This window comes from Piliocolobus tephrosceles, chromosome 4, assembly GCF_002776525.5.
Source record: "Piliocolobus tephrosceles isolate RC106 chromosome 4, ASM277652v3, whole genome shotgun sequence".
NCBI lineage: Eukaryota > Metazoa > Chordata > Mammalia > Primates > Cercopithecidae > Piliocolobus > Piliocolobus tephrosceles.
Genome location: NC_045437.1, coordinates 64,641,688 through 64,713,776, shown reverse-complemented (window position 1 = coordinate 64,713,776; position 72,089 = coordinate 64,641,688). Strand labels below are relative to the sequence as shown.

Here is a 72,089-nt window from a genome sequence, read left to right as displayed (position 1 = left end):
ATATTAATCAGATCCGATGAGCACAAAATCGCTAGTTGATTGGAGGCCTTGTTAAGACACATGCATTACAGAAAATGTGAGCTAAACAGTTCAAAGACTGAAGTAGTGTCACATCATCAGGAAAAGTTTTAGGTGCCCATTAGTCTGAGGCAAGCTGGAACATCCCTTCCAAAGTAAAGGAAAAATTATTGCTTCCAGCACCTCCAACCATGAGGAAGGAAGTATAGCACCTAATAGGCCACTTCAGATTCTGGAGGCAGAATATTCCCCACCTGGGAATACTACTTGAACCTATACAGTGGGTGACAAAAAAAGACTTCAAGCTAAAATTAAGCTCAGAGTAGGAGAGCGCTCTGTAGAAGTTCCAGGATGAAGTGCTTGGACCATATATCCAGCCCACCAAGTCATGCAATTGAGGAGGTCCAGTAGTAATCCATCATAAAATGGAAGTGCTATCATACAATAAAGATTGAGCACAGGTAGCAAGTTGTCTCGGTAGGTAGTCCAGATTTCTATGTTACCCATTACTCTTGCACCAGGACCTGTCCCTCAGCTCACACCTGTGGCCACATGTGGGATTCTTTATGACCAGATAATGGAGGAAGAAAAAGGCTGGGCTTAGTTCACGCAGGGGTGGCCTTGAAAGACACTGGGAAAGGAAATCATCCCAATGAGCAATACAACTTGTCATCCATTTTATGTAGAAGGAGAAATAGCTTGAGGTTAGATTATGCATGGATCCCTAAAGAATGGTGAGTCAGTTGGCCAGTGGGCAGGGCCCTAGGAAGAAAATGATAGGAAGACAGGAACTAGGAGATCTGGAGTAGATGCCTGCAGATTGTGGTAGGCAGAATGAGGAACCCCCACAATGCCTATCGCCTATCCCTGGAACCTGTGCGTATGTTACCTTACATGGCAAAAGAGACTTTGCAGATATGCTTAAGGTTATGGACCTTCAGGTGGTTTTTTTAAGTGGGCCCAGTTTAATAACATCTGTCCTTAATAGGGCAGAACCTTTCCAGGCTTCGGTGATAGAGATGTAACAATACAAGGAGGGTCACAGAGATGGCAGCAGGAGAAGGATTCGGTGCCTGTTGCTGATTCTAAGGTGTGGGGAGCTATATGCAAGAACCAAGAGAAGCCTCTTGGACTTCAGATCACCCCAGGTGACAGATTAGCAAGGACTTGGAGACATCAGTCCTATGACAACATGGAACTGAATTCTGCCGATGCATGGATGAGCAGGGAAAGGGATTCTCTCCTAGAGTCTCCCGAAGGGAATGCAGCCTGGTGACACTGATTGTAATCCAATGAGACCTGAACTAAACTTCTATCCATGGAACTGTAAGATGATACATTTGTGTTGTTCTAAGCCATAAAGTTTGTGAAAATTTGTGATGGCAGCAATAAAAAATAAATACACAAATAGACATGGGTCTGTGTTTGCCTTAGCTGACTTTGAGAAATTTGTGAATGGGATCATTCTTTTGCTGCTACCTCATATAATAGTCCACTCAGTTAAACTCAGCTCTCCTCTATTGAGCATTTACTTGGCTTTATTCAGGGCCTCTCATAAGGTAAGATTTGGTTCCTGCCCTGGAGAAACTGATAATTTGGCAGAAGAGGTGGGTATACAGTAAGGACATCTGCAGTATGTAGCACCTGCTATCACAAAGGAGAGACTGAGATAAGAGGAAGGAAGACAGAAAAGGAGAAAGGAAAGAAGGGAGGTAGAGAGGAAAGATAAACCAGATATAATGATAAAATGAAAAAAATGATAAAGAAGAAAAATTTTTTAAACAAATGTTTAACATTGAAAAGACAGTAGAGAAAGACTGTCCTGATTAACTATTGTTGGAGAGTAGAGTTTAGCCCATTTAAAAGAATTCACCAATATGGAATACATATACAATAAAATATTATTTAGCCTTAAAAAGGAAATTCTGACACACGCTACAAGAAGAACGAACGTTGAAGACGCTATGCTAAGTGAAATAAGCCAGTCACGAAAGGACAAATACTGCATGATTCCACTTATATGAGGTGCCTAGAGGAATCAAATTCATAGAAACAGAAAGTAGAAAGGGGCTGGGGGCTGGGAGGGGAATGAGCAGTTATCACCTAATGGGTAAAGAGCTTCAGTTTTGGAAGATGAAAAGAGTTCTGGAGGTGGATGGTAGTGATGGTTACACAACAATGTGAATGTATTTACTGCCAATGAAATATACACATAAAGTTGGTTAAAATGGTCAATTTTACTTAATGTAAATGTTACCACAACAAAAAACATCTAGTCTTTAAATACGTTTTTAAAAACTGGCCAAGATTCACTTAATTGAACATTCTCACTACAAGTTCAGAAAGCAGAATTCAATTCTGCTCACTTATGAAATGGGCTGTGTCTCTCAGATTTTCATGTGGATTTAGATGAGGAATTTAACTTAAGAGAGGGACAGAGTAAAATGCATTCTCCTTCATTGGTAACCTTGTGTTTGAAGGGAAATGGAGGCAGAGAATGCCTTCAATTCTGTGGCCGCCACTCAACCATAAAGCTGAGGACCAGCAAGCTTAACCTTTTTCCTCTTCCCCAAAGCCTGCCTTTCTCAGAGACACAGCATTCCAATGTCTGCTTTTTAATTTCTTCTCTGTAGATGAGTCCTTACGCAGGCAGTGTTATTATTTCATATCTCAGCTCCTAATCCTGAAACTCGGACTCTGGTTTCTCTGGTAGCTGTCATCTAAATTGACTACAAAGTAACCTTTTTTCCTGTGAGAAAGAGCATATTTTAAATCCTGCTTAATTTACAGCTTCCCCTTCTGTGTTTTGAACTTTCAAATATGGGTCTATGTAAAGGAATTTTTATCAGACATCTATGAAAATCATTAAACAGAATAAACTTTGAGAATATAGTTTGGTTGACCATCTTTTAAAAATAAACAAATCAAACATTTTCCTCTGAAAACTTCCAGAAAACATACTTTCTTTTGCTAGTGACGAATTCAGGTTCAGTCTGGGGTTATGCAAATTCATCATGAAGCGTAGCAGACAAGTGAAGGTACTTACTGGATTGCTCAGAATGGCAGCAGGTGGAGGAAAACCCAGCTAGGAAACAAGTCTTGAAAATGACCTGCCACCCCACCTCCATGGATGGTCTTTTCTTAAAGACCACCATCAAACCTCTTTCTGAAAGCAGCTTTCGAGTTCAGAACCTCCTAAGGTTAGTATCTGAAATTCCATCTATGCCTAAAACTTTTTTTTGGTAATACTTCTGAATTTCATTTTTTAATTCTTGCTGAGTTGAAAATCATTGCCTAAACAATGAATCTGAGAAAATGCACTTATATTTCCTGAACAATAATAAACGGTGGATGTAGCAAATGGAATTAGATAGTAAAATCAGGACGTTTTTTCATCTACTGTTGATAATAACAACTCTGGCTCCAATTTTTATAAAATCTAAGATTTTTTCTTAGCAACACTCATGGGAAATTAACATATCCTGGGATAACTTGTAGTAGACTGTGGTGTCTGCCCATGTTGTCCACCTAGCAACATTTCACAGCTCTCTTCTTCAGTAACATACTTGTTCCCTTGCTCCATGGGGATATTATCTGTCTGCTGCTGTATAAGAAGTTACTAAAAATTTTGCGAACTAAAACATACATGATTTATTATTGCTCATGGGTACTGTGAGTCAGGAATTCAAACAAGGCAGAGCAGGGTGGCTTGTCTCAATTACACAGTGCCTGGTGCCACAGCTGGAAGACTTTGAAGGTGGAGGGACTAAGGGCTCAAGTCATGTGAAAGCCCATTCGACTTACGCACCTGCTGGCTGTTGACTGGGGCACCCACATGTTGCCTCTCCAGATGGCCTGGGCTTCCTCAGAACATGGAGGCTGGGGTCTAAGATGACTGTCTCTAGAGAAGGAGTGTGTGTGCCAGCCATAAACTGTCTCCTTTTTGTGTCCTAGCTTCGAGAGCTACATACCATTTCTGTAGTATGGCTGGATGGGGCCATCACAGCTCCTACCCAGATTCAAGGGGAGGGATTATAGGTCCCTTTCGCTCTTAGTAGGAGATGTGTCAGTCACACAGCAGGAAGAATCTATGCAATGGAGTAAATATGTTGGTGGGGCTATCTTTGGAAAACAACATCTGCCAAAGTTGGGCGTGTGACCCAAGCAAAACTGATCCGAATATTTCCCTTAGAATGATCTATAGACCCTGAGAGAAAGAAGTTCTCTATTTTCTTAGAGTTTCTAAGGTGAAGGGAGTAAATGAGGGGTGGCAGAAAGCAGCTTCTCTACATACGGAAAGTGTCTAAATGCAGAACTGAGACCGAGTAAAAATAAGATGAGAAAATAAATAGAGAAAGAGTTCTGCTGGTATTGCTGTTGTCCCTCCCACACCCAGCACAGTGATTTGCATGTTGTTAAGTAGTCAATAATAGCTACTGAATGAATAGAAGAAAGTCTTAACAACTGGAACACAATCAAATGTGGGTAATACTACTCAGAATAAGAACTCGAAATATCGGTGGTCCTTATTAATCTGTGTTCCTTACTTTGCGTGTGCTGTGTTTGTCTACATGTATCTGTGCTCCTTGGGTCTGATTTTACCCATCTACCTGATTTATTTCCTTTTTTAATTTTTTTTTTTGGGGCGGGGGCGATAGAGTCTTGCTCTGTCGCCCAGGCTGTAGTGCAGTGGCACAATCTCGGCTCACTTCAGACTGTACCTCCCAGGTTCAAGCAATTCTCCTGCCTCAGCCTCCCGAGTAATTGGTATTATAGGCATGTTAATTTTTGTATTTTTAGTAGACACAGGGTTTCACCTGTTGACCAGGCTGGTCTCGAACTCCTGACCTCAAGTGATCCACCCATGTTGGCCTCCCAATGTGCTGGGATTACGGGTGTGAGCTACCATGCTCGGCCCCATCTACCTGATTTCTAGGGATGACTCCTTGTTCTCTCCTACCCAGCTGGGTACTATCCCTGCAACTACAGCATGTTTAATTTTATTTATTATTGTTACAGGCCAAGGTCATTTTCCTAGAAATATCTGCCTTACTCCGTTTTTCTACGAATGAGGTATTTATTCCTAGATACTGCAACTCTTCCTGGTTTTCTATCCCCCAGGCTTTTTAAATTGGCTATCATCTTACCTTTGTGCCTCATATTTACACTTAAAAAAAATTTTTTTCAGTGATTTTAGAGTTTCACTCTTAGGAGTGGTTCGTGTACATACCCCAGTTGAGAAAACTGGCAAATACGTGAACTACCTTACATGAGAATCACTGTAGAACTTTCGAAACTACACAAAGCTAATGCCCTGTAGCCCCTTCCCACAGGATTAGAATACTTGGGTTTCAAGCATGGCATTTGCATTTCTAGAAAACTCCACAGGTGATGTCAACACATACCTGAGAGCCACTGAGATAAACAGAGTATTTGGGATTAGAAGTAACCCAGTACGCTCACGTTCTCCTGGCCCTCAAACCTCTAACACCATTCTTGATGTCAAACTCTTAGGAGTGCAGTTGACAGGGATGTAGAAGAGTTCTCTTGTATCTTCCCAACCTTAACTTCCAAGGAAAGGTGCAGATTCCACCATACACGCTCACCAAGGAAAAATGACCTCTTTCTCTCCCCCAGGTCTGGGCTGGGGTCCTTAAGAGATGGTGCCCTAGGAAGTCTGTGTATTGCCTGATCAGTGCGGGCAATGAGACCTGGGGTGAATCTGATGAACTTTCAGCTTTCCTGTTCCCTCTACAGGAGGAGCTGTTAGATTAGACTCCTAATGTACCACAAGGTGAGAAGGAGTCTAAGGTAGGAAGACTCCTAATGTACCACAACAAGGAAGGTGAGAAGGCACGTCTGAAGCCTGAAACAGATGTGTATTAGAAACAGCCTGATAGCCAACTTTCCAAGGATATTTCTTAGGAAACTGGAAGAAAAGTCTTCAGCTGGCCAGCTCTGCTGTGACCAGGCTGGGGTGGAAGGAGCATGGAAACTCCAGAACATAAATTGGAAGAGTATTTCACTTAAACGTCAGGCTTCATTTTAATTTTGTCTGGCTGAAAAAGGGCCAACTGGGAAATAGCTTTTTTATTTCCCTCTGAGTATAGCCAATGAAAGCATGGATTTAGAATAATTGTAAGGGGCAGTGGGCGTGTTTGCAGTTCTGCAAGAACAGTTTGCACAGCTGCAAAAGGGAGTTTTCTGTGTGCTTTCCTCCAATGCGGGTGAGGGCTTGACGTCAGTGGTGGCTCAGAGCACAGAGACCAGGTCCCGCACCCTCTCCCAGCACTCACAGAGCCACCCTGCCGCCCCACCCTGGCTGCTTCTTCCCAACATGGGCCCTTTGGGGAGGTGCCAGTGTTCTGTCTGTGAAAGAGAAAGCTGTGCAAAGGAAGGGTGGAGCACAGCATTTGGGCCGGGATGACAGACACAGGCCATGATGTTGCAGGGTGGACTTGGAGGAGATGGAACAGACTTTGTGGTGGCTGTAGCTTTGGCATAAAACCTTTGTTTCCATCTTTGCTCTGAGCTGATTTAGAAAGTTTCTCTTTCTTAAATAGGAATGTATTTTAGATGTGCAAAATCTGCCTACCATATTCTCTTTGCTGAGTTGCTCCCAACCAATTTTGAAAACCTATTTTGTTCGAATTGTGCCCATTCCTAGTCCAGTTTTCAAAAAATCCAGGTCTTGAGAAGCAAAGATTATTAGGCCAGAAACATTTTCTTTCAGGTGGAGATTTTCACAGCGAGTAGATTGTGAGTCTGCCAGGATAGTATAATTCTAATTTGGCCATGGGCACAGTGACAAGGAGACCATTCCCACAGAATCGTGTTAGCACTGTGAGCATACCTTGAGCTTCTGCTTCATCACTTTTCTGTTATGGCTCTGCTGCTAATATCAGTTGCTAGTATCTAATCTTGGCAAGTCATTTAACCTGTTAGGCACTCGATTTTTTCACTTGTAAGAGGAAGGTAATCATTTCTATTACATCATCAAGTTGTTATAAATATAACTTTGTGAATGTGGAGGTGCTTTGAAAAAGTTAGAAATGCTAGACATGGGCTTTAAAATGTTCAGGGACAGAGGAATGGAGATTATGAGCAAAATTCCAAGAGAAACAATGAATTCGAAAGCACCATCTGCCAGCTATGTACTCACTACAGGGAATTTCAGACTCCCCAGCCCTGTGGAGAAATGGAAGATCCAATTAGACATGTCACAGAGCAGCAATGAAAAGATGTTTGGGTGGACAGTACTTTTTTTATGGTTTTTATTTAATGACACTCACAGACCAAGGACTATAACCCTCTGTCCCTGCCTCTGGTTCTCCCCAACTTCAATTCACTCCATTCCCTGCTGTTAGACCAGAAACAACTCTGACCATAGAAATCAAGAATGCTAGCACTGGGGAGAACTGTGAAATCATTTTACAGATAAGCTGGTTGATTTGTGTATGTTGCCAACTCTCTCACTCCAGACATCAATCAATGACCACCCCAGATAATTATTACCTTCTATGATCCATACGTAATTTTATCCCATTTTCTTTTACCACTCACATGCTCCAGTCAAACTGGAATACAGCCTGTTACTTGGAAATTGTATGCTTTTTCAGGATTAAGAAAGATGGGAGGGGCAACTTAAGTAAAGGGAAAAGCATAGTTAAGAGCACAGAAGAGGATGATATAAATATATTTAAGTGAGGTCAGGGATGTGAACTGGAGGAGCTGAGCACTGAAAGATGCTGCCCTAGTCCATTTCACTGCCATAACAAAATACCACAGACTCAAACAACAGAAGGTGGTTTAAACAACAGAAATGTATTTTCCCACAGTTCTGGAGGCTGAAAGTCTGAGATCAGGATACCAGCATGATCGGTGTATTAGTCCATTCTCATGCTGCTAATAAAGACATACCTGAGACTGGGTAAATTATGAAGGAAAGAGGTTTAATTGACTCATAGCTCCACTTGGCTGGGGAAACCTCACAGTCATGGCAGAAGATAAAGGAAGAGCAAAGGGGCATCTTACATGGCAGCAGGCAAGAACGCTTGTGCAGGGGAATGCCCCTATATAAAACCATCAGATCTTGTGAGATTTATTCCCTATCACAAGAATAGTATGGGAGAAACCACCCCCATGATTCAGTTGTCTCCACCTGGCCCTGCCCTTGACACATGGGGATTTTTACAACTCAAGGTGAGATTTGGGTGGGGACATAGCACCAAACCATATCAGTGGGGTTCTGGTGAAGCCCTCTCCGTGGCTTGCAGATAGTTGCCTTTCTGCTATGTCCTTACATACCAGAGAGAGAGAGAGAGAGAGAGAGAGAGAAGGAAGAGGATATCTTCTAAGGACACTAATGCTATCCTGAGGGCCCATCCTTTGACCTCATCTAACCCTAATTATCTTCCAAAGGCCCCATCTTCAAATACCATCACTTTGAGGTAGGACTTCAACATATGAATTTGGGGTGGGGAGACAGAAACATTCAGTCCATAACAGATAGGTATGCTTTTGATCGGAGGAGAGGAAAGATCAGGGCAATTATGGTTGTACAGTCACACAGAATTTTAGAAGAGGGAGAGAGGTCAGAGTTTATCTCATCCCAGGATTTTTAAATGATCTTCTAAAGATTGCTGGGCGTTTTAGGGAGTCCCCCATCCAACCAGGGAAGAGGAATGGAGAGTTGGGGGAAAGGAAATTCCCAGTTCATGAGAATCTGGATTCTGTATTTGTTATCAATAAAAATTATTTTTTTAAAAATCTGCTTTACTTATAAGATTTTACCCAAAGAAATGGTTGTGAGCTGAAGACAAATAAGCAAACAAAGGTTATAAGAAAATAAATATCTAAACTGGGAGCGGCCTTTGTAAATGACTGGAGACATTTTAGTGAAATTGGAAAATTTCACCTACGTCTCAATTCTCCTCGCCCAGTAGCTCTTCTTTTATGCTCTCCTTTCAGAAATTTTCTCTTCTATTTCCGATTAATGCTCAGCTATAGTGTTAAAAAGGTTGAAAAGTTAGGTGTGGAAACAAAGTTGGTGAGATTAAAAAGTTAGACACCAAGAAGGACAAAGAAACTTCCAGACAAGATAACAAATATAAAATAAGTCTCTTTTCATAGTAGGAAGAATAATTCAGAAGAGGTTTTCAGAATATAGACAAAGGGGAAGAAATTCCCAAAGGTGTTACTGGAATTCAGGATAGGATGGAGGAATAAAAACTGTATCTGATCAAAAAATTCAAAGAAAGTAAAGTTCCTCTGCACCATTAAAAATAAATAAAGAAAAATAGGTTGACTTCATTTTTTAAAAATATTTTAAGACAGTTCAGGCAAATAAGTTAATACAAGAATGTTTGCAGGCACTATCTTAGAGAGGTTGTTTTCAAGTAAAATAGATATAAGGAAAACAGGGAATGGGAAAAAGGAGGAACTAACTCAACTTTTATAATCACATTAAAAATTATTTTTATACTGTGATATTCCCAGTGGAGAGAGGAAAAGAGTTCAAATAAAATAACATGACACTTCCTCACCCGTCCCCCCATCCTCCAAGGAGTAAATGTTCCTCGTCTTCCCTTTGTGTTCCAAATGAGGGTGTCCACCGGGCAATTTTTCCAAAATGGGTCAGCATTATGCATACCTGACCTGAATTAATGGCATTCCTGAAGGAGTTCTCAGTTTGATGTTTAACCCTAGGTTCCTCTTAAAGAGGGAATGTGGTGGTAGGAAATAATCTAGGGAAAAATCCTCACTCACCAGAAGCCTTATCCTTTCGAAAGAGTATTTCCAGATAATTCCTGAAAGTTGCCTCTAGTCACCAGCTTTGCATACTTGTGAATATATACACATAATCACCCCAAGGCAACACTTAAGGCTGAAAGGCTGAAAGCCTTCTTACTTATAAAGCTTTACCTGTAATAGCCTCACAAATAATATTTTTCTGAGTACCAAGAGCAGTTTTTCAGAGAAGGGAACCCAAAATATAAAGAACAGAGATGGAGGTGAGGTAGCCAGCCTCCCAGAGGGTCCCTCAATGATTTGTCCCTACTGGTATTCACATCCTTGTGTAGTCACCTCCCACACTGAATTAGGATTTGTATTTGTGACTAACAGAATAGGTCAGAAGTGATAGCTTGTGACTTTTGAGACAAGGCCACAATAGACAATGTGGTTTCACTCTCTTTAAGATCACTTACCCTGGGAGAAGGCAACTGCCACATCATGAGGATACACAAGCAGCACTCTGGAGAGATTAACGTGGTGAGAAACTGAAGCCTCCAGCTAAAAGCCACATGGGTGAGCTGCAACCTAGATGACTGCAACCCTGGACAACATCTTTATTATAATCTCATCAAGGACTATGAGCCTGAACATCTAGCTAAGCTGCTCCTCAATTCTTGACCCACCTAAACTGGGGTAATAAATGTTAGTAGTTTTAAGTCACTAAGATTTGGTGTGATTTGTTATACAGAAAATGAACTAACACAGAGGGGCTTCCTGGACAGGCAGGGAGAAATCTCATTCTGTGTTAGGGATGTGATCAGGGGTAATATTAAAATATCTTTTAAAAAGAAAAATGATTTGATAAGTTATCGATAAGCCAACATAACACTTATTCTAAAATCTAACAAAAATGGCACACAGAAAAGTACAGACAAATGTCACTTTAAGAACATACAGGCAAATATCATAAATATACAAGAAAATACAGTAATATAAGAAAACTCATAATCAATTAGGGTTTGCTTTAGGAATGCAAAGATGTTTTAATGTGGCCATTTATTCATCCAGCATATTTTTGAAAAATTGATTAATAGAATGTATTATATTATTATTACCAAAAAAAGCTATATGATTGTCTGGATAGATGTCAAAAGGTAGTCAATGAATATCCAACATCCATTCTAATAAAACACATACACCCATACATACGTATTAAAATTTAAAAACAAATCAAGAAGGAAATTTACTTATTTTGAGAAAAATATTTGCCAAATGAATAACACACATACTTAAATTTGGGATAGCTCTGGTGTTTTTACATTATACTAAAACAGGCAAATATGATCAATTCTATACTGTTATGTTTATATTATATAAATCATGATACATACACTACCTAACATTTTCCTGAAGATCCTAACAAATTCAATAAGACAAGTGTAAATACTGTTAAAGGAAGAGACAGATGACTGTTATTTGCAATATGATCGTAATCTCAAGAACAATTAGAACTAACCACAGGGAGTTTAGGAGATGTTCATATAAAAGAAAAATGATTATTAAACATTTGTTTATATACTAGCATACCCAGCAATAGTTTAGAGATACCTAGATACTTGATAAAGTTCCAACAATAGTTTCTATGCTATTATAAATGGGGTCTTTTTAAAATTATATTTTTCTAAGACTTTCATGAAAAAACACTTTATTAAAAAACATAAAGAACTTAAATAAATGGATTTACATATTGCATTTCAATTTAGAAAGATTCAATCTTATATAAATTCTACTTTCTCCCAAATTAATTTATGAACTTAACACAATCCTACTGAAAGTCCTGTGATGGTCAACGTTATATGCCAACTTGATTAGGCTAAGAGATGCCCAGATAGCTAGTAAAACATTATTTCTGGGTGTGTCTGTGAGGGTGTCTTGGGAAGAGATTAGCATTTCAATCAGTAGACTGAGTAAAGAAGATGACCCTCACCAATGTGGGCAGGCATCATCCAATCCTTTGCGGGCCTGAATAGAACAAAAAGGCAGAGAAAGGGCACATTTGCTCTGTTTGAACCAGGACATCCATTTTCTTCTGTTCTTGGACATTGGTGCTCCTGATTCTCAGGCCTTTGAACTCAGACTAAATTACATTACTGGCTTTCTTGGCTATCCAGCTAGCAGAAGGCAGATCACGGGACTTCTTAACTTCTAAAATCAAGTGAGTCAATTCCCATAGTAAATTTCCTCTTCTCTATCTCTCTCATTCTCTCTGTCTCTTTCTCTCCAATATCCTATTGGTTAAGTTTCTCTGGAGAACCCTGATTTATACAAATCCTGATTGCTTTTATTCTTTTTTTTTTTCTATTCTATTGATTCTAACTTTTTTTTGGAAAAATAAACACATGAAAAGGTTAATGAGAGTGGAGACTTGACCTACCAGATATCCAAACCTACTTTAAAGCTACCGTACATAATTGAAACAATTTAATTTGACATAAATATAGAAAAAAAGTCAGTGAAACATAATATAGGATCTAGATTAAAATTCACATATGTGTAATTCATTTTCAATATGTGTAATTCATTTTAAATATAAAACATAAAGATGGAATTTTTAAATACCTGGAGTATTACAATATGTAGCAATATGAAATGTTTCATATTTCAATATGTAGCATAGCAACAATTTGCTGTCAAATTGCTAAGAATAAGTTAAATTCATTTGGGTGGAATTTATTTTTATGTAGGATGAAAGATATAATATTCATAGTTTATTTTTCTTTTTACATTTACAAATATTAGGATAAAATGTAAACTAGTTTTTATACCTAAGGTGGAGAAGGTTTTTCTAAGCCGGCCACAAAACTGAAAGCAGTAAAGGAAAACACTAACTTTATGACTTTTGTTTTTACAGAAGCATATGGTACTTTAAATCAAATCTTTCAGTATGAGTGACTAATAAAAAGGTGTTATAAATATTTTCAGCATATATTATAAATGTGCTATATAAAGAGTGATATATAAAGAGATTTTAGCCGGGCGCGGTGGCTCAAGCCTGTAATCCCAGCACTTTGGGAGGCCGAGACGGGCGGATCATGAGGTCAGCAGATCGAGACCATCCTGGCTAACACGGTGAAACCCTGTCTCTACTAAAAAATACAAAAAACTAGCCGGGCGAGGTGGCGGGCCCCTGTAGTCCCAGCTACTCGGGAGGCTGAGGCAGGAGAATGGGGTAAACCCGGGAGGCGGAGCTTGCAGTGAGCTGAGATCCGGCCACTGCACTCGGGTCTGGGCGACAGAGCGAGACTCCGCCTCAAAAAAAAAAAAAAGAGTTTTTAATATATCAGAAAATATAAAAGAAAATTTGAGAAAAATTAAGAAATTGGCAAATTTGCATACAAATGAGTATTACTATCTGAAAAGTTGTTGCTCAAATTCAATGTCAGTCAAAGAAACACAAATTTTAAAGAAATCAGAGATGAACCAAACAAATAGAAAAACATTCCATGCTCAGGGATAAGAAGAATCAATATTAAAATGGCCATACTGTCCAAAGTAATTTATAGATTCAATTATATTCCTGTTAAACTACCATTGACATTCTTCACAGAACTAGAAAAAAGCTATTTTAAAATTCACATGGAACCAAAAAAGAGCCCAAATAACTAAGGCAATCCTAAGCAAAAAGAACAAAGCTGGAGGCATCATGCTACCCAACTTCAAACCATACTACAGGGCTACAGTAACCAAAACAGCACGGTACTGGTACAAAAACAGACACACAGACCAATGAAACAGAATAGAAAACCCAGAAATAAGGCTGCACACCTACGACTATCTGATCTTCAACAAACCTAACAAAAACAAGCAATGGGGAAAGGATTCCCTATTTAATAAATGAGATAACTGGCTAGCCACATGCAGAAGATTGACACTGGACTCCTTACTTACACAATATACAAAAATTAACTCAAGATGGATTAAAGACTTAAAAGTGAAACCCAAAACTATAAAAACTCTCGAAGACAACCTAGGCAATACCATTCTGGACATAGGAATGGGCAAAGATTTAATGACAAAGACACCAAAAGTAATTGCAACAAAAGCAAAAATTGACAAATAGGATCTAATTGAAGAGTTTCTGCACAGCAAAATAAACTACCATCAGAGTAAACAGAAAACCTACAGAATGGGAGAAAATTTTTGCAAACTATGCACCTGACAAAGGTCTAATATCCAGCATCTATAAGGAACTTAAACAAATGTACAAGAGAAAAACAAACAACCTCATTAAAAAGTGGGTGAAGGACATGAACAGACACTTTTCAAAAGAAGACAGACATGTTAGCAACAAGCATATTTAAAAAGCTCAATATCACTGATCATTAGATAAATACAAATCAAAACCACAATCAGATGGCATCTCACAGCAGTCAGAATGGCTATTATTAAAAAGTCAAAAATCAAAGCTGACAAAAACAAGCAATGGGGAAAATAATTCCTATTCAATAAATGGTGCTGGGATAACTGGCAAACCATATGCAGAAGATTGAAGCTGGACCCCTTCCTTGTACCACATACAAAAATCAACTCAAGATGGATTAAAGACATTAACGTAAAACCCAAAACTATAAAAAACCTGGAAGACAACCTAGGCAATACCATTCTGGACATAGGAACAGGCAAACATTTTATGATGGAAACACCAAAAGCAATCACAACAAAAGTAAAAATTGACAAATGGTATCTAATTAAAGAGCTTCTGCACAGCAAAAGAAACTATCAACAGAGTAAACAAACAACCTAGAGAATGGGAGAGAAATGTTTGCAAACTGCATCTGACACAGGTCTAATACCCAGCATCTATAAGAAACTTAAACAAATTTACAAGAGAAAAACAACCCCATTAAAAAGTGGGCAAAGGGCATGAACAGACACTTTTCAAAAGAAGACATACACGAGGCCAAAAAGCATATTTTAAAAAGCTCAATATCACTGATTATTAGAGAAATGCAAATCACAACCATGATGGGATACCATCTCACACCAGACAGAATGACTATTACTAAAAAGGAAAAAAATAACAGATGCTGGCGAGGTTGTGGAGAAAAGGGAATGCTTTTAAACTATTGGTGAGAATGTAAATTAGTTCAACCATTGTGGAAAGCAGTACGGCAGTTCCTCAAAGAGCTAAAAGCAGAACTCCCATTCGACCCAGCAATCCCATTACTGGGTATATACCCAGAGGAATATAAAGCATTCTACCATAAAGACACATGCACAAAAATGCTCACTGCAGCACTGTTCACAATAGTAAAGACATGGAATCAGTCTAAATGCCCATCAATGACAGACTGGATAAAGAAAATGTGGTGCATTATACACCATGAAATATTATGCAGCCATAAAAAAGAATGAAGTCATGTCTTTCGCAGGGACATGGATGGAGCTGTAGGCTATCATCCTTAGCAAACTAATGCAGGAACAGAAAATCAAATACCACAGGTTCTCACTTACAAGTGGGAACTAAATGATAAGAACTTATGAATGCAACAAGAGCGAAAAAGCAAACACCGGGTTCTACTTGATGAGGGAGAGTAGGAGGGGGGAAAGGAGCAGAAAAGATAACTATTGGGTACTGAGCCTGTATCTGGGTGATGTAACAATATGTACAACCAACTCCTATGACACGTGTTTGTAACAAACCTTCACATATACCCCGAAACCTAAATAAACATTTTTAAAGTAATAATAATAAAGTTTTAAAAAGTAAAAAAATAACAGATGCTGATGAGTTTGTGGAGAAAAAGGAATGTTCATACACTGTTGGTCGAAGTGTAAATTAGTTCAACAATTGTGGAAGACAGTGTGGTGACTCCTCAAAGACCTACAAACAGAAAAACCATTTGACCCAGCAATCCCATTACTGGGTATTCACCCCCAAAAATATAAACCATTCTGTTATAAAGATACATGCATGCATATGTTCATTGCAGCACCATTCACAGCAGCAGAGACATGGAATCAATCTAAATGCCCACCAATGATAGACTGGATAAAGAAAATGTCATACATATACACCATAGATTACTATGCAGCCATAAAAAAAAATGAGATCACGTTCTTTGCAGGAACATGGATGGAGGTGGAGGCCATTATCCTTAGCAAACTAATGCAGGAACAGAAAACCAAATACTACATGTTCTCACTTATAAGTGGAAGCTAAATGATGAGAACTCATGGACACATAGAGGGGAACAACACACACTGGAGCGTATCAGAAGGTGGAGGGTAGAAGGAGTGAGAAAATCAAGAAAAATATTATAACTATAGGGTACTAGGCTTAACACCTGGGTGACGAAATAATCTGTACAACAAGCCCCTGTGACACAAATTAACCTATATAACAAACATGCACATGTACCCCTGAATTTTTTTTAAAAAGCTAAATTTTTAAAAATTACAAACTTTGAAGAGCAAAATTTATTTTAACCTACCAAAGAAATAGGAATGGTATTAGTAATAAGGGTGTGACAAAACAAGCAATTTCCTAATAGTTGGTAGCGATATAAACTCTTACAACATTTCTGGAAGGTAATCTGCTCACAATTTGTTTTATTATTATTATTATTATTATTATACTTTATGTTCCAGGGTACATGTGCACAATGTGCAGGTTTGTTACATATGTATACATGTGCCATGTTGGTATGCTGCACCCATCAACTCATCATTTACATTAGGTATATCTGCTAATGCTATCTCTCCCCCCACCCCACAACAGGCCCTGGTGTGTCATGGTCCCCTTCCTGTGTCCAAATGTTCTCATTGTTCAATTCCCACCTATGAGTGAGAATATGTGGTGTTTGGTTTTCTGTTTTTGATAGTTTGCTGAGAATGATGGTTTCAAGCTGCATCCATGTCCCTACAAAGGATATGAACTCATCCTTTTTTATGGCTGCATAGTATTCCATAGTGTATATGTGCCATATTTTCTTAATCCAGTCTGTCATTGATGGACATTTGGGTTGGTTCCAAGTCTTTGCTATTGTGAACAGTGCCGCAGTAAACATACGTGTGCTTGTGTCTTTATAGCAGCATGATTTATAATCCTTTGGGTATATACCCAGTAATGGGATGGCTGGGTCATATGGTACTTCTAGTTCTAGATCCTTGAGGAATCGCCATACTGTTTTCCATAATGGTTGAACTAGTTTACAATCCCACCAACAGTGTAAAAGTGTTCCTATTTCTCCACATCCTCTCCAGCACCTGTTGTTTCCTGACTTTTTAATGATTGCCATTCTAACTGGTGTGAGATGGTATCTCATTGTGGTTTTGATTTGCATTTCTCTGATGGCCAGTGATGACGAGCATTTTTTCATGTGTCTGTTGGCGGTATGCATGTCTTCTTTTGAGAAATGTCTGTTCATATCCTTTGCCCACTTTTTGATGGGGTTGTTTGTTTGTTTCTTGTAAATTTGTTTGAGTTCTTTGTAGGTTCTGGATATTAGCCCATTGTCAGATGAGTAGATTGCAAAAATTTTCTCCCATTCTGTAGGTTGCCTGTTCACTCTGATGGTAGTTTCTTTTGCTGTGCAGAAGCTTTTTAGTTTAATTAGATCCCATTTGTCAATTTTGGCTTTTGTTGCCATTGCTTTTGGTGTTTTACACATGAAGTCCTTGTCCATGCCTATGTCCTGAATGGTATTACCTAAGTTTTCTTCTAGGGTTTTTATGGTATTAGGTCTAACATTTAAGTCTCTAATCCATCTTGAATTAATTTTTGTATAAGGAGTAAGGAAAGGATCCAGTTTCAGCTTTCTACTTATGGCTAGCCAATTTTCCTAGCACCATTTATTAAATAGGGAATCCTTTCCCCATTTCTTGTTTTTCTCAGGTTTGTCAAAGATCAGATGGCTATAGGTGTATGGTATTATTTCTGAGGACTCTGTTCTGTTCCATTGGTCTATATCTCTGTTTTTGTACCAGTAGCATGCTGTTTTGCTTACTGTAGCCTTGTTGTATAGTTTGAAGTCAGGTAGCATGATGCCTCTAGCTTTGTTCTTTTGACTTAGGATTGTCTTGGCAATGCGGGCTCTTTTTTGATTCCATATGAACTTTAAAGCAGTTTTTTCCAATTCTGTGAAGAAAGTCATTGGTAGCTTGATGGGGATGGCATTGAATCTATAAATTACCTTGGGCAGTATGGCCATTTTCATGATATTGATTCTTCCTATCCATGAGCATGGAATGTCCTTCCATTTGTTTATGTCCTCTTTTATTTCACTGATCTGCTCACAATTTGCAAAATGTAACTTTACATATGCTTCGAGCTAATATTTCTAATTATAGTTATTTAGCCTAAAGAAATTATAGGACAGATATACAAAGATATACTGGAAGGCAGCTATGCTCACCACTATACCACCAACACACCTAGCAAAAATGTACTGTATAATGATGCTTATTGTAGCATTTATCATAATAAAAAATGGACAAAATAAGCTATTAATGAAGAACTAAGAAATAAGTCATGGGCCATCCTCAGAGTTAAACCTTGTATAGGTTTTTTTTAAGATAAAGTAGATCCTATTGACATGGAAAATGTCCAAATACATTAAAATATAATAAAAATGAAAGTTACAGACTATAATAGATTTAGTATTACCCCATTTGCATTTTTAAAAATATATGGATATAGGTAAGCATTAAAATATAGAAAAAATATATGTCAAACTCTTAATTCATCTGTTAGAGAGACTTAGGATTAGAATGTTTTAATTTTTATAACTAAGATACATTAGATTTTTTAAAAACAGAAATGTCAAGAGAACCAAGTATTTGTCACAATATTGCCTTGGTTTTACACACAAATCGCTGGGTTTTACTGTATGTGCTAATCTCATCCTGCATTGTGATACTTGCAGAACCCAGCAAAAACTGTGTCATTACTAGTGAAAATGGAAAAGGTCAGCCCCTTTATCGGAATTTCTCCTGTTATCTACCTCATCAGCTACCACTGACTGTCCCCTCCAGCTGTATCACATCCTGTCTTCTGCCACGTCTGCATGCAATGAAACCACTAACCACAACCGTAAACAGCCAGCCTTATCTCAGGTCATGTCAAGTGTGGGTATGAGAGTTGGGCCTTGGACGGGCTGACTCCGGGATGTGTCTCACTGAATGTCCACCAGGGAGTCTCTCTGAAACAGACACCAGCAACGGAAGAAGCCTGGCACAGACAACCCAGCGCTCCACAATGGGCCACGCTGCTGTAGACATGCTAGGTTCAGTGCCAAGAAATGCAAGGATGACAAGGCCAGCTGACTAGAATTCAGCATTGGGGACAGCAATCCACATACTAATTTGAGGTCCCAGAGCCAAAAGTCACCCAATGATAGCCACAAAACCAATAGCCCAGTAGAGAGGATGCCCTGCCTTTCCTCTGTCTTTTTTTGGGCTTCTCTCTAGAGTCACAGCTGTGCCCATCAGGGGAAAGTGGTGTAAGTTCTCAGTTCAGAACCAGGTCCTCCAGGCCCATGGCAGGTGGGAACATGAAGTGGGGCCTGGAGCAGAGGTTTCATAGAGAAGTGGCATTGGGTCAGTTCCTCTTATCAGTTCCCAGCACTCTGGCAAGGAGGGGGCATGCAGCTGGGCTCAGGCTGAAAAGGCATGTGGCAATGACCCATCCCTGGAAGTAGAGAGAGAACTGAGATAGAACATGTGAGTGTTGCCTGACCCAGCCTTCTCTGTGTCCACGGGAATGTGACTTCCTGAAGAAGAGTGGGGAGGTACACTTAACCAGCAACTACCATTCTCATCTCACCTTTAAACTCTTGCCTTCTCTCAGCCCTTCTGCTTTTTAGTTGAGAAATGAGTGTCCAACCACTGAGTGTCACATTTCTGTTGGTTTTTTACAGACGGCAAGCTGCCATTGCCAATCCTTGTTCATTATGTCTTGTTCAGGCAAGTTGGCCCAGAAGTAGAAGCCTATTGGCCTGGGGTAGTGAATCCTAGTTGCCATAAAGGTCAAACTCCTGAAGTCCCAATGGCTTAAAACAGCAATCGTTTATTTCTTGTTCACATAAAGTCTCATATGGGTTGGGCTGCCTTTCTACGTCTTGTAGCTTTGCCATAAGTTCCACCTGGTCCCTAAGGTCTCTGTTTCAGGGCACATAAAGAGTAGAGGAAGAACACCAATCTGAACTCACTGGCCTGAAGAACACATGCACTCTACTCCTGCTCACACTGCAATGGCAGGATGCTCACACTATTACAACTTAAATGCAAAGGAAGCCAGGAAGTGTTAGAGGAGCACATGGAATAATTGCTGTGATACACTCATAATATTTCAACTGTTTCAAGAAATTTTTCAAATAGAAGAGCGGAGCAATAGAAAGAGCCCTTGAGTGGTAGTCCAGGCTCAGGACTCCAGAGTCGCTTCTGTCACTGACTAGCTGGGGAAACTCTCTGCTCCTTTGTACTTCCATGTCCTCATCTATAGAAGACAAGGGGTTGCATGACCCACAGTGTTCTTTCCGGGTGAAAAAGACACAATTCTATGAGCTTGTGGCTTGTGAAGACAGAATGCAGATGATGTCTCACCATTTCACCAAGGACTCCACAACCTATTGGAGAAAACAGTGATGGCTTCTGTCCTTCTTCTAGTGCCCACCCCTTGCAATATCACTTAGGGGCTATCAATTCTCAGGAGCCCAACTTTCACTGAGCTTACACTCTTAAAAGATAATCAGAAAACAATAGGGAACCTCGATTCTGCTAAGTAACAGCAGCAACAAATCACTCTTCGTATGGAAACAGATGTGGGTGCGGAGGGAACCTCCTAATTTCTTCACCATTACACACATGCATACATCCCTTCTCAATGAACAAACACAGAGGATCTGATATTAGCAAGAATTCTCTCTGTAAAAAGAATTTTGATTTTATGCACTAATATGGGGATGTACTACCAGACTTTTAAGGTCCCTCCCAACTTTAACAATGATACCTTTCTTACGAGTCAGTAGAAGGCATTGCAGAGCCTGGCCTATGGAGCCAGAGGCCCAAGCTTGAACTGCAGCTCAAGTACTGTCAAGGCTTGGGTTCCTGGGAAAGCAGACTCTGATGTTTAGAGGGTAGGAGGTTTAATAGGGAGTGCTCCTTGGATCAAATGCTATGGAAAGAAAAAGAGAGAAGCAGAATTGGGCAGAGGGGGAAGTTGAGCCACAATGCAGTCCCAGCAAAGACCTGAGCCAACACTTGAGGGACTCTGAAGCTGAGGTGGACCATCAGAATTATCTTGATGTGGAATAAGGGGATGAGCCTTTGTACCCCTGTGTCAATCAATCACTGATGTGGGCTGCCCTGGGCAATGAGCATGGTCCTCAGCCTCGTGGCTGTCTTCAGCCAAGACCAATCCCGAAGAGAGCTGGCTGCGTTCTGTCAGCCACACTCCCACCAGCTGGACGTATGAATCCTTCATTCCAGAAACAGACCAATCTGAGAAGCACTTCACAACATCACTGTAAGCTTGCTAGTTATATGTCCTTGAACGAGTTACTTGGCCTCTTTCTCTAGATTTTATTAGTGAGAAAACTGAGGTACTATACAGCAGTCTGTACTTTACAGAGTGTTGGTGACAATTAAACAAGTTAAAACATGTAAAATATTGAGTGCTTATTAAATGCTTGGCACTGTCCTAAGTGTTAGCTTGTTTTGTTTTTTTGAGACAAGGTCTCACTCTGTCACCCAGGCTGGAGTACAGTGGCGTGATCAGGACTCACTACAGCCTCCACCTCCTGGGCTCAAGTTATCTTCCTACCTCTCAGCCTCCCGAGCAGCTGGGACTACCAACGTGTGCCACCACACCCAGCTAATTTTTGTACTTCTTGAAGAGACAGGGTTTTACCACGTTGCCCAGGCTGGTCTCGAACTCCTGGACTCAAGTGATCCATCTGCTTCAGCCTCCCAAAGTGCTGGAATTACAGGTGTGAGCCACTGCGTCTGGACCCCTAAGTGTTAGTTATTAGGTGCCTCTCATAAGTTCCACAACAACAGGGATGTTTACATCTGGAGATTAATGGGGACTACAGTCTTATGAGAGCCCCCGAAAGGGAGAGATGCCCCTCATCTACTTATCTAAGTTCCAGCCTGTTGTTGACTCCTCAGAGGCCCAGATTCCCAACTAAAATATTGACCCAAAGGGCTTGGCATCAGTTCACATTCATGCTTAATGTTACAACTATAAAAAGCTCTAGGAAGAAACAGTTGTAATTTTACTTCCAATGTCCTTTTTAATGCTCCTGAATGTGATCAACTCTGATATCTCTCCAATGGAATGAGGAATATGTTCTATCTCTTGTAAGAAAAGGCATGTAAGAGCCCTGTCTTCTCAAATTGGCCCCCAAATCCTCTATATTCTTCAAGGCACTGGAGAATATGTGTCAGATCTACTGGGAGACTCTCCAGCCACCCTGCCTGCAGGGTTGGAAGTACTTTGCTTACACAGGGACATATTCCAAGTGTAGACCTACCTGGCAAAGACCCAGTGGGCATCTGCACTTGGTATGGATCATTTTCCTAGGAAGAAAATTATGACTCGTACAGAAAGGCTAAGGCTAGAGAATATGAGGCCTGTAGGAAACAAAAGGCAAAGGCTATGTTGGGAGGAGTATTCTAACCTGCCTTGTTGAAGTGAACTGATGACTAGAAAGTCAATGGCAGGGTTCCTTCTGAAAGCTCAGAGCACATCCCCTGCATCTTCCTCATAGCTCTGTGAAATAGTTTCCCCTGTCTCCTCCTCTTTACAGCAGGTGGGGTAAACACCTCTCCATAACTCACTTGCTTCTAGAAGGCTAGGGTTCTGGTCCTGCTCTGGACTCGCCTTATTGCTGCCTGGATCTGACACTATGTTGTCACTCTAAAAAGTCACCCGGATTTTCTACTTCATAACCTATTTTGCCATCCAGGCAGCTCAGATGGAAATGTACTTTACATGGAAACCTCAAATTATATTTTTTTTCTTCTAACCTATAAACTTTGTTTTTTCCCTGCTCTGGCCCAACCACCATCTCCCGCTCCCCTTGCCCAAACCATTTCTCCCTCACCCTCTCCTTGATTGGTTGGCAATATTGGTTCCAGTAGAAGCAGAATATGTTTTAGTAGAAGCAGAGCAGTTGCTTTCAATTACATTCCAAAGCATAGGAGAGGATTTTTGAAAGCAGCTTCCTAGATTGCAATTGACCGTGGCAATAACAGTCTCAGAGAATAAAACTCTTTCCAGGAAGAAAGCAAACCTCACTTACTCAGAAAGCAACACGAGGCTTATTTTTCCATTGCACACATGCACAAAAATTATTGGGGGCTTTCCTGTGCTCATTAGGAGGAACCGCTCAGCAAAGCCCTCTATCTAGAAGTAGGGCCACCGGGAGTCAGGATGGAGGGCACTCAAGATAGGCTTCTGGCTTCCAGAGCTGGGAGGAAACCCGAGAAAAGCAGGAGACAAGGCCCAGGGCTTTCTGTATTCTAGAGTGTGTGGAATGTAGGCCAAAATGAGCCCCTTTCAGTTTGCAAAACTCTAAGCTTTTCCTTTCATCTGTAACAAAAAGAACCTTGAAGCAGTCTAGAGTAGGAGAAAATGAGAAGGCAGCACTGTGGAGAGGCAGAAGGAGCATGATGATTCAAGTCAGGAAAGCGGGCTTCTAGGGTGACTTGGCCACACGTCAGCTGTCTGTCCTCTACTGGACGCCTTCCATGTGCACCTCCAGATCCACTGTCTACCCTGGGAAGCTGCTTCTGTGGGCTGAATCAAGAGCAAGCTGGCCCTATGGCTTCTCGTTGGGTTCAGTCAATAAAAGTCACAGGCAGGAGATCAGAAAAAGGCCTGAGGGTGACATGGGAGTACCTGTGCCCCAGCTCCCTCCCTCCCATGCTCTAGCAAGGCTGGCTGCCTCTATCTGCTGAAGGTCACAGCTCCCAGCAGCCATACTCTCCATGATCCAGGAACCAATCCTTCCTTTTATTCTTTCTGAATGAGGGGTGGTGACAGCTTCCTACTCTTGCTAGCCCTGGTGTTCAAGATTGTGGTTTTGGTGGAAATCCAAATAAAGTGTGCAGTTTAGATAGTACTGTTGTACAAATAGTAGATTCTTAGTTCTGATAACTGTACCTTTGTTCCACAAGATGTTAACATCAGAGGAAGCTGGGTGAGGATACATGGGGATTCTTCGTACTATCTTTGCAACTTTTTTGTAAATCTAAAATTATTTGATGGCCATGATCTTGGTGGTTACAGATCCAGTAACTATTGTCAAATTCATACCGCAGAACTGGCCTGACAAAGACTCTGTGGCCACCACTGGGTGCAAATATTGCAGGCTTCAACACCACCAACAACACTGGGCACTATTCTCTGTCATTGTTGCCTCTGGAAATTGGATGTAGCTTCTGCTACTGCCACCTGTCACTAGAATACAGATTGTGGACAGCCCCTGCTTCTTCCTACTGCTGGCTTCTGATTTAGGCAACATGTTTGCACATGAGCTGCAGGGAGGCTGGAATTTCACCTGGTATTTCAGTTTCTATTCCTGGATATTTCAGTATTTTACCTGGTATTTCAGTTTCTATTCCTGGATACTGGCTCCCCCTCATAAAGAAGACATTTCTTAGACATAGGAAGGTGGTTCTGATGCTCAGTGGCCAAAAAGGGCAAATATTCATTATGGTGGTTGAGATCACATCTAACTGAAGCGGTCAGACAAGGCCCTCTGGAGGAAGTAAAACGTTGATAGGGTATTATTTTAGAGAAACTAAATTTTGAAATGAAAGTCAATAGCATCTGGCACTCAGCCCTGTAGGAGAGGTAAGATTTTACTAAATAGAAATGAATCATTCTCATGTAAACATCATGCTGAACAAGCAGGACAGAAGGTAAGCAGGAAACAATTTTCACCTCCTAATGCCCCTTTCAGTCAGCTCTGCAGGATCAAGCCTGCTGTTTCAGACAGGGACAGGGTAAGTCCTCAATAATTTTCTGATCCAATACCCACAGTTCTAGAGTCACTTCAAGTCGTAAATTACTTCAGATTAGCATTAAAATGCCCAACCTCATGTAATAGTCAAAATTTCAAATTTGCTTTTAGCTTGAGGCTTTTCCCCCTCTTATACTTTGGGTCTGTCAAGGGAGGAAAGACTCTCTCTTCCCTCCTATTTGACCTTCCTCTTTTGGCTTATCACAGTTTCAACCACTTCAGGGTTCAAGCTCAGTAAGGACGAGTAGGTCAGAGGAGTAGAAGATTCTGCTCAACTGGTGCTTCCATAAGGTTTAGAATTTTGGATCTCCATTTTTGCAGATGTTGAAAGCTGACTTTCTTGTGAGCTCTAACATAGTTCCTCTGAGATTTTGGAGCTCTCTCATCCAAAATTCCCTTGGCAGGGCAAAGGCAACTGTTCTCTGGCTGGTTGCTTTCTTCGTACTCATCCCCTAGAAATCCAGCAGTCACCTGGCTTCTCTCTGCTTAGGTCTTAGGTCTCTATCCCCCTCTAGACCACCCTCTTCAATGGGATCTAAGATGACTCCATGCCAACGTATACTCTGGATTCTGGATTTCTGGTTTAAATAAAACATCCACATATTCTTTCATTGGGCTGACAGACCCCAAAAGATCTGGCCTCCTACCATGAACACTTCTTCATTGTGCCACTATCAAGCAACTAGTCCGTCTATCTTTTGCCCTTAGATTATTCTGTGTTCCTCAGATGCAGGGGACATACACTAAGGTCTCCATGTAGGCCCCTTGAAATCTCTTTTCCTAAGCTTAAGTTAAACTCTAAGCACTCCCATCTCTTCCCTTGAGGGCAGAGGTGGGGTAACACACAGGCAAAAAAGCAGTTTTCTCTAAACTTTTCTTCACCTGCTTCTAATTCCTGGGTCTTCTCCATTCAAAATGTCAACGAGAGGTTTAAGGGTCATGTAGCCTGTTTTCTACCATTTCTTTTAGAAATATTACATTGTACTGAAGACCTTTGCTTTGAACTGTGATATCTATTGTCTTGCTATTTCAGCACACTCTTCCATGTTAACATCCTGCAGTGCTTGCATGTTTCCTCCTCAAAGCAAACAAAGCTTGTATGATCCCTCCTGGCTCTCCCAACGTGCTGGAACAACTTCACCTTTGACTCTCATCTGGGATGGGCTGCGGTAGGGGCAGCAGCTGACACAGCCAAATAGTGTAGAACAGCATATGGGCAACTCCTACATCATAGTTCTGGTAGATACTTCTGCCCCAGAGACGTACTCAAATGCCAGCTACCATCCTAAACATGATATGTGCACTAAACCAAGACATATCTTGGCTTCCTCTTTATAGACTCAAACATTTTAAGCCCCAATCCATTCTACTTCTGTTTCACAACAACCTTCCTAGATTAAAAATCTTTGATGTCCGTTCAATACACATTCTTCTGCTTGAGTTCATGTCCCTAAAGTCAGAGGTTTATAGCAAGAGTGATAAAATAGTGGGGGAAAACCCACAAAAAATACTAGCAAACCAAAATCCAGCAGCATATACAAAGTATTATACACCATGACCAAGTGGGATTGGTGGGTTTAATATCTAAAAAATCAATGAATGTAATACACTACGTCAACAGAATAAAGGACAAAAAAACACATTATCATCTCAGTGGATGCAGAAAAAGCATTTGACAAAACCCAACAATCCTTGTGATTAAAAAAAAAAAAAAAAAAGCACTCGACAAACAAGGAATGGAAGATAACTTCTTCATCTGATAAAATACACCTATAAAAAAATCCACAGCTAGGAATATACTTAATGGAGGGGAAAGAAAAGTTTCTCCTAAGATGAAGAACAAGACACAAAGGCCCACTCTCACCACTTCTATTCAACACCATACTGTGGGTTCTAGCAAGGGTAATTAGGCAAGAAGATAAATAAAAGTACTCAGACTAGAAAGAAAGAAATGAAAGTATCTTTATTTGCAGAGGACATGCCCTTGTATATACAAAATTCTGAATAATCCACTAAGAAACAATTAAAACTAGTAAAAGATTAAAACTAAATGGCAGGTTACAAGATTGATATACAGGTTGGGTATCCCTTATCCAAAATGCTTGGGATCAGAATTGTTTGGGATTGCAAATTTGTTTGAACTTTGGAATATTTGCACATACATGCCAGTTGAGCATCCCTAATCTCAAAATTCAAAGTACTACAGTGGACATTTCCTTTGAGCAAGACCTTTGAGCATCATGTTGGCACTCAAAAAGTTGTGAATTTTGGAGTATTTTGGATTAGGTATGCTCAATTTACAAAAATCAGTTGTATTTCTGCACAGATATAAGCAACCCAAAATTAAATTAAGAAAACATTTCATTGTAATAGCATCAAGAAGAATAAAATATTTAGGAATAAATTTAATCAAGGAAGTGCAGGTCTTATACATCCAAAATGACAAAAACATTATTGAAAGAAATTAAAGACCTAAATAAATGGAAAGAAATTCCTTGTTCAGGGATGAAAAGACTTAAATATTGTTAAAATTCAATAGTCTCCAAATTTATCTACAGTGTCAATGCAATCCCAAACAAAATCTCAGTTACCTTCTTTGCAGAAATTGACAAGCTGATTCTTAAGTTAGTATGGAAATTAAAGAAATCCAGAAAAGCCTAAATAATCTTGAAAATGAGCAAAACAAAGTTGGATAACTCATACTACTTGGTTTCAAAACTTAGAGTAATCAAGACAGATTGCTACTGCCATAAAGATAGGCATATAGATCAATGGAATAGAATTGGGAGTACACAAATAATCCCTCATATTTATGATCAATCCCTTTTTGAAAGGTGACAAAGACAGTTAAATGGGAAAAAATAGTTTTGCTAAGAAGTGATGCTGAGGCAACTAGATATCTACATGCAACACAATGAAGTTGTATTACTACCTCACACTATACACAATATATATAAAAATTAATTCAAAATGGGTCAAGCATCTCATTGTAAGAGCTAAAATTACAAAACTCTCAGAAGAAAGCATAAACATAAATCTTCATGACTTTGGAATAGGAAATGGGTTCTTAGATACAATATCAAAAGTACAAGACACAAAAAAATAGGTAAATTGGACATCACCAAATTTTAAAACTTCTGTGCTTCAAAGAACACCATCAAGAAAGTGAGAAGACAACCCACAGAATGGAAGAAAATTTTTGTATATTATATATATATGATAAAGGTTAGTATCCAAAATATATAAATAATGCCTACAAGTCAATAACAAAGAGACAAATAATCCAATTTTTTAAATGGCCAAATGATCTGAATAGGCAGTTCTCTAAAGAAGACATACGAATAGCCAGTAAGAACACGAGAAGTTAAACATCGTCAGCTAGTAGGGAAATGCAAAGCCGCAATAAGATACCACTTCACACCCACTAGGATGGCTAAAATAAAAACGTGGTATAGTGAGGATGTGAAGAAATTGGAGCCCTCATACACTGCTTGTGGGAATGGAAAATATGGTAGTCACTTTGGAAAACAGTCTGGTAGTTGCTCAGATGATTAAACATAGTGTTACCATATGAGTCAATCAACTTCATTTCTGGGTATAAGAGAAATGAAAATATATATCCACACAAAAACATGCACATGAATATTTCACACAGAATTATTCATAATAACCAAAAAAATGGAAACAACCCTAATGTTCATTAACTGATGAATAAATAAATAAAATGTGGTATACCCATGCAACAAAATATTATTCAGCCATAAAAAGGAACTGTTACACGCTACAACACAGATGAACCTTGAAAACATTATGCTATTTGAAAAAGGTGATCACAAAGGACTATATATTATATGATTCTACACATAGTCATGAGTCATTTAAGGATAGTGCTACATTCTGAGAAATGCATTGTTAGGCCATTTCAGTGTTGTACAAACATCATAGATTGTGCTTACACAAACCTAGATGGTATAACCTACTACATATCCAGGTTATATTGTATAGCCTATTGCTCCTGGGCTACAGCCCTGTCCAGAATATTACTGTACTGAATGCTGTAGGCAATTGTAACACAATGGTAGGTATTTGTGCAATAAAAATTTTTCAGCTTCATTATAATCTCATGGGGCCACCACCATACATGTGGTCTGTTATTGACTGAAATGCTGTTAGGCAGTGCATGACTGTATATGAAACATCCAGAATAGGCAAATCTATAGAAACAGAAAGTAAATTAGTCGCTGCTTAGCGCTGGAGGAACTGGGAGTAAATAGTAAGTGACTGCTATGGGTACAAGAATTCTTAGGGGGTAAAAAAATGTTCTAAAATTGATTGTGGTAATGATTGCATAACTCTGAAAATACTGAAAACTATTGAATTGTATAATTGGGTAAATTGAATGGTATGTAAATATCTCAATAAAGCTATTATTTTAAAGAAGAGAGCTGATGTAGTCTTTGCAGAGGCAGGAACCATGTTGAAATGAAAAGCATGAAAAGAAGCCTTTCTAAAATATTACAAAATACAGTAAATCTTGGTCTTGCTAAAAGTTGGGGTAAAAGGGTTATTGTTTCTGAGACCCAATATGACCAGCAGAGAAAGTGCACTGAAGAGTAAGGAGATGTTCAGCTAGAAGATGGTTCAGTGAATGCCTGTCCCCTCAACGTGATTACAAAAGACAGCCTTGGGCCATAGTCTCTCATGGGCACAAGGGTCCCTGGATCCCAACTGAAGGCAGAAAGCAGTGTCTCCACAGACCTGAGCTGCCACAGGCAAGGGGCCCAGCAGAAAGGGGGTCCTGGAGTCAAGTGACCCAGACGTAACTGTGTGCCTAAGGGTCACAGAAGAGTCAATAGGCAATGGATCCCTGGCCCCAGAGTCTGTAATCGTAGGGGTCACAATCAGGGAGAATGTGAACTATTGTCTTAGTGTGGGTTTCCTCAAAAGCAGAGATTCATCTGTGAGTGGGAGCAGGAGTGAGGGACAGGGATGATAAACAGGGAAGGAAAACAGTTCACACACCAGTGTATTGTGCTCAATCTTCAGGATGTTCTGAGAAGTCTCAGAGAATGAATTTCAGAACCGTTCACTTGGGAGATGAAACGAGGAAGCATTTATCCATAGGCTCCAGTTTTCCACTGGACCAGAGCCATACTTCTGGGTGGTGCAAGCGTAAGTTCCCACCGTCATGCAGTGGAGAGAGAGGAGCCCTCGGGTGGGTAGCGCAGGGCACAGTGCACACTCATGGCTGCAAATATGCTTGGAACTCGTAGCCACGGCTAAGTTGGGAGCCAGATGCAAAGTTGAGAGAATTCTAAACTGTGCTGAAGAGGTGTCTGATGCAACTATCAACTAAATTCTATGAGGACTCAGAAACATCTACATAATGTGTGGGGTCCAGTGAGAAATGAAAATGTGAGACCTCTTGTTAAAAAATTATTCTAATTTCAAGATGTGACTCAGAGCATTCAACCAAAACCAAAGCCCTCTAAGGATGGGCCCTCTCTGGCTGCACAGGTTGCACATCCATGCAACTGCTATCCCCTGGACTCTTAAGTAGCAAATTTGCCCCTCACTCCCACTGCCACTCCTCCCCTACCGCATATGTACACATGTACCAGGGACACCTGGCCACAGCTTCTAAAGAGCACCAACATTGAGGAGCCTGAGTTCCCCTCTGCCCCAGCTTCTGCCTCCGCTCTAATCAAAGCACCCATAAGCATGGCCTCCAGAGGTGAATTCCTGACCCTGCTGGTGTGTCCTGAGCTTTTCCCAGGCCAAAGTCAAATCTGGACAAAGAGAATTTTTCATAAAAATCTGTTCTTCCCACCATAAAGTTCTTTGTTCTAAGATTCTGCCCTTACTTTAAACATGAACTTACGGTGATAGTTGGATACTTTAAATTTTGCTAGGGATATTAATTTTTTAAGTGACAGTCGTTTGTTAATTCTGGAATTAAAAAAGAAATTATCAATTGATGAAAGCCTGAGAACAACCAGGTTGGGAGGAGGGAAGAGCAGGTAACGGTTTCCCATCCAGGACAGGATTGTGCAGATGTGATACCTGCTTGAACAGTCAGCTAATAGGGCAGGGCATTTTATCAGTGGTTCAACCCCTTCTGCAAGGTAAAGAACTCAATCTCTCTCAGCTTGAGTCTGCCCCTTGCAAATGTTCCTGTCATGCTGTTTCCTCCATCCATTTTCTTACCAAGTCTCCAAGGAAATGGCCCTGCATGCCAGGTAGAGTTTGAGCATTTGGGAAGTTCCCTTCCTAAACACACCTCATCTATCCTAAATCGTTCACCTGAAATTCCACTACCAGTAATATACCACTTTGCGTAGAATATGAGCCTCTGGTTTATTCAGAGACTTCATAGATTCGTTCTTTTACAGTGCATTAAAACCGTAAGAAAATTCTTTTATAGTAGTTAGTATAGTGCCTGATGCATTGAAAACACTGCATGATTATTATTATTCTATTAACATCAGGTGATTGTATCACTAAATTCTAACAAAACCCAGAGAGGTAGGTACTAATATCAGTATTCCTATGTTTTTGACTGACGAAACTAAGTTCAGAGAAATTGAGTAAGTCACATTGCTAGGAAATAGAGGGCCAGGATCCAAAACAGACCAAGAGTCGATTATTTAACCACTCTGGCACGTCACCAGGCCTGGGGCACACCAAGGGACAGGGAGTGCAAACCTGGGCTGAGAAACATGGAGGGTGGGGAACACACCACAATGGGCCATTGTGCTCCAACTCTTGCCGCCCCTCGGGATGGGCAGCACTCAATCACGAGCATTCGAAGTGAAAACACAAAGCCCTGTCCTAAGCTCTGCCTGTCTTTGTCCTCTTTCTCCCATACCCTCATCTGTCCCGGCACTTTTTGTGTCACTCTAGAAGGGCCTACTAGAAGAAGCAGACCAAAAAGACCCTTGCAAGATAGCATCTTGCATCTTCAGACCAAGCAGAGGATCTAGCATTTCACAAACATGAGGTGCCTAATAAATGTTTGTAGCTCTCTATGAGAAGGCAGCCTCATCCTGGTCTCTATGAAATAGTCAATGGTGTTCTTGTGTATCATAAGCAAAAGATCCATCATTCAGCAGGCCAAACAGTGGGCTCCCAGCCCACTCTCATCCTCATGCCTCTCCTCGCACAGGGCTAACTTCATTATTAACTATGATGCCTCTGAAAGATGCAGGAGTGGATAGCTCAGTCCCATTCAAAATTCAGGATCCATCACCTGATATGTACCATCACCTGATATGTACCATCACGTTCCATCTACACTCCAAATGTGTCCACTTCAGCTCCAGAAATCTGAAGAACCAGAGAGTAAAGCCAGCTTCTGTTTCACCCTCACCTCACCTAATTAATGCAGGACTCTAAGGAAAGGTACCCAGATGTTTGAGAAGGGACCATTAAAGGTTGGAATCTGCCAAGATCTCTTAATATGAAAAAATTATTTGCAGGAGATTAAAGAGAGAGAGAGAGAGACTGTCCACTCCCAGCCTAGCCCAGAGTATACCTTCTCTTAAGCAAAATCCTGCCAGTCTTCTGATATTAATCTCTGCTATATACTTATTTATTCACCAGTCATGTGTTAGCAGTGACTCCATTATGATAAAGAGTTGAAACTGTTCCGTTATGCCTCTGCATATGGGAGAAGCCATTTCAGTCTGATTTTTCAATTTTCTAAAACTTCAATTTTCAATGTTAAATGAAGTTTTGCCAAAAATATTTCTTTCACACTTTGAGCCAGCACCAAATGGTAATCATTATTTCCTTTTAATTGAACCCATCTGTAAATCAGTAGAATATTCCAGAGCCTCTAGAAGAAAACTTTCCAAACTCTGTTAATTACCTGATTAATCACTGAGGTTTGACATCTGGATCTCACACTGATATTCTGGCTCCAGCAGGCATACTCACAAACAATAACATGGATTATTATTTTTAAATATCAGTGTGTATCTCCTTCCAATATGGACACCAATTTTATGTGTGCAGTTGCAAAATTAAGAGGAAAAAGAGGAGAGGAAGCCAGACTGTTCTGTTTCACCAGGCTGGTAATCCTAGCTCCAGAGACACTGTGGCTGAAGCAAGGAAGAGGCCCACATGCTCACTGAGCCAAGTATGTCTGGCTTTTCCACAAAGAGCAGGCATTCTCCCTGCCCAGTTGATGGGGAACAAAACCCACTTACTGGATTCAGAGATGCTCCTTCGGCCTCCCTTGCATGTGCAGATTCAGGTACACACTGCCATCCTACTCCTTCTAAGTGCCTGGATTAAAACAGGCCTAAGAACGATTCTGAGTTGTATAATGACCAAGCCAAGCTTGGGTTAAGCCTCTCATTCCTCCTCCTTTTAAACAAAACACTTGAAAGTGACTACACAATTTGGAAGTACAAACACACTGGATAAAAACACTTTTGGAAGAAGAGTAAAGAAATATTCTTCAGTAACAGTTGTCCATGACATTAGATCCAAGTATCTAAGGCATGGGTAGTCATCTCTAGGCCCAAACATGTTATGATTTCATTTATTCTGTAGATTGTGAAGTGTGTTTTTCTAAAGAGCAGTTAAAATTGAGTTGGGAGGAAAGTGCGACTCAGAAGAACAGAAAAGAGATGGGGTGAGAACAAAACCTTTTCCATATGAAACATATTAGAGGCATCAGACTTTTGGGGACACTTTGACCTCATCTTTACCTTTGCAAATTTTCTGTCTCATTTTTACTGTCCTGATGTGTTCCACCTGTTAACACAAGGCAAAATATTTTCCTTAGACAAGTAATATGAAGAAATGAGCTTGCTGCCAAGTTTTGCTTGGTTTTTAATACAGTCTCTTTTTTAAATACCACTAGCCAATCAGAGTTTCAAATATACTGTGAGATTTCCACTCTATCATGTAGTTTTTAGAATATACTTTTTGCTAGACTTGGTAATAAGTATATCCTTTATTGGGTATACAGGAAAACTCTTCATTGTGACTTAAACAGGGTTTCTCAATCTCTGCACTTTTGGCATTTTCAACCTGATAATTCTTTGTTGTGAGAGCTGTTCTATGCATTTCTGTATGTTTGGTAGCCTCCTTGGCTTCCACCCACTAGATGCAAGAAGTATCCTTTCCCCATCAGCTTTGAAAACCACAAATGTCCCTAGCCATTGCCAAATGTCCTCTGGGTGGCATGTCTCCCCTCACACACACTCCCATCACAGCCTTCCCACCTCTATTGAGAAAAACTGGCCTCTGGCTTCAAGAAAAATCATTAACATGAAAAGGAGATATAAGATACTGATTTGAAAGATCAAAATCTTCCTCAGCAAACATCTTACAATTGCAAGAAATTAAATAAAAGAATGAAATGTCAACAGCTTAAGGAAGGTAGAGTAGAAGGCACAGAAGAGCTCAGTCCTTGGTGCCATTCTTGAACTACCAAATCAGTCTTAGAATGCCCACCCCTAGCATGTTCATTACTTGAGATAATTCAGCACATCTATTACCTACATCAGTGATTGGCAAACTATGGTATGTGGGCCAAATCCAATAACTAAGAATTACTTTTACATTTTTAAAAGGTTGTTAAAAAGAAACAAAACGAGAATGTGTGAGAGAATATATATATATATATGGCCTACAAAGCCTAAAATATTTACTATGTGACTCTTTACAGAAAAAGCTTGCCAGTCTCCAACCTAAACCACTGATAGAGGATGTCTTGCAACTTTGCAGCCCAAAGCATTCCTAATACAAGTACTAATATCTTCACTTTACAGTTATAGAAACTGAAGTTTCAGTTGGCCAATGGTAGGTTCAATTAGACAATGCAAATACAAATTTGTTATTATTACTTTTTTTTTTTTTGAGATGGAGTCTTGCTCTGTCGCCCAGGCTGGAGTGCAGTGGCACCATCTGGGCTCACTGCAAGCTCCGTCTCCCAGGTTCACGCCACTCTCCTGCCTCAGCCTCCCATGTAGCTGGGACTACAGGTGCCCGCCACCACGCCCAGTTAATTTTTTGTATTTTTAGTAGAGACGGGGTTTCACCATGTTAGCCAGGATGGTCTCGATCTCCTGACCTCATGATCCGCCCACCTCGCCCCCGCAAAGTGCTGGAATTACAGGCGTGAGCCACCGCGCCCGGCCTACATTATTTATTTATTTTCTTTTTGAGACAGTATCGTATATTGCAGCTCACTTCAGCCCAAATTTCCCAGGCTCAAGCGATTCATCCACCTCAGCCTCCAGAGTAGCTGGGACTACAGGCACGTGCTGCCATGCCTGGCTAATTTTTGTGTTTGTTTGTTTGCTTGCTTATTTTGTAGAGATAGAGTTTCACCATGTTGCCCAGGCTGGTCTCAAACTCCTGGGTTTAAGCGATCTGCCTGTCTTGGCCTCCCAAAGTGATGAGATTATAGGCATGAGCCACTGGGCCTGGACCATTATTTTAATTCATTGTAAAGTTAAGCCAAACTGAGGCATCACAAAAACATTCAACAAACTTTTCTGTCCCATAAGGCTTCAAACAATATTTCTATTCTAGGCTTGATTTTATAAATTAGAATAGACAAAGCCTCCTGATGAAACACAATGTATTCAGTAGATAATTTCAAAAGGGGCCAGACTGTCCCAGCACTACCTAGAGCACTGAGGCATTTCCTGCACTAGGAAATCAAACCTAGAGACTCCAAGGAGGAAAAGACATTACAGAAAAACATTACATAAACATACTCATTGATGTGATAAATTACTTCTTCTACATGCTGAAATAGTTCTTGCACTTCCTGCCGACTCATTCAGAGGGAATTATCAGTGTAAAGTATTCAAAGCTTTCCTCTTTTAACTCTATGCCCTAAGTTAATACTGGCATTCTCAGTGGAGCTAACACATTCTGTACCACCTTAGTAAAGGGTTTAAATATTGACCAACTGATGGATACTGAGAAAATCAGGTCCAGAAGACGACACAAAGAGCCCATTGTGGGAAGCCCATGAGTGTTGTACAAGTCACAATCAACAAGCCAGCAACATCTAACCATGGAGCTAGGATTGAACATTGAATCACTAGCAGCGCCTGTCTTTTCTCAATTGATCCAACCAGCATTTATTTGCTTTATATCCCAACGCCTATCCCAGTGCCTGGAACACAGTAGGTAGTCAGTAAGAAATGTGAGCTCTCAATCTACACCCAGTACTGGTTGTGCTTCAGCGTTGGGTTGGTTTGTTGGCAGAGTTTGACCATGTCGGGGTCCAGGTTCATCCATATCTCCCAAGCAGCACATTTGTCCACTGGCTCGGCCACTGGAGAAGACATTTGTTCACACTGCGGGGCCCTGAAAAGACAGACTGGGGGGCTGCTGGAGCTTTGTAGAAGGAGTGTCACTGTGACAGTGGGAACCGTTATGCTCCTTTCTGGCCTATGACTTGGGGTTGTGTGTTCCAGGCTGGTCTGGGGCTTGATAAGGGGTTTTGCCTTTTCTACCTTGTGGCTCAACAGCCAGACAGACAAAACCACTGCAGCCACTATCAGCAGGAAGACCATGGCAGCCAAGGGTACGATGACCATCAGAGGGTACCTGCTTTCTCTGAGCTGCGTGGGTGCCCAACGGCTGACTATTAGTGGTGGCTGGTGGCCAAATGACCTTGATGGCAGAGACTCTCCATCCACACTGGGATCTTCCCCACTGTGCTGTCCCCAGGGATCTGCTTTCTGCCGTCTGGTCTGGGTGAGTTTCCCTACAGTTTCTGTCTGTGCCGTGAGTCCTGAGGAAAACACAGGCTTCTCCTGAGAGAGAACTGAGGTTACAAGGTTGTCTCCAGTGACAAATAAAGGAACATCTGGTGTAAATGTTTGCAAAAGTGAGGGGTCAGGTGGCACTATGGTGAAGGGGAGATAACCTATCACTGGTTGTACATGATCTGCCCTGAGCAAGAAAGTGAAGGAGTCGTTCAGCATCCCCATGCCTGTTGGTGGAATACCAACCACCCTTGGTCAATGTCCCTCTGAGTGAATACAGTAGCCTCTTCCATCACACTGCTGCAAACCCCTCTTCGTCCCAGTCTTCTATGTACAGGGGGCTCTATCACTTCAAATTTGGGATCACTGTTAGTCATATTAGCAAGCTCGGTAGCATCTAGGTCCCTTCTTCTCAGCCGATGAGCCACTTTGTCAGCAATTTTCAGGTCTGACATAACCTGCAGTAAAGGTTGCTCTCTGATGTTCAGTGTTTGTCCTGTCAGGTTGCTTTCTGATGTAAACAGTGAGAACTGTAGCTGGTCCTGTGTGGCAGTGAGATTTCTCATGTGATAAGAGAGTCTTCCTGAATCCAAATCTTCCTGTCCAAAATTGGCGACCACCTGGTCTTCAATCAGCAGGTGCCCATGTTGAAGGGGCCATGTTATCATGTAAGAGATTTGGGAACTCCTCCCATTGGTCGTGGCTGACAGGTGAGCGTTGGTGATGGGGATGGTTGTCTGGCCTTGTGGGAGAAGTAGGTCAGTAAGGTTCACAATGCTGATGGAGATGGGAATGACATCCAGGTCAAGAGCTTATATAGGGGCGGTGTGCACCATCTGTCACACTAAAGTAGAACACTCCAGAGGAAGGGCTTCCATCCTGTGTGAACCACACCTTAGAGTTATCAATGTCAGCTTATGCAAAATGGCGAACAGGTGTGTCCAGAAGGTAAGCCATTGCCAAAAAGCCATTATTAAGATTACAGATGATCATAGATCTGATTTCATCTGGAGAACTGTCCAGATCTTCCACTTTCAGATGTTCAGGTCCCACAGTCAATCTACTGCCCTGCAGAACTTTCAACCGAAGCCCCTTTGTCTTTAATTCTGGTGTCTGGTCATTATAATAATATCACCTGGAGAGATGGTGATATTAAACATCTCTTCAACAAAGTCAGCTTCCGGCTTGGTATTGGACTTGCTCTTTTGGTTTGGCCAAACCACAAAGGTAAAATTATCAGCCAGTGATTCAGAGACATCATGAATGTATGTAATTCCAAATTTATTAATTATATACTGGGACGAACTGGGTTTTCCTTCGGTAATATTTCTTTCTCCAACCATAATTGTTCCGTGGTAAGGAAGAGATGTCGCTTGGAACCAAATTTCGTAGGAAGAGCACTGAGATTCAGGCAATTTAAATAAGAGGTTGGAGGCATCTAACTTAAATTGGTCAATTAGAACCTTGTCTCCCTCCTTGACAAAAGCTCCTGTTAAAAAATAAAGAATAAATTGGCATTTCATTAGAACTTTTAGATGGCAGCTGTAAAGCTCTTTTTCCCTCAAATTTATCTAGTGGATTATTTGTAACACTTTGGTTGCTCAAGTACTTGAATTAGCATTGCTACTCAAGGCATATTAAATAAATACATTTTAAATACACACAATCACACACAATTAAGTCAACATATCAGGCAACTGAGCTTTAAAATCTTTATATTCATTTATAAAATGTTAATTTCCTAACTTATCTACTACTGGACTTTCTCTTGCCATGGAAACGTGCAGTTTTCAATACCCCTTTCCTTTTAAGAACTTGCCCTATTTGTCATTTTAATTTTCTATCAACAGTTTTCTGTCATGGGCACAGTGAGGTCTTCAGTTGGCGGTGCAAATAAAATTATTTAAAGCTAAGTTGCCATCCTTCCCCCAGTACAACTATTTAAGCTTCTGAGATAAAATAGAAGAGACCTGGAGAAAGAGGGCATGCAAAGAAATAATAATGTTTTATAACTCTTTAAGCTTTATTTCAAAGGTTTATATCATGGCATTGACAATTAAAAAGGGAAAGATTTATTTCCAAACTCTCCCTACTTTAATAATTATAGATGAGGCACTGCTCATATCTTGGCGGCATTACCTGTGTTTGCAAGCAGACAACTCTGCTTACCAGGCTTATTGATATCATATGAAATAGTAATACAGAACTCCTTGACTCCCAGGGCTGCTGGTGGGGAGGAGGCCGAGAATGTAAAGGAGTCTTCCACAGTCCAGCCAGTGTTCTCACGGTCTATGTGCTGATATAATATCAGCCCTTCACTGACCTGACCAAACAGTAAGATAAATTAGCTCCTGGTTTCAGGGGTGATACAAGGATTGACATATATCCTAACTGGAAGAGATACATGTCCTTTGAGAGTTCACTTTACTCATGCTCAAACTATTGCACATACCCATCTAAATGTAGGAACATTAAAAATGTAGTAACTTATTTTTCCAACCTGGGGGATTCTATTATAAAAATGATCTATTCACCAGAGAAAGAAAAGCACATTGATTCTGAGACAACTAATGTCTAAGGTGTTTGTATAATATTATAGAAAGTTTATAAGAAACTTCTACTTAACTTTCCAGAAGCTTCAACAATAATCAACTCAGAACCAGTCTTGTTGCACATATACTCTTACCCACTTTTCTGTCCCATAGATTATTTTTAATCAAATCACAGACATCATATAATTTCATCTTACTATGAAATGTCTGAATATTGGTCCCCTCCAAAACTCATGTTGAAACTTAGTCCCCATTGTGGCAGTATTGAAAGGTGGGCCTGTAAGAGGTGATTGGCCATGAAGGCTCTGCTCTCATGAATGGATTAACCCGTTCATAGATTAATGGGTTAATGGGTTGTCATGTAAGTTGGACTGGTGGCTTTATAAGAAGAGGAAGAAAGACCTGAGCTGGCACACTCAGCTCCCTCATCATGTGATGCCTTGCACTTCCTTGGAACTCTGCAGAGTCCCCACCAGCAAGAAGGCTCTCACCAGATGTGGGCCCTCAACATTAAACCTCTCAGCCTCCATAACTAATAAATTCTTTTTTTAATAAATTACCCAGTTTCAGATATTTTGTTATAAGCAATAGAAATGGGCTAAGACACATCTGTAAATGCTTTAGTAAGTATTGGTTAATGATGACTCTTAAAAACATAACCATAATACCATGATCACATCAAAATATTACAAATAATAACTTAATATTTTCAAATATCCAAATGTTCAAATGTATCTGGTAATCTGGTACATGTCTTTTTTTTTTCACCAGTTGCACTGTTGAGTCAGGATCTTAAGTCCACATCACATTTGTTTGATACTTCTCATAGGTGTCTTTTCATCTACGGGTTCCTCTGATTTTTTTTCTGGAATTTGTTTATTGAAGAAATTGGGCTATCTGTCTTGAGAGTTTCCCACATTCTGGATTTTGCTGACTGCATCCCTGAGATGTTGTTTCACATTTCCTCTCACCTCTGTATTTCCTATATACTGGTAGCTAAATCTAGAGACTTAATGGGAATCAGATTCAGCTTTTGGATAAGAATATTTTACAGGTTATATTTTATATTTTCTCTTGTTTCTCATTGCAAAGCAAAATATTAGGTTGCCTCTCTCTTGGATATGTTAAGATTGACAGGCAGATTCAAATGTTGGCAGGGTAGTCCTTCTATTTTAAGGTTCCCCATTAGCCTGTCACCTAATAGATTTAAAGAGTCATTGATACCATTGCCTAAATCCATTATTGTTGCAGTGGCAAAACACTGATACTCTTTTATCATTTCCTCTTTATTATCTGGAAGTCTTTTATAAGAAAGAACTTTCCTTCGTCTGCTATTTGGTTATAGTGAGGTACAGGAAAGACAGGATAAATGCTTGATTCTTTCCCTTTATGTACCAAACTTTAATCACAGAAGGGAAGGCTACAGATAAAATATTCAGCCCTTAGTTCCTATGGGTCACTTCTTTTTCTGACCTGCTAGCTATTATAATACTCTGAGTTTACAGGTGTGTTTTGCCAAGGTATTCTATGTCCAATTCAAATATGTCTAGGATAAACTATCATGTAAGTTACAGAGCAGTTGGTCCACCTCATCAATCAACATCTGGAAATGCTATAGTAACTAACAGAAGTTTGGGTCTCTGAATATATGTTGCTCTGGCTCAATGCTGATACAGAGGCTATATCTTGAACTCGAGTTCTAGAAAGACTTTTTGTCTGGTGAGTTTCCATGGAAGATAAGCTCCCTGCCCCAAAGTAACCAAAAACTGTTGGTAAGGACTTTTTTCTTTCTTAGCCCATTCAAGGTTGAGGCAAGGAAATGCTGTCTTTTGAGGATTTTAACCGGGGAGAAGAAAGAAAAATATCTCTAAACATTACCTTATAGAGAAACAAGGTTACTCAGGAAAAACTGGAGTTTCTCCAAGGATAGCAATTTCTGATACTAATGAGTGACTCAGTTCCTCAGCAGTTCCTGGGAAAGAAAGTCTGCTTTATTTGGCAGCCCTAGCATTTCAATTCCTAGCTTAAGATTTATGGTTAGTCATAAATGCATTTCCCCTCCCAGAAACAGGTGACTGTGCCATGAATTTTGGATCAGAGGATGCTTTTTAGTCTACTTGAGAGAGGCATCATATTATAAAGCAAAAAAGATCCAATTCCCTAAGATGAAAAGTAACATTGTCTATTAACCAGGAGGAAAGATTTTCTTGGAAGCTGGTCAATCTTGTCCTTTGGTATAAGTGAAAATTAGCTTCCCTGAAAAATATATGAGAAGTTGTTAGAATAATCTAAGGATCTTCTGATGTCCGCGGTGCAGAGAGTGGTTGTCCCAGGAAAGGAATGGTGCTCACAGACAATTGAGATGAAAGTCAGAAATGTTCTGAGGGAAGAGACTGGGGAAGAGTCCTAGACATGGCTTTGTATTTCAGGAACCTAGTGGAGGAGAGGTCTGTTATAGGTTCTATTTTGAAAAGGCATTTCAAGAGTATGAAATTAAGTGTGAATAACTAATTGCCTAAGTTTACTCTGGAGAGTGACAGAGAGGATTTAACTAGATGCATCTTGAGTGTCTGGACTTTAAGACTGGATAGGGTGTTACTGAAAGTGCTGACCTAGAAATAAAAGGGAGTAAGGGTGCCTGTGGAATGTGCACTTGCTGGCCCTGCCCTGAAAGAAGTTTGCAGGTGAATAGACTCTTTGATGTTCAGAAGAGAGCTTTTCCTTCTGCAGCTTTAAGAGCCAGGTTCCAAGGGGTGTGTGTGTATTAAGGAGAAGGCCAGGAAAAGCAGAATGAGACCAAGACTTCAGGAGAAAATGTGTGGGGTAAACCTGAGGAGAGAAAGATCTAAGAGAGGATTAGGAATTTTGTCACCTAAAATAGAAAATGGCCTTGGGAACAATTTCCAACAGCTCTGCATATTTCCATGGTATTAAATATGGATAGATAAGCCATTTAGCTGAATACCTGGGCTCTGGGGTTAGGGAGAGGAGAGAAGAGAGGTTTTTATTTCTTATGGATTTAGTTTAGCCCAGATATTTTCTCTTTAACAGATGAAATCTTTCTGGAATGTTGTTAGAAAACCAATGGTGTTGAATTTCAACTAATAAACATAGTAGGAAAAACAAAATGAGAAAAATTGCCATTTGGCAATCTCTGCAGCAATAAGCATTTCAGGCAAGAATCCTAAAACTAGTGGGTGAAAATGTAATGAGAAACAGGCTATTCAAATCTTTCCAAAGTGTCTCCTCACATGATATTTATTAATTACAAAGGGGAATAATTAATAGTGGATAAACATGAAAGCAACACCTGACCAAGTGACAGAGGTAAACATCCTCAGTCCTGGGCAAAGTGAGCCTTAGGGCCTGTGATGGGAAGCTCTGAGAACCCAGCAGCTCTTCCAGTATTCCTGCCCTAAATGCACAACCTAAATAGATTTGATCATAAGGAAACAGGATAAAACACCAGGCTGAGGGATATTCTACAGAGAACTGTCCTGTACCTGGCAAGAAATGGCAAGGTCATGAAAGGCAACGTGACTGAGGAATGATCCCAGATTGAAGGAGACCAAATGTCAGAGGCATTCAAACCAGAGTAACTCCATCTTGAATAGGGGACTGGGTATAAAATAAAGCTGAGACCTACTGGGCTGCATTCCCAGGAGGTCAGGCATTCTTAGCCACAGGATGAGATAGGAGGTCAGCACAAGACACAAGACAGGTCACAAAGTTCTTGCTGATAAAACAGGATGCAGTAAAGAAGCTGGCCAAAACCCACCAAAACCAAGATGGCAATGAAAGTGACCTCTGCTTGGTCTCACTGCTCATTATATGCTAATTATAATGCATTAGCATGCTAAAAGACACTCCCACCAGTGCCATGACAGTTTATGAGTGCCACAGAAATGTCTGAAGTTACCATATGTAGTCTAAAAAGGGGAGGGCCCCTCAGTTCTGAGAACTCTCCACCCCTTTCCCAGAAAACTCATGAATAATCCACCCCTTATTTAGCATATGATCAAGAAATAACTATATGTATATTCAGTCAAGCAGCCATTGCCGTTGCTCTGGATTGTGATCCCTTTCTGGTAACATAAAGACATGGGACAATTAAATGCTATGTTTTATGCTGTGCCCTTTTCCTTTCGCTAAAAAAAAAATGTACTGAAACCACTTGTGAAATTTGAATAAGGTCTATAAATTATGATAGTACTGTGGCAATGTGAATTTCATGGGTTTAAAAATTATACTGTGATTCTGTAAGAGAATGGACTTAGTTTTAGGAAAAACACACTGAAATATTTAGAGGTAAAGGGGCATGGCAGTCACTGGTTCTCAGAGTCTCCGAAATGTGTTTGTGTGTGTAAAGAGAAAAATGATAAAGCAAATGTGGTTAAATGCTAGCATTTGGGGAATATGGATGAATAGTACATGGGAATTCTTTGTATTCTATTACAATTATTCTGTAAGTCTGAAGCTATTTCAAAATAAAAAGTTAAAACATGATAATTTAAAAAGTAAACTTCATGGTGTTTTATTTACTACATCAACTTCAAGAAGGGACAAGTAATCCCTCTTCTCTGATGACTCAGAGTATGCAGAATGTGGAAGGGAGACCCACTCACAAATGCCTTGGGCACTTGAAAATCAATAAGTAATTTTAAGATCAAGATATAGGGTCTAGTTGGTCCCCATACCTGCCCCATCTCACCACCACCACCCAGCTGCCACCTCTAACCTGGGCCATTTCTCTAGGACATTAACGAGGCTGTAATCCTGCCTTGCCTATGAAAGGGTGGATATGTGGTTCCAAATCCTACAACTTCCCAGAGTAGTGCTGTTACAGGTAGTTAGCCATTAGTGGGACAGGAGAGGGCTTTCCCCCACAACCCACTAGAAATGCCAGGTGATGGCTCGGCAATTATTGCATTGCCTCTCTAAAAGTGATAAATTGGCAGCTGGCACCAAGAAGAGGCCATTTCCTGATGGTCCACACCTGTTAATGTTAGAACGTTAATGAAAGGCAGATCCCAGGGAGAAGGAACTTCCTGGGCATGCATATTAAGAGACAAAAATGGCAAAGTATGGTCTTCAGGGCACACTCCACCAGAAAAAGGAAGAAAGACTTAGAAGGACATGCATACAACTTCCTAAGCACAATGCATGTGTTCAATTCCCAAGGGTAACAAAGGTACTGTGCATTCAGGAAGCCCACCCTAAGGGAAGAATCATGGGAAAGAGGCGAGCCTACAGAACCCTAGAATCAAGGTAGATGTCCCTTTTTTCTCTTTGACCTTCAGGTGCCAACTTCAGTCTCTTTCAAAGGTTCTTTCCTGTCTGTTCTAAAACCTTTTTAATAAACTTCCACTCCTGCTGTGGAACTTGCCTCAGTCTCTTTTTCTGTTTTATGCCCCTCAGTCAAATTCTTTCTTCTGAGGAGGCAAGGCCTAAAGTTGCCGCGGATGCATATAGATTTACCACCAGTAATTTGGGGTGACTCAGATCTCTTCCACTGCTAACAGTGCTTTCATTTGAAGGGGCAATATTATAATATCCCTCAGATCTCTGAGATTTAAACTTTCTGGATCTCATATCCTTGATTTCTAGGGAACCACAAAGAAACCTATTTGTTAGATACTAAAGAGAGATATTTGGTTCTAAGAAGGCCAGACTTTTCTGTGATGCTTTAACGTTTACAGCTGAGAAGCTCAGAGAAATTGGAAATTTAAGGAAAGACTCCCTACATCTACCCCCACACCCTCATTGCACACTAGTTGGTAGCAGAGCTGGGACCAGAAGCCAGATCTGCAGATTAGTCGATCAGCGCTTTCTCCCGTAGCAATAACTGGGGCCTCTGGCTCCAACTGCTTGAATTATTGCTTTTCTTCCTCCAAGGAAGAAAAGGGCACTTGTCAATATGAGAATGCAAGCCAAAGAGTAGAGTAGATTTTGAATCATGGATTGATCAGACCTAAATTCAAGTATAAATGCCACCAATTTTCAGCTCTGTGGCCTTTGTGCAAGTCACTTAATCTCTCCGAGCCTCAATTTGTGCATTAAAATATGGAATAATACCTCACTTTAGATATACATTTGACTAAATTGGCCTATTGCATATCAGTGTTCAAAAATATGCAGGCTCTGGGCATTTCTAGGTCTTTCAAGAAAGCTAAGTTCCCACCAACCAATTCCTTACTGGAACATCAGAGGATTCTGGTTAAGTATACTGTTTTTTTATTGAATCGTGGATGTGAATATTCAGCAATTAGAAAGTTCTAAAATTTGCCTAATAAAATATTTTCCCATAAAAATGAAGGAATTTATAGGCTAAAATCTTGGCACATTGCAAAAGCTTACTTCTGGTTGCTTTGTAAATAGATATTTGTTCACTGTTCTAAAAATATTTGCCAAATGGACAAATAAACTACTTTAAAAGTGTCATACAAATGTAAAGTATGTACATTTTTTACCATGAAGCAGAATTAAGGCCATCAAGGATATTTCTTATTTATTTAACAAAAACACATAGACAACACCTAACTTTTATTGAGTCCTAAACACAAATTCCAGGTGCTCTATGAGTCACTTTTTATAATTTATAATTCATGCATAGACAATAAGTTGGAGAGCCTAGTTTTGAACCTAGCCCTGCATGACTCCAGAGTTCATGCTTTTTTGACTACCTAGGAGCCATGCCTACAGTATGGAAAATTCAATGAAATTCTAGGCAGCAAAGAAATTCGCAAGAGCTCTCCAACTCCAAGAACCCTGGCAATGTGGAGAGTCAGTTGCAAGTATGAGTAGGGCAGACAGGTGCCATTTTTTGGTCTGGCCTGGGAAAAACACAGTCACTATTGACCAGGGCTTGTCCAGACTTGTAATGACTCAAATAAATAGCTCATTTTACATATTGTACTTATTACAAATGGCAAGGTAAAGAAAGGCTGTATTCCCATTCTTCTATGCTACTGCCTTTCCCCCTCCTCCCCCCCGCCGAGACACGGTCTCACTCTGTCACCGAGGCTGGAGTGCAGTGGCATGATCTTAGCTCACTGCAACCTCCACCTCCCAGACTCAAGCCATCCTCCCACCTCAGCATCCTGAGTAGCTGGTACTATAGGTGTGTGCCACTATACCCAGCTTATTTTTTTATTTTTTGATAGAGACAGGATTTCACCACATTGACCAGGCTGGTTTTGAACTCCTAAACTCAAGCAATCCACCCACCTTAGCCTCCCAAAATGCTGGGATTACAGGCACAACTGCCATTTTTGATCAGGGAGAGACTCTCATTACTCTATTAAAGAGTAAAGACATCGGGATTAAGAGGAACTTTTCCTGAGGGCAATTCCTGTTTGGGCTCCAAGGTGACTGACAGATATCTGCCTATTCAAGGCTAAGCTTTTAAAACCTGGGGCCAGAGAGCTAAGGATCACTATGAGTGCCCTTGGATGAACCCAGGGATGAAGCAGGAGCTCAGATATACTATGCTTGGGTGGAGGGGGGTCAACTGTGGAATATAATTTTTTTTCCCTGAAGGTATTCTACAGGTCCACAGAAGTACACGGGGACAGAACTGGGGTAATGAGATCAGAACTGTCAAACTTGACCAAAAGGCAAGGCTAGAACACTCTGGAGAATATCTTCATTCTAAGGGTGTCTCTAAATACAGCTCCCTATGAATCTGACAAGAAAACCAGAGCATGAATCCTTTCCATTGATCCTTCCCACAGTGGGGCTTAAAAGTAGCTTTGAAATTCCCACTGAAGAAGAGTAACCAAATTATCTCAAGGTCAGCTGGGAGAAGGACAAAGAAGAGATGGAGACAGGAATCCACTTGCTTAATTCTCCACAACACAATGCTTTTGTCCAAGGTTCAGGTCTCTGGACAGGACAGCAGTCGGCCAGAAGGAAGAAGAGAAAGAGAACAGGAAAAAAAAAAAAAAAAAGAAGAAGAAGGAGAAAGAAATCTCTATGCCAGATATTCATGGGGAAAGAGACTACAGAAAGTCAAACCATTCAAGAGGGTAAAGTCTGCAAGGGTCCATGAAAATTAACCAAAAAGTCCTAAAAGCTAGCATTCTGAAGACACCAAGATGCTGTACTCCTGAAAGATAAGCACCAAGGAACAGCTCCTCTCTGTTTGCCCTTTGTCTTTTCCACCAGGACTGACATGACCATGGCTACAGAGAGCAGCCAATAGACAGGGTTCAAGGTTCCCAGAAGAGATCAGCAGCCTGGGCAGCCCAGGATGCCAAGGCTTAGAGAGGGCCCAGGAACCAGGCTAAATAAAGTGGGGCTGAGTTAAGTCCCAAGAATAATTTCCTTTAGTGGGAGTGGGTAGAAGAGGCATTTCAGAAAACCTACGTTCCGAAATGGTGGTACTTGGAAATCTGCAGCTAGAAATGGGCAACTGAAACCTAACCCAAATAACTATCCTGGAGTTGTGGCTCATGCCCTTCCATAACCGGGTCAGTCACTCCAGAAACCAACTAGAATAAAAATCTTTTCGAGGAGCACAGCAAGATAGCCGTCTATAGCCCTACCTGGCAGAGAAGTCCAAATTCACATTTATATAGACCTAAACATAGATTCTCATATGCCTTGTACCATTATATGTGTATAACCTTTAATAAAACTACCAAACGAGATCATATAAAAGACTGCTATTAGGAAACAGCAGAAGGCAGTATGGGATGTCTTACTTTTGTTATATGTGAGTGTAGTAAGCTAAACATTGCCCCCCAAAGATATCAGGCTCTAATCTCTGAAAGCTACCTATGAATGTTCCCTTATACGGCAAAGACCTTGCAAATGTGATTAAGTTAATGATCCTGAGATTGGAAGATCATCCTAGATTATCCAGGTGGGCCCTAATTGCAGTCACATGAATCTTTACAAGAGGGAGGCAGAGGGAGACTTAGACAAAAAAGGAGAAGGCATGTGACCACAAAGGCAGAGATGGGAGGGATGCGACCATGCGCCAAGGAATGCCTGCAGCCATCAGAAGCTGGGAAAGAGGCAAAGAAAAAACTCCCCCTCAGAGCCTTCAGAGGTTGCACAGCACTGCTGACATCTTGATTTTGGTCCAGTGGAATGGAGTTCAGACTGTTCTCAGGAACTAGGAGGGAATAAATTTCCGCTCTTTTAAGCCACCAAGTGTGTAGTGATTTATCACAGCAACCATGGGAAATGAACGGAAGAAAAAAGGATAAACCACTTTCACAGAAATGGGAGTTTGTTCTATCTGCTTTTTGAAAGAAAGAGCCAACAGTTCTAAAAGAAAGAAACACTTTTGATTATTCAAAGCCATTGGGCCAGGACCCATCAGCCAATTTCCAGCTTGAACAATGAACAGGTGATTAAATGATAATACAATAATACAAAAGCATCAGTGAAGTTTAAAACAAATGGCTTCGAATACAGATTATACACACACATACTTATAAAGACACACTTATATTAAATAATGTATATAATATTACATGTTAAATATAAATGAAAACATATATATCCTGCAGGACTTATTTCTGCAACTATACTTTGGATTTTAAGTCAGTCTTCAGTGATAAGGGGATCCCTTTTTATTTATTAAATACACAGTTTATATATGGGAAAATATGCTAGCACATAATTCAGCGAAGTGTAACGACAAAGCCAAGATTAGCCCAAAAGAACAAAAACTAGTGGTAAATGTCTGAAATAACTTCTATGTCTAGTTGCCATTAAGTTTATTACTGAAAAGACCCCAAGAAAGCAGCAGTGGAGGTGGGGAGCAGGAGTAATCACTAACAGCAAGACACTGATCCTTCCCTGCTCAGAATATTCAGGGACCATTAAGTTGATTGTACTCTCCATTAAGTTGTAATACATTAATTTCTATCCTATGGGAAGTGTGCTCACAATTTCTTAAAATGTGTTTTCTTGGGCAATAAATATAGATTCTGGGAGAAGAGGTAATTAGACACAAGTCATAACCCAGAATTGATTGTATCATTTTCTCAATATGGCCCCGGACACCTGTGTCCATATTGCAGCAGCAAGCAGAGACAAAGACGGATGATCTCCCACCCACAACAGTACAATGGCTGAAATGAAATTGCTGGCTTTATGGAAAAGAAAAAGGGCCAGGCACCGTAAATCTCAAACTGGAACACTTTGCTTTTTCATGAATCTAAATTATTTCAACGAGCACTGGAAATAAAATCATTCAATTAGCTTCATGATATATTTGGAAGAAATTAGTGCCTCACAGAATTTAATTTTTATTTTGTTGATGCATTCTTTGAAATGAACAATAATTTTTCTAAATTTGTAAAAAGCTTTATTTAATTTTAAAATCTGATGATTTACCTTCTCTGTGTACTCGCACACTTAATTCTTCAGGGTACAAGATTTGACAAAAGTTTTTGTGGTTTAGCTTTTCCCATTTAGGCAGATATAATTTATGGTGAAGAGCAAAAATATTACTTGCTTATCTTGGGTAGGCTGACATGGTTTGGTTTGGAAAAATAGTAAATTTATTCTGGGATATGAAAGTATTTTTGGACTATGCCATAACAAGTACTTTCCTCACAATTATTTTGCCAAAGTATGATCTTAAGTAAAATAGAGAGTGGAGATTTCTTTCGGAAGCTGTATCCATCCATATATTGCCTGGGCTGGAGCACAGTGGCATGATCATAGCTTACTATAACCTAGAACACCTGGACTCAAACAATCCTCCTGCCTCTGCCTCCCCAGTAGCTGGGACTACAGACATGCCCCACCACACCCAGCTAACTGGGTTTTTAAAAATTTTTTATGGAGACTGGGGGGCGGAGGTTGGGGGAGGTCTCACTACGTTGGCTAGGCTGGTCTCAAACTCCTGGCTTCAAGCAATCCTCCTGCCTCAGTCTCCCAAAGTACTGGAATTATAGGCCTGAACCACCGTGTGTGACCAAGCACGAGTTTTACTTGTAAACAATATGGTGGTTTTACCTCCCAGTGAAGGGCGGTAGAGGGCTGGGAACATTTACTGCTTTCAAGTAAAGTTGTGAAAGCACACTCAACCATCAGCTGCCTGAAACACTCCCAACTTAGTAGGTTATTGACCGGAATTGACTCTTGAAATTAGAAAAACTTATCCAGGAAACCAAATAGTAATCAAAGCCATTTGATCATTTATACTCAGCTAAATAGTTCTGAACTTATTTTACAATTGAAATTGTTTCCTGGGTATTTTTTTTTTCATAAGTGAGATTGAAGAGAACTAATTATAATATGCGTTAATAAGTGTCTTCATTAAGCATTTCAGAGAAAAGGTTTTGATCATCTTCACCAACTCCATAACCTGTCTCCAGGTTTCTTTTCCTTCTCAAAATGTTCTGGAGGTGCTGGATAATAAATCTGAGCCATTATAAAACGAGTGAGAGTTGACCAGGGTCCTACTTGACAGAGGCCATAAAACTGTAGACTTTAGGAAAAGATTAACATTCTATTCGCATGAGAAAAAGGAGACAGGATCTGGCAAAGGGAAAGCCAGGAAGATTAATAGTAAGTTTTTACTCTTCCCAAGTCACAAACAAATATGTGCATTTTTGAACACACAAGCTAACCAGAATTGGAATGCCTTCAGATTAACAACCATTGTACTGTACTTACGGGTGATGTTCTGTGCTTTCTCGACATAAATTTAATGTTTTCATGTCTTCTTATCTTATAATAAACATGTATTATCTTTATACTCAGAAACTAACACACACACACACACACACACACACACACACAGAGAGAGAGAAACATCAAGATAACTTACTCCCCTGAAAGAGCCAGAGCTAGCATTTCGGTTTATATCCTTACAGAATTCTCTCTGCACAATCCCTCCTCTCCCCAATTATTGTTGTTCTTTATGACTATTAAAGTGGAAGGGGAGATAGAGTATTTCAATGACATGCACAGAAATTTAACCAAACATCTTTTGTAAAAACACCTTAGTTTAGCTAAAGCACTCTCAGCTGCTCTGACCCACTAGGATGAGGTTCTTGGAGCTCCCCCAGCCCCAGGCTTCATTCATCCTCCAACCTTTGCTATGCCAGAAAATGAAGTGTTCAATCCCCACATGAGACCCCATTACATTTTTCTCAGACCTCCCCTCTCATCTTCACTCAGGGAAATGTATTGGAGGACACCAGGGGCTCTACCCAAAGGGAGACAGTAAATGGATTACAAGATGGAACAAAAGTCACTCTCCTCTAACGGCCTCATTTCCATTCATTACATTACTGTAGCACATTAGGGTAAGCACAGTGTCCCAGAAAATTCCCTTCGCCTGTGAAACTTGACTTTCAGCTATTAGAAAAGGAATTTCTCACATTTCCAAGAATGAAAAGATAATAACATATGCCTTAGCTACCATTTATTTAGTGTTTGCTATATGTGGGGAAATATGTCAAGCATTTATTATCTATACATCCATTATCTGTCTTATTCCACATTTAAACACTAGAAGGAAGGCATGGCTTAGTTGACAGGAGTATGACCTAGAGTCAGAGGCCCTGGGTTCAAATCCTAGCTCTGCTACTTATAAGCCGAGCACCTGTGGATGAGTTGTTTAACCTTCCTGTACTTTAGGATCTAAGTCTGTAAGTGTAGATAATAGTAATATAATAGAAGGCTTAGAACAGTGCTTGGTACGTGATGAATGTTCAAAATGCTGTCAATTATTATTGCTATTATTTTTCCCATTTTACAGATGAGGAAACTAAGGTTTAAAGCATAGGTAATTTGCCCTAAGTCACAGAGCTAATCCAGACCATCAGACTTTAGAGGCCAAGGAACTTGTGCTCAGTCAGTAAGTAGTCAGTTGTAGATCAAACAGCAGCAACAGGGTGCCTGATTCCTAAATTATAAGTTCTGTCTGCTCATCACACACCAAAGGTGCAGAAAGTGTGGGTTGTTGTGCTGAATTTCTATAGACTGTAAATTTATCTTAGATGTTCCTTTCAGGAGAAAGAAATTGTCATATCCAGGAGTGTGTGCCTTGTATAAAAAGCCTGATAAACATTCCAATGTGTTGTACACGATAAAACAATCTCTCATCTGTCCTCTGAGTGAAAGCACTGGACCAGGCCACTGGTGTCGCAGGTGCACACGTGGGAAAGGAAAGGGTGTGTAGTGAGAAAAGCTGGACACCCAGTCTATTCAGGAAGGAGAGCAAAACTCTCTCTCCACCCCTCACTCATGGGACTTCCCAAGTTGTGCTTCTAGACAGAAGCCTTCTTCCATCTCCATATGGACCAGCAGTCAAGGGCCTTTCATCCTAGACACCCCTGTGTGGCCCTGAACCTTAATACAACACATCGCCTGCTCTTGTTCCACCATCACTTTCTCCCCCCTGCTGCAAGGACAGCAATGCCCATGAGAAGCGCTGCTTCTTCAACCCAGATGCTGGAATAAGGATGACATATAGAGCAGACCCATAGCCAGCCCACATAAATGGACCACATAAGTGAGAAATATATTTTTGTTATTGTAAGCTGCTGAGATTTGTTTGTCACTGCAGCATCACCTAGAGGATCCTGGCTACTGTGTCGACTGTTTGGATAATATTGATCTAAAATACCATATATTTGCAAAAGCAGTTGAAAATAATGCTTGCAATGATTGTATTCAATTTTAAAAAAAAACAAAAACAGAAAACACTAGGGCTACAGCCAAAGCGTCTTTATATGACTGCTATCATTCTTGTCAGTATTCTAAACGCAAACTGACTCTGGACATGTTTTGATGTCCTTGGGCACATTTTAGCTCTCCCACACAATGGAGTTTTAATTCTAATCCTTTTTTTCCTCTTCTGGGTACATCTGTGAGCTAGAGAGTTCATACTTCCCTTTTCAGCATCACATTCAGAGCTTTAACTAGCATCATGACCATCTCTTAAACTGATTATCAGACAAAGGCAATTGCAAAGCAAAAGCCAAATTCAATCTTGCCACATCATATTGGAGAGAAATGGCTCAAAGGTTAACGGCAGACATATGGTTTACACTTGCTATTTCCTCTAAGCTTAACTTTGGATTTTTTTTTTATCCCTTAGTTGTGTAAAGCTATAGCCAAATCAGTTCTCAGATGCATGTAAACACTGTTTCAGAATGGAAAAAGAAAGTTGAATGGCAAACAAGTGAAATAGTTGTATTCAAGAAGACTATTTGGAAACATAGACTTTTAGAAAATAAAATCACATATAAGTAAACACGTCTGGTCACTCAGATTCCTGGCTAGAATGCAAAAAAAAAAAAGTTTGAAGGCTTAGCCAGTTAAATAAGAAAGTATGTGTGGTGGTAGTGGTAAGCACCAGTGAAGTTTAAAACAAATGGCTTCGAATACAGATTATACAAACACATATTTATAGAGATACACTTATATTAAATAACATATATAATATTACATATTAAATATAAATGAAAACACATATATCCTGCAGGACTTATTCCTGCAACTATGCTTTGGATTTTAAGTCAGTCTTCGGTGATAAGTGGATCTCTTTTAATTTATTAAATACACAGTTTAAATTTTCTCAGTGTTTTCTAACAATTATGTCTCATATTCTCCCTACAGATTGTCCAGTTTCAAAACCTGCACAGCTGAAATGAGTAATTGCCTGGGCAAAGGGTCACACCTGCTTGGTTTAACAGGATGCAGACAAATGAGAGGCCCGCCTTGCAGAGACGCTCAGCCCTGCCCCGCAGCACAGACCTCAGGACTCACCAGATACTGGGTAAAAACGGAAACTTCCTCTGTGCTGCTGTCAGAGTTCAGTCTCACCAAATTTCTGAGTCTAGGGGAACTTACAACTGGAAAAGTTATAGTTCTGTTTGCTGCACTGTCCAACATCATTGGTCACAGCTTTCAGGTCATGAGATGAAAGGGGCTTCACGGAAGCTAAGTGAAGACTAAAACATGTATATAAGTATAAAGCACAGAAAAGCTGGCAGTTAACAAAATAATCTGTACAGATCCCTGAAAACTCTCTGGAAAACACTTGGTTATAACTTGGTTATAATAGGGGGCACTGGCTAGCTCTAGCTTGAAACTGGGCTATAAGATGCTAGTGATCCCTGAGGCATCTATCTGTGGACATAATTTGCTACTAGAGCCCCAGATGAAACAGGCTTCTTATCTCCAGCCCAGGCCTTAGTGTCTGATCCCTAGAGAAAGAAGGCAATGCCAGCATGTGTGGCCCCAGGCTCAGCTCCCAGTACATGAAAGGGAAAGCAAACTGTGTAGTGCTGAGAACAAAGGAGATGGCACTCTCCCCTTGGAGGGTGGGTAGAGGCGTCCTGGCCTGATGGCGGCTGCAGTTGCTCAATGGAGTGCCCATCTGCTGATACCTAGGGGAAGAGGGTGGCTCTTGAACAAATGTGAGACATGTCCTGGGGACCCTGACAAATGCATGGACATTGTGGGGAGTGAAGGGCCCATGTGAATGCCATGGGGGAAAGAACCAGTGACACATGGGTTTGTGTGCTAATGTGACCTCATTAGTAACCAAAGGCCAGAGAGACTTGGGGACACTCAAGTTAGAGCCAGAGAGGCTTGGGAACGTTCAAATGCTCTGCGGTGGAGGATCAGTGTTACCTAATTCACCATGGACAAATAATTTTATAAAATACAATAAAAATGTCACAGCAACATCAAATTGCTATACAAATTTCTAAACACTTCCTGTTGCTTTCAATTCTTATCGGTTCACAGACTGGAAGGCCCGTGGACCACATTTAGAGAAGCACAAAGTTGAAGTTGAAGTACATATCCCTTTACTTTGCAATGATTTGGGGAACATCTCCAGCCTTACAGGATGGCGGGTCTGAAGTTGACTCACGTGGTTCTTCCAGCCCAGAATCTTCTCTCATCTCATTTGTTTGAGCCTTTGCTAAAGGTTTTAGCATTAGGCCTTCGCAGGGTAGCCCTCTGAAAAGGCACTTCCTAAATTGTTTATGAAGTTGAATTAACTATCTAACAATTATTAAGCTTCCTGAATGACACCATGTTTTGCTTTCTTTGCTCAGACATTGTAGTCTTAGAGGGCAAGGGCCACCAACCGTAGTACTCAAACTACACTAGGCACTAGCTAAGTCCAAGGAGACACCAGCATTGTATCTGCAAGATTTCCAAACTTGCAAGGACTGTCCTAAGCCTTCAATTTGGAGGCTCCATTTAAAACGTCTGAGAACTTTGGGGTGGGCACTAGGTCCTGGGGCTCCTTGGGGGTGAGTGCCTGGGCAAGTCAGCCACAGGAACACAGTTCTGTGCCAAGTTCAGGACTGTCTTGGCACAAGTTTGTTTATTACACAACATGCTCATATGATGCTGGTAACTGCCACCCACATTCCTTTCACTTTTTGCTGCTGACATTTTTTGCAGTCATTGCCACCTTCTGGCTTCTGGAGCTGGGAGGCTAGAATCAGAGGTCACCCCAGGGAGACTAAGAGCAGTGTTTCTGTGGCCTCAGTCTATGCTACATAAAACCATACTGGGGACCTTCCTTTGTCACCTGTCAAAGTAGGATGGCCCTTCCTCTCAGATGGATTATGTCTCTAATGTGTGTAGTCTTTGGCCACCCCCACATCCAACTTGTCCATCTTCAGTTTTTCTTAGAAACCTTTCCCCACTGTGCCTTCTTTCTTATAAAGGGCTCTAATTTATAATTCACTTGTTCCATCATGGCCAGGGTTGCCTTTGGCAAGTAGGACTCCTTTTTAAAATATATATTGTTTCATTTATCTCAGCCTTTTGGAGTAGAGGAGCCACCAGAGCTGTCCCAGGCCAAGAGTGCTTTTCTCTCAGCTGTAGTACATCAATCTTCATCCTGTTCTCCAGCTATGTAAGCCAGAAGGGTATCTAGGTTTAATTCCTATTCAGCAGTCACTCAACATATTCAGTAAGCAAGACTAGCTCACCCCTGCAATTGCCCGACAAGCCTCTCTGATGACACAGCCCAACTCTCTGAAAGGCAAGCATCATTTCCCTCCTGCCCACCATATTTCATCCAAACAGTTCATATTTTCATCAATGAACTCCAGGCATTTAATTTGGAAATGATTTCTCTAAGGTCCTACCTAAATCTATATCCATAGAATAAGTGCCCAATAAAGGGTATGGTCATAAGAGGCTCTGAAACCACATGTGTCTGGCAAGACTTCACTCCCTATACCCTTCATGGAGATTTGAAAAAGCAAATCTACATTCTGAAGTCTCTGAGAAGTCATGGAGTAGAGAAATCTGTTTTATCCTCCTTAAAAACACAAGATTTCTGAAAATCCTTGTATCCCAGCACTTTTGTTTCATGAAAAACCATAGCCAGATTTTCATGGGCACTAGACTTGGAAGCCTTAGATATTTCTTCAGTAAACACTATCAGGTACCTAATATATGAAAGACCCTACGGTGAGGAGCACAGCTATACCATGACACAGCACAGACACAGCCCTGCCCTCTCTTTTAGATATCATAACCCTAAAAAGTATGTATTTGTTTCCTCATCACTATGAAGGGATGATAAGGCTTAGCACAGTTAAGCAAATTCCTTGAGGGTCAAGTGTAAGTCTCGCTGACTCAGAAGTGAGTATTTATTTTTAAGTTGACGCTATCTCATCTATACTCTTCTACTTAGAACTCAATGGAGGAAATGACATCTGAGTCAGGAAATAATGCGATTGACCATTCAAGAAATCTGACGTATTCTCCTCCCCACATTCCGAACCCATCCTTCCTTCCCTGAGTCTTCACTTCATGGTCTTGCTGTCATCCCTGACATACCCTCCCCTCCTCGACGCCACCCACCAAAATGCTGCTGATTCTAAAGGGGCAACTCGAGGCTTGTCTTGGCCAACAAGCTCCCTTTGACCCTTGCAGTCTATGGGACATTTCCCTCCTCCGAATTCCTGCAGCTCACCCATTCTGTACCACTCACTGGACACTTACTGTATGTTTTACATGGTTAGTGTACTCTTGAGTGTAGAGCTCTCATTTCACCAATTAAGAGGCCTTTAATTACTTCCTTGAGGATTGACAATCTTTTCTCATAGTTCTTGGTTACCTCCCACTAAATCTTACAATATTCAATTCAGTGTTTCAAGAGCCACTGACTAAAAGGTTTACAAATCCCTGCTCTAAACCCTTTAGTAACACACTGTGAATCCCTCCCCTTTCTTTTCTCCTTTAGTTCTTACCATGGAGGACAGACAGCTGGTGGTGAGATGTAGCTCCTTCTATCTCATGACCAGAGACTGAAGTTACAGACTTTTCCAGGAAAACCCTTGGCTGAAGGGCTGCTTAATTCTGGGTCTATGTGAGCCTATATTCTAGACCTTTCTAAACAAAATTCTCAAGGTCAATCCCTCCCCAGTACTTTTTGAAAAAAAAGCCAAGTACAATTTGGATAAGCAGAAAAACTAGGTCCTAAAGCCACAGTATATTCCAACACACCACCACCAAAGATAAACAAACGAAATCAATGGCAGCATTCAAGGTGAAAAGCTGGTTATAAAACTCCTTTCTGGGGAGTAGAGTTTACAGAAAGAAATAGAATGTGTTTCAATTTATATACGTATAAAATATAACAAAATGAAAATATACTTTGGCTAACTTTTTTTCTTAGTTCATTAAAAAAATGTTCATTTAGAACTGTAATCCTTTCTACTTTAAAATAACCAACTTGGAAGATAATTTTCAAATTTGTCAGGGCATAGAAGTCATGGTTAACCTTAAAATATTCACCATACTAAGTACTATAATAATTATTTTGGCTTACCATGCAAATTCTGTGAGTCTCAAGCTAGGCCCACTTTTTAAGGCTGGGTGCAAGAAGGAAGCAAAAGGGAAATAGCCAAAGTTGGACAAGCTGGTAGAGGAAGTTCGACTAGTAGGGGATAAATATGAGTCAAAAAAAATTTGTTGACTAATGCCAGGTTGCAATATTTCCCTAACGAAGGAGAGTAAAACACAACATTTCTACGTAATCGTTGCTGCTTATTAAATTGCTATACATATTTTCCTGGTTGTGCATGTCAAAATTATTCAGTAATATAGAGAAGGAGATCAAATAAATGGCTACCGTGATGGCCCCATTCTCAGGAAACCAACATTCTACAGCAGAGACAGCCCTGGGACACCGGTCCAGACATACAGCAGAGGAGTGGCCCCATGCAAGAACGGGATTTAGAGTCAGAGTTTTCACTCAGTCATGAGCGTTAGGATCCCTATTAGTTACATGACTTTGAGTCTTCCCAAGCCTCCATGGTTTTTATTTGATTTTTTTTTTTTTTTTTTTTTTAGAGACAAGGTCTTGCGCTGCCATCCGGGCTGGAGTGCAGTGACACCATCATGACTCACTGCAACCTCAAACTCCTGGGCTCAAGTGATCCTCCTGCCTCAGCCTCCCGAGTACCTGGGACTATAGATACATACCACTACACCTTGCTAACTCCATGTTTTTTATCTGCCAAATGGGGAGGACCAAAATTTGCTTTTATATACACTGTCATTTAAATCCTTATAGCAACCCAGTGCAATAGATAAACAATATAAAACACTATAAAAACACATAATAATTACCTGCACTTCTAATTATTTCACTATCTCAAGCGGGCTATATTCTGCTAAGAAGGGAAAGAAAAAAGGGAAAGACCCAGCCCTGCTCTTGTGAAATTTCTACAAGAAGAGAATTCTACTCCCACACTCCTATCAAGGGATTAGTGATAGCAGTAAAGTTATAAATTAACTTATGTGCAAAGCTGAAATTGAGATGGATCCCTTATCGATCCAGTTCCCAGGAATGCTGGGACTCACAAAGCACCAGGCAAGATTCCTATGCAGACAGCCTAATGTTCATATCCCCATCATCCCTTGAAAACGTCCACCCAGCAGCACATTTGGAGGCCCACAGGTCGTTGCATCATGGAATGGGTAGAAATGTATCTTTGTTACCCTCAGGGACCACGTGGCAGGGAACAAAGGAGACATCGTCAGACTCTGCAATTCTGTACAAGTACTCCCTAGAAATATGATTTAATAAAAGGTAGGTCAATGGTATAACACGCCCTCAAGTCCTTGTTATCTAAGCAAACCCTGAGAGTTCTGATTCCACACACACACACACACACACACACACACACACACACACACAAGGTTACAGACTGTTAAAAAAATTCCCAGTATCCTGAAAAGTCACCATTTAAAAAAGAAAGAGAGAGAGAGAGAAGTCTGAGTCTGTCTGATTCGTAACAGGGGTCCACAACCAAATGTTCTTTTTCATTTGCTTGTTTTTCTAGAAATAGCACTTCAAAAGTTGTATTTAATGAAACATGCAATTAAGGAAAGAACATTTTCTGCCATTAGGCACTTTGAACTCTTCATTAATCCGGAAACAAAATGGAGATGGAATCAAAAGAATGATATCAAAGCGAATATAGAATTTTGTATCAGGTGTGTTGTGACAGACTATGACCAAATAAATATAAGGAGGGAAACACAAAAAGCAGGGTTGACCTGCGCATTTTCCACTGTACAATCTCAGATTTTTCCTGATAGGCCTTCCAGAAGGGTGACCTTATATAAATCACTTAGCCTCCCACATATTGGTTTTATCAACCTACTTAGGTTGTTATGTGGAATAATGAATTCAATTAATGGTGGAACACTTTGCAAATATAAAATGCTAAGAGACACTACTGAAGCCCAAGTCTTTGTTTGGGGCTGATGACGGACAGATGCACCAGGGGAGAACCAGCTGGTTTCAGCAGCAGCCTCATCTGCAGCTGGGCTGCAGCCACTTTGAGGGTTATTAGTTGCCTCCATATCCATTTAGAAAATGTAATGGATTGGCTCTCACGTTTAGCTTGCCTTTAACTCTCTTTCCTACTTTTCTAGGAGAAATTATTTTCTCTACTCACCGAAAGTAAATATTGACCTGGTAGTGTACAAATAAATCAATCCAGCAAGCTAATTTTTGTTTTAATCCTTCACTGAAAATAGTAACTTCAGTTCTTCTACCTAATCTACCCTTCAGTGGGTGGCAGCTAGTGGAGAAAGCCCAGCTTTAAGGTGCGACAAACTTAATCTTTCCGAGCTTGTTTCTTCTTTTTTTTTTTTTGAAACAGAGTCTTGCTCTGTCACTAGGCTGGAGTGCAGTGGCACGATCTCAGCTCACTGCAAACTTTGCCTCCCGGATTCAAGCGATTCCCCTGCCTCAGCCTTCCAAGTAGCTGGGACTACAGGCAACCGCCACCACGCATGGCTAATTTATTTTTTTATTTTTATTTTTTTTGTATTTTAGTAGATATGGGGTTTTACCATGTTGGCCAGGATGGTCTCGATCTTCTGACCTCATGATCCACCCGCCTCAGTTTCTTTATCTCGAAAATGGAGTCATTCCTCCCTATGGCCCAGATGACTTCATGTGATGAAAAGATATGGATGGCAGAACTGCACCTCTTGTGGTGCCTGACAGGTGGTAGTGAGTCAATAATTCCTTTCTACTGTAGATTTCACAGTTTTAGAAAACCAAAACTTCTTTTGTGCAATTCTCTAGAGCAGTCCTCTCCATTTCGAAAATATGATAATCCTTTCATAAAAATGAAAAACTTTCTAGGCCCTCACCTAACAATACTTATATAATACTAACAATACATAAGTGGCAGAAACATCCTATCAATTCAGTGCCTCTTCAGAGGAACTGTATTTTATTTAACCAGCACATCTTCACACATTTGAAAAATTGAAACTTGTATGTGGAAAATACCATTCAGTCTAGAAACTAAGCTTTGGTACATATGTAGGTAGATTTAGGACCTTGATGCAATGAAACTAACCTCCGCAAGTCCAGGCTACAGGTTCAGAACTACTATGTGAGAGCATTCGCATAGTAAATTCTTTTCCGATTCTTTGGGGAGCCTTTGCATTAACTGTGAAGGTAGTCAGGAAATTACTCCATTTGGATTTAGAGGATATTTTACCTTTATTTTCTTTGCTATATTTTCAAAGAAGATAATTTGAAATAACTGAAAACAGAGCTTTTTAACTTTCTCGTCCAACCCTCCTAGCTCATGCTCCCTCCCATTCCTGCTGCAGACTGGGAATGGCCTGCTTCTCCTCTGACAAGGGCAGCCTGAAAACAAAGCCAAGCCACCCTTGCAGAGTGGCTGGGTCACCTTCAGCAGATTTACAGCAGTCATTTGGCCTACTGATTTATTGATGAACAGGAGGAAGAAGAAAAGGCCTTTCAAAGTCAGGATCTCTTAGAATTAAAGTTATATTCATTCATTCATTCACATATTCATTCATTGAACAAATTTCTCTTTGTGGTGCTTACTAATGTATTCCTAACATCTGGAACTTATAACTGGATACATAATAGGTGTTCAATATTATTTCATTCTTTCAACAAATGTTTATTAAGCACCTACCACGTTTTATTAAGCACTGCTAGGTGCTAAGGATACAACAATGAACAAAACAAAGGTTCTGCCCTTATAATCTATAGGGAAAGACAGATAACAAACAAATATCCAATTCAATCTATACTATAAGGTCAGGTATTCTGGGAAAGGGATGGAACGTGGCAGAGAACACCACTATTTCAGTGGTGTTCAGGAAAAGGCTCTCAGAGAAGCTTATATTTGAGCACAGACCTTACATGACAATTTGAGTAAGTCAAATGAGAGTTATAGGAATGCTAATATTTGCTATTATTAGCCTTACTAAAACATGTCACTTTTTATAAAAGTCTAGTGCCTGGAGAGTTTCTAGATGGCCTGTGGTTTTCAGTCATATGATCATCACATTAACCACTGATTAAAGTGTATTTTAATTTCACATTGTTTTTCTCTGTAACATACCAGCATGTACAAAAACTAGCTGGCCCTCATTGATTGGTGCCTGGGTGAAGTTCTGAATGCTTTGGCTGGGAAAGGACTTAAGAGTCAAATGCCCATTGCTGGGTGGAGTGACCCAGTAGGCCAGGTCCTGTGGAGAGGAGTCCCCATCTTCTGCACAGAAGTCACCACTGGTCATCTCAGTGAACAGAATTCATCCATACCTTAAAAAGAAGTGAATCACAGATCTTTTGAGGACCAATGTCAATCACATCACATTGGTAAACTGGATAACAATGACATCCTGTCCTCTTGCACAAAGATTTAAAATCCAAAGCAAGTCACCACAGTTTTTAAAGCATGAACTTTCTTCATTTGAAACAGATGTATAATTAAATGCCAGATGAAATACAAAGCATGAAGTAGTGTTTAGTTAATTTATGAGGTTTATGAGGTTTCAATAAAGAAATAATATTCATAATTAATCCAATTTCATTATGTAAAGTGCATGTACATTTGTATAATGCAGAAAAACACCAAAAATTGATGATGACTAAGCACCTTTTGTGTGTATGATACATGCTGGATACTCTATATGGGGTCTCAGATAATTCAGAACCTACCTCATAGGATTTACTTAAGGATTTCCATTCATTGCTGTAAGACACAAATTATTTCACTAGCTTTTAAATAGTTGAGGGAAAATAAAAACCACATACACTGCATTATTTTTTATTCTGTTTGTCCTACCTGTCTTACAAGAAGACAAATATCTGGTTCTCATGACCTTGCAATGTTTGCTGTGCTGATAGCACACATCTACAATTGTATCTGAGTAATAGTCCCTGTTTTCCAATTACATTTAAAATATATTCACATTGCCTAAACATCTTAATTCAATGATTCATCAAGCATTTATACGAGCATTTACCATCTTCCAGACAATGTTCTGGGTGTTTGCAGTACATCAGTAGCCAAAAAAGGAGTCCTGTTCTCAGGCGCCTCCATTCCAGCAGGAAGGGACAAAGGAACACAGAGAAGAAGCAATGGCATAATAAAGAAATGAATTAAATACGGTGTCAAAAAAAGTTATAGCACTATGAAAAAAGAAAACATAAAGCAAGATAAGGGGAGGCCTCAGGAGTGGATAAATGTTAAGTATGAGGTTCAGTTTCAGGAAAGACTGGAAGGAGGTGACGAGGGAGCCAGTGAATACGTAAATATCTAGGGGAGGACCATCCAGGCAGAGGAAACAGCCCAGGGCAGGCCTCATCTGTTGGAGAACTAGGAAATCGGTCAGTTGGAAGGAGCAGAATAAGCAAGATGAAGAGTAAAAGGAGATGAGTTGAAACATAATGAAGTCGTCATCTGGTTTGGGGTCTTGAACACTACTGTAAAAACTCTGGCTTTTCCTTGAGTGCAATGATGGATCATTATAGTGTTTTAGGTGAGGAGTGACCTGGTCAGACTCATGTTTTCACAGAATCCTTTAGCTTCTGTGTCAGGAACAGACTGTGGGAGGGACAAGGTAGAGGCAGAGAGATCAGTTAGGAGGTGACTGCAATAATCCCAGAGAAGGATGACGACAGAAGAGAGCGGCCCCAGAAGTTGCAGAGGTGGTAGGGAGTGGCCAAATTCTGGGTGTCTGTTGAAGACAAAACCAGCAGACTATTTCAATGTGGTGAGGTGTGAAAGAAGGGAAGGTGGTGAGAATGACTCTATGGCTTGGGCCTCAGAAACGAGGACAGGGTTACTATCAGTTGAGATAAGGAAAGCTGAATGTAGAGTAGATTTGGGGAGTAAGATCAGTAGTTCAGTTTTGAACATGGGTTTAAAATGTTTACATGGACACCGAATCACATTTGATGGAATTCGGCTGTTTTGAGTTTCTCTAATCATGTAGTCACAGGATACTTCACTAACACTAATGACAAGTAGTTTTATCATTAATTCAATTTTCACATTTCTATCTGTATTTGTATTTATATATATTTTTCTTACCCACAGAAACACCATGTGCACATACCCAAGCATATGTGTCATTCTTTAGTCTCTGGCTAGAACCTTATCATCTTCTACACTTTTTGTTAACTTGTTTAAAAATTCAGTCCTAACATAGGCATGGGCAAGGACTTCATGTCTACAACACCAAAAGCAATGGCAACAAAAGCCAAAATTGATAAATGGGATCTAATTAAACTAAAGAGCTTCTGCACCGCAAAAGAAACTGCCATCAGAGTGAACAGGCAACCTATACAAGGGGAGAAAATTTTTGCAATCTACTCATCTCACAAAGGGCTAATATCCAGAACCTATAAAGAACTCAATCAAATTTACAAGAAAAAAACAAACAACCCCATCAAAAAGTGGGCAAAGGATATGAACAGACACTTCTCAAAAGAAGACATTCATATAGCCAACAGACACATGAAAAAATGCTCATCATCACTCGCCATCAGAGAAATGCAAATCAAAACCACAATGAGATACCATCTCACACCAGTTAGAATGACAATCATTAAAAAATCAGGAAACAACAGGTGCTGGAGAGGATGTGGAGAAATAAGAACACTTTTACACTGTTGGTGGGACTGTAAACTAGTTCAACCATTGTGGAAAACAGTATGGCCATTCCTCAAGGATCTAGAACTAGAAATACCATTTGACCCAGCCATCCCATTGCTAGAGGATATACCCAAAGGATTATAAGTCATGCTGCTATAAAGACACATGCACATGTATGTTTATTGCGGCACTATTCACAATAGCAAAGACTCGGAATCAACCCAAATGTCCATTAGTGACAGACTGGATTAAGAAAATGTGGCACATATACACCATGGAATACTATGCAGCCATAAAAAAGGATGCATTCGTGTCCTTTGTAGGGACATGGATGCAGCTGGAAATCATCATTCTCAGCAAACTATGGCAAGAACAGAAAACCAAATACCGCATGTTCTCACTCATAGGCGGGAATTGAACAATGAGATCAGTTGGACACAGGAAGGGGAGCATCACACACCGGGTCCTATTGTGGGGAGGAGGGAGGAGGGAGGGATAGCATTAGGAGATATACCTAATGTAAATGATGAGTTAATGGGTGCAGCACACGAACATGGCACATGTATATATATGTAACAAACCTGCACGTTGTGCACATGTATCCTAGAACTTAAAATATAATTAAAAAAAAAAAATTCAGTCCTAAATGACTTAATAGATGATCTCTCCGGTTAAAGAGAACCATTTCCCTCAGTAGAACAAGCAGTTGGTGAAATAACTTACTCCAAGCCCACCTATCATCTAATAACTAAACAGAATTTAAGACAGGAAATTCAGAAAGTATATAAGATTCCTATGTTTTCATATCAGGCATAATGGGGCTGGAAGATAATCCATTCTGGCTCCTTCTAATACACCAACTACTAATAACACAGGAAAAAAACTCTTTTGTGAATTATCCTTTAATTTCTTAAAAGTTAACAGCTGAGACCATAAAGTAATTGTGCATAAATAAATACCCACATACTCCACATATGTACACATGCGCGCGCACACACACATACACACGAACTTACACCGCCAAACCAATGTTTAACTCCTCAAAGTAGTTATGTTGAAAAATAACATTTTCCAATAACAATATCACTGCTTGAAATTCTTTTAAAATTATTTTCAGGTTGTTCAAGAATATTTGGTTTAGTTTCCGTCCAGTTAGACTACCTAGGTTTGGGTCACTGCTTTGTTGCTTACTAGCTATATAACCTTGGGTACATTTCTTAACCTCTCTCTGCCTTAATTTCCTCATCAGTAAACTAGAAATTATAGATCTGTTACATAGACTGAGTGACTTAATATATGAAAAGTGCTTAGAACTGTTTTGCCGTGCACATAGTAAGCATTCAATAAATATTAGCTTTATGTGACCCATCTTCTTCATCAGATTTGGCTTTGTATTTCCAAAAAGTCACTTAGGGTGTGATTATTGCCATTATAGAGGCTATTCTATAACAGGTACTGCAGATTTTGTTTAATGTCCCAGCATTCCTCCATAATTTGGGGTGAATAGTTTATCTGTTTAATAATTGTGTTGTTGATGGACATGCCTATATCTTGCCATTTGAATATGCCCACTGAAGATTTTGCAGCACTAAATTCTAACGACATCAACTTTAAATAGCTACCAGAAATGCAAATCAATACAACATTCAAATAAGAAGGTTTTGGCCTTCATTTAAACCCACGGAAAAGCTATAATAAAATGTACAAGTTGGACCGTTTAACAAAATTCCCAGCCCACTCATTCTGGTTTTTCACTTTTTACATTTTTTAATCCATCCACATATCTCATCCTCATTTCTTCTAGAGCTACAGCTAACTTGGAAATGTGCTGCCATTTCTCTTCTCGTGACTTGTAGAGACAATCATTTTTTCCAAGGCCATGCACACCAAGGCTGGGCCAAGCATGTTTTCCACTGTAGCTACTCTGCTATGGAACACTGCTTTCCCTCCCTCTCACCTCTGAAATATACCATCTTCCAAAACAAATGGAAAACCTGCCACTCAAAACAAGATCTAGTAACCTCAGGTCTCATTTCCACTCAAACCAAATTTAGTTCAATTAACGACCCCATTGCTTCAGGTAAGGCCTGATTTAGTGCCCAGTGCTTGGTAACGGAAACTTCAGGCAGACGAGGAGAAGGAAAACAAGGACCCCCAACTTGAATTCAGATTTTACAGTGATCCAAAGCCCAAAAAAGAATGGTTCAAAGCATAAATATTAGAAAATAACACAACTGCGGAATAATAATTTTTAAATTGACCTTTAGCTTTAAGAGGAGGTTAGTGGCATTTAGAAACCGAACTATGATCCCATTTAATCCTAGTTGTAAACTTAATATTTAAAAGCCCAGACCTTTGGAGGCAGAGGTTGCAGTGAGCCGAGATCATGCCACTGCACTTCAACCTGGGTGACAGAGTAAGACTTCGTCTCAAAAAAAAAAAAAAAAATACCCAGACCTTTGTTGAGTTTCATACGAGGGATGTGAAACGCTCATGAATTCACTCTCCCACTGTTGGTCTCCCAAGAGCTTCAGTTGGCATTTCAAACTTTGCTGCCCTAATTCTTCTCCTATGCCCAGCTCTCAAAGCTCCTTTACTGATGACAAGTATTTCTCAAAAGCAAGCAAATGGTTCTATTTTCAGTATCAAATCAACAAAACAAAATGTATAGTATTACTGAAAGGGAAACTTGAAAAATAGGAAAATGAAGCCCCCTTGTGGACAAAAACATGTTTTATCAGGTACGCACAAAATTCACTGATCATATTTGAATACAAAAATACTCAGTAGAATATATTTCAGAGTAAAATACAAAGGATTCACCCAAGATGGTCTAACTCCAACTTCCAATTTCAGTTTGTTGGGACACAAATGATTTCTTGTACCATTGAATGACCTTGGAGACCAGCCGAAAGCCCTGTGGCTTATGGAAATGTTTTACTGCGTCAGGAGAAAGAAGTGTGTCTGAAATGGTGGGACACAGAGGTTAACATTCAGATTGCTGGCTATGAACTCCCCCAGAGTCTGAGATGTTATCAGCAACTCTATCCCCCATGCTCCCACCTCCTTCTCCCACTTAGGCTGCAGACAGACTTTCTTGCCACCTCCTCCAGGCCCAGATGACAAGCAGGGAGAGTGAGTCATCATGCAGGATAATCCGAATGTCTTGAGAACATGCTATTTGAAAAGTGAGAAACAGTATTGAATCTGAAGACTTTATCACATTTGCATTTGCATAACTGCCTTTGCCCCAGACTCCGCCATTAATTTTGTTATTTTGGGCAAATAACCTCTTGATCTTTAATTCCACCTTCTTAAAATTAGAATAAGAGCAATACTTTCTTTCTGTACTTAACCAGGTCCTTGAACTTCTTCGCTAACTATGAAGGAAGAAGTGGGAGAACACTGTGGTTCCAAGCTCCAACTCGCATTCTAGCTCTGCCACTTGCTTCCACCAGCAGCCCTTCTGCTTTGGACCTTGGAGAAATGTCAAAGCCTGCAAATTTCTCATCTTTAAAATAAAAATCATATCCCAGAGAGTTGTTGAAGATTCACTGGGTAAATGTAAAGTGCATAGAACAATGCCAGGCATTGTAAGTATGATGTAAGTAATAACTATTGTTAGGACCATGTAATGGACCATGTACATGGTTGTTATTATTACTGTTTGATATGCTCTGAAATACAGAAATAAGAAATGTCACTGTCTGAAATAATCTCCCAAGTTTAAAACTTTGCCTGGAAAGAAGTAACTGGTAACCATAACTTTGAAGAAACTATGTTATTGATTCACTGCATCCTCGTGGCTCTACTATTTTGATAAAATGCATATGCTTTATCTATTAGCTTTCACAAAAAAGTAAACACACCTGATGTATGAAAATTATTTAATAATGTTGAAGGTTATCAATTTATGAGAACACTCTGCAATTGATCAATACACACAGTCTTTCAGGAAAGTTTCTATGCTCATTTGCCATTGTTATCATACATTCTAGTGAATAAAAGAGATACCACACTCCAATAAAAAAATGATGGGCAGAAATTAAAAGGATGTCTTAAATGTCATAAATTGCCTACACAGGCTATCAAAATCAGCGAGGCCAATTCCTGGATGCCTCTTGGCTCTTATTCATCAAGTCTAAATTATGTTGACATTGGTAATAGCCATTGTGATTATATCATAAAATTTCAGTGTGCAAGACTTCATCATTCTAAAATCCTGACAGCAATTTCATTCACATTATACTATAGACACAAAGAAAGCAACACTGTGATTACATACCCTCATCTACATCCCTTTTTCTTGGAATATTTAAAATTTCATAATGTATTATTTTTCTTCCTTCATAACTTTGGGCCACAACAGCAGTATATAAAGTGGATCTGCCAGATTTGCAGACAGTGTCGCTAGTACTTCCATCCCAACCTCCTTTCCTGCTGAAATGAACAAGGCAGAGGGTCAGGGTCAAGGGCAGGCAGGGTTAACCTGCAGTCAGGGCTGGGACCTTGAGAAGTCACAAGGAGACTTCAAAGCTGAGGGAAACAATCTGACTCCCACCTAGATCACAGAGCCCTCTCACATGTGGTAACATATCCTGATAAAGCGGGACTCAGGATAAAACATATCCTAATAGGCTGTGTCAACTCTAGCATTACCCTATAGTACAGTTTTGAGTGTCCTGGTGGATAGTAGTTCTAGTGGATGAACTTCTGGGACTTGACTCAATCCCATAAAAGGACAGATTAGCCCAGAAACAGGAGGAGTGATGAAAAAAATGTGATTCATATCTATAAAAGAATCTAGCTTTGCTAGGTCAGTGGCTTGCAATGTTTTTTCATTAATACCAAAACTAAAGAATACATTTTACAAAGCAACTTAGTATACATGAGTATATTCGTATGTGTGTGTGTTTAAAACTCTATATATATCAAGTGAAATTTTCACAAAAACAATATTTACCCTCATTATACACAACACATTCTGATACTACCCATTCTATTTAATTTTTTTTAAAAATTGGTTCTGACTCAATTAATTTTGCAGCCCACTCCACAGGTTGCAACCTGCAGTTTTAAAATGCTATTACAGAGCATTCCCATTGTAGATAGCAGAGTGGGGGCTCTGGACAAAGACAACCTGGCCACAAGACCCACCCACTCTTCTAACCATATGACTTTGGTCAAGTGACTTAACCTTTCTGTGCCCCAAGTCTGTTGCAGTCTTCGTTTTATTTCAAGAGTCGTTGAGAGAATTACATGAGAAATCATTTAACCATTTATGTGATACTTTTAGAAATGAGCCTGACTCCTAGCAGGGGGTCAATAAGTGCTGGCCTCCTTCTCTGTCATTATCTCTGAAAGGCCTGTGGAACAAAACTGTCTGGCGTTGGGGGGTCCTTATGCCCAGAAATCAACTCTCACCATGGAGAGATGTCTATTCACTCTCGTCCTCCCTCCATCTGCTCCAGTCACATGAGCTTTCCATGTCATCAAACACGCTCCAGACTCACTCTCTTTGCCCTTGATCATTCTTCTGCCTCAAGTGCTCTTCCCTCTAATATTCCTATGACTCCTCACTTCCCAGTCTAATCACCCTCCCCCAGCTTCCCATCTTTACTCAGAAAAGAGTTCACTCACAGGCTGAAGGCTGCCTGTCCTGAGAAAGCCCTGCTCACAAGGTTGGCACTGCACTGGTGTCTGGGAACTTGGCTATTAAAAAGTTTCTCATGCTGATATAAAACTTTCCCTAAATTATAAGGGAGGCTCGCTGTGTCTAAACTGCTTGTATAAATCATGTGGTTTATGCTAGACACCCGTTTCCTTCTAGGGGTCAGGGATTTGGGTACATACGAAGCAGAGGGTGTCTACCTAACCAGCTCCCAATAAAAATCCTGGGCACTCAGTATCTCATGAGCTTCCCCTGTATCAACACTTTGCATGTGTCATGACAACTCGTTACTGGAGGGATTAAGTGCATCCTAGGTGGCTTTTCTGGGTAAGGACTCTTAGAGCTTGACCCAGTTTCTTCTGGACTTCACCTCATGTGCTGGTTCCCTTTGCTGATTTTGCTTCACATTATTCATTGTAATAAATCTTAGCCATGAGTATGCTAAATCCTATGAGTCCTTGCAAATCAGTGGGGGAGATCTTCGAAGCTACCCACACACAAGCCTCCACGCCTTGAACAGACCTTCCCTGACCACCATCTCTGTAGTATCAGTATTCTTTAATTGCAGTCATTCTCTATCTCCTCAAGTGCTTTACTGGAGAGTAGAGCAGCTCTTATTCCATTTATAAAATAATTGTGTTGTCTTCCCTACTGAACATAAGCTCCATGAAGGCATTAGGCACTCAGTATTTGTTGAGCCTCCATAATGTGCCAGATACCATGCCACGCACTGAGGACACCACAGGGAAAAGACAGATAAAGCCCCTTCCAAATGGAGCTTACATTCATGGGAGGAGACACAAAATAAATTTGCTTATTTGTTTGATACCAGAGAGTGGTTGGCACTAAAAAAATAATAATAAATAAGAGACCAGGGATAAAAGATGGCATGATGTTATTTCTTCTGGGGTGGTTAGAGAAGGTCTCTTTTGAGAGCATCACATCTAGAAGCTAGGCGAGCCATAGTCTAACTAGGCTACCTTCCCAGAGGAGGTAACACACCCACACTTAAAGGGAAGCCGTCTAACTAAATTGTGTACCGCATGACTAAAAATCAATAAAATCCCAAAAGTCATTATTCACAATAGTCATAATTTAAACAAACAAAAAATTATTTGGCAAGTAAGCTAAAACACCTTGGTTTGGGAAGACTTTCATTTAGCACGCCATGACCATTGCTTAGAATTCGAGAAACAAATTCTTGGATTTCATTTAAGAAAAAATCAAGAAAGTCCTCCCAAAACTTCTTCTACATCTTTACACGGCTAGTTAGTATGTCCCACAGTAGTACCTAGTCACCTTGAGACTTCAGACACACTGACTTTAAAACCAAAACTATTTGTACGTTTCTCAAAGAGAAGAGAAATGGTTCGTCTGAAATGCAAAACCTCCACCTAGTCTAGACTAAAGTGAGTCTATCCAATGTAAAATGGCAGCTCTACTGCTTCTCCATCTGTCTAAGTCCAGCTTCAACCAGAGAATATCAACAAGCTTTACAGCCATAGACTCACAGGGCATTAGAACTGGGAGGGATTGAGAGATCACCATGTAACACAACACCCCATCCCTGGGGTTTTGCTATTAAGGAAAGTAATGCCCAGAGATATTTTGCTGAAGTTCACATGAGCAGTTTACAAACCTTAAACTCCATTCTCCCAATTTTAATCCAAAACCTTCAAGGTAAGGAACAACTTTCTATTCTGATAAATAAATGAATAAACTCAGAAAGAGCCAGTATTGAATGACACATCCTTCAAAAACTGGGGAGTCGTGCACTTCCTGAACTGGATCCTGACTATGCAGGGAATAAGGTAAGAATAAAGGAAACAGTGCTTGGCCACAGTTAGTCTTCCTTTTTTCCTTGAGAGAAAACACCCTTATATCAAGGTTGGAGACAGGCGGTTTGGACAGACCCTTGA

At 40.2% G+C, this 72,089-nt stretch overlaps 1 protein-coding gene across 2 annotated transcripts; it reads right to left on the bottom strand.

Moving 5' to 3' along the window:
- Window positions 1-35,167: 35,167 nt before the first annotated feature.
- LOC111541642 lies at window positions 35,168-67,097 on the bottom strand. 2 transcript variants are annotated; one of them, XM_023210543.2, is made up of 3 exons: window positions 66,957-67,097; window positions 40,960-41,053; window positions 35,168-38,018 (listed from the first exon to the last, which is right to left on the bottom strand). In XM_023210543.2, exon 3 carries the CDS (start codon window positions 36,752-36,754, stop codon window positions 35,975-35,977), a length of 780 nt encoding a protein of 259 aa, XP_023066311.2. In that variant the 5' UTR covers window positions 36,755-38,018; window positions 40,960-41,053; window positions 66,957-67,097; the 3' UTR covers window positions 35,168-35,974. The 2 variants fall into 2 exon arrangements, with proteins under 2 accessions (XP_023066311.2, XP_023066312.2); XM_023210544.2 differs by lacking the exon at window positions 40,960-41,053.
- Window positions 67,098-72,089: the final 4,992 nt, after the last annotated feature.

Excerpts from the sequence above, each read along its gene's own strand:
- LOC111541642 (XM_023210543.2), bottom strand. The coding sequence starts at position 36,754 with ATGGGGATGCTGAACGACTCCTTCACTTTCTTGCTCAGGGCAGATCAT.